Here is a 72,089-nt window from a genome sequence, read left to right as displayed (position 1 = left end):
GTTTAAAGGGCCACCAGGGCCAATTGGGGAAAGTACTGTATAAGGTACAATTTCACTATTTAGTGTTTGGGAAAGAGCATGTTTAGCTAATTCCTATCTTCTGATTCTATATTTACAGTCAGATCTGTCTTTCGAGACACTCATATTCTTGTATTAGCCTTTGTAGCATTTTTAATACAAGAGGACAAGCCTAGTTTGAGAGGCTTGGTCCAGCAGATGTAGCCCAGAAGGGGTGAACTGCTTCATCATTTGGATGTCTTTATTTGCTGAAGATGATATGCTAATAAAAACTGATGTAAAGTGTTAAATAACAAATATACATAACTTTCATGCACACATAATCACCTATTCAGCTATAGAAAGTTATTTGTCTTATTCCGCAAGACATCAAACTTCAAGTATGTGTATGTCAAAGACTTCTAAGTGTTTACTTCGTTATTTCTTTAGGCAGAGCCTGTAGAGGCCCAGGTAGCCTCTGGAACTCATCCTCTCTTTAGAGGTGACATGTCCGGTGAATGCCCCTATAGTCTATCTCTGTATAAGAAATAAGAAGTTTTCACATTTTCAGAGGTCACTTGGAGTGTATAGCTCACATTTGAAATTATGGGAAATGGATACCTTGCACCCTTAAACAAGTACATTCCATTTTCAGATCAGCTGCTTGCTCCATTTGATCCAGCAACCAAACCTTCAAAATCAAACAAAAACCCTAGAGTTACTATACCTAGCCTAAAATCTAGTCTTATTTCAGTCATCTCCACTGAGATTGATAAGGAGAGAGCCCTCTCCCGACCTGGTAGGGCTAGCTACTAGGTTAAGCATGGTTTGTGGTTAGCCTAGGATTGCCTCCCTTCATCTTGAGGTCGATCTAGGCTATAAAAAATACAATGCTTATTCAAGCTTGAACAATATCTGAACAAGTATAATCTATCTCACTGCTTCACAAGCTGACTCTGGCCAATACTTAGTCAATTTTTCTTCCTTCCAAGCTCTTATTTCCTTTCATTGTTTCCTTGAGAATTATCCCCCTATTAATTAGGTAAATTCCCAATTATAATTGTGCAAGTCCTGTAGGCCCTTCTCTGACTGTGTGCACCACCTGTACAACTCAAAAAATTATACAATTGATAGTACACTTCCCTTGAACTCCAATCTCAACTAGGTAACTTGAATTCCATGCATGCATGAGTTAATTATGGCTGATTTATCAGTTAACTAGTTGAACATTGAAGTTGCACCCCACTGCTAGACCTCCTACTAGTTCCTTTAACAGTTGGAACTAGTTTAACTGACATTAACCCAGTGTAACTGAATTAAATTTTTAAAACTCAAATTAAAGTCACCCTAGGCTCCTAAAATTTAGGAACCACTCTACACGAATCAAGTTAGGCCTTGCGAAATTAACTTAGTTAACTCAATCTGTTGTCTTGTGATGTGGAATTACAATTTTCTCCTAATTTAATTCAAGGGAAAATTAAATTAGGATTTTCTTGTTGCTAGTTTCAACAATGAATACACCTCCAAGGAATTGATAGTTTTTTGCAAGGAAGCAGGGATTAAAAGGGAGCTCGTTGTCCCTTATAATCCTAAACATAATGGCATGCCAGAAAAGAAGAAGAGAAGTATTGAGGAATGTGTTAGGGTTATGCTACATGATCAAGATCTCCCTCAATTCCTATGGGGAGAGCCATGCATGACAACTATCTACTTATAGAATCGAAGTCCTCATGAGATTCTCAACAACATGATTCTAGAAGAAACATTTATAGGGAAGAAGCTAAGTGTGGATCATCTTCGAATATTTTGGTGTCCTGTGTATATTCATATACTCAAGGACAAAAGGAAGAAGTTAAATCCTGGAAATTTAAAGGGAATCTTTGTGGGATATATTTCTCCATCAAAATCATATAGAATCTATATAAAGGAGGATCGTCGAATTTAAGTAAGCAGGGATGTCATCTTTGATGAGAGCATAACTTACAAGAAATCAAAGGATGTTTCAGTTGACTCCGATGACAAAGAGATGACTATCTTTGAGGATATATCTAGGGACAATGATGGTCAAGAGAAAATATCTACTCAAGAAAATGTTGAATGTCCTTGTGGGCCTATACAAGAAGTGATTATTCTATAAAACAGGAAGAGGCATGTTTAGTTGAAAACTACTCTTCAAGAAGCAGAAGGACATACAACATCAGGGACATCTAGGGAAAGTAAAAGACCAAAAATGTATTCAGGATATGTTGCATACATGACAAGGCTTATTGAAGTGGAACTTTCCTCCTATGGAGATGCAGCTAAAATTAAGAGTGGAGGAATGATATGCAGGATGAATACTAATCCAGAATGAAAATTGATGTTTTGGAAATTGTCCCTAGGCCAAGTGAAAAAAGTATAGTCTCTTCAAAATGGGTTTACAAGATAATACATTGCAGATGGGAGCATAGAAAAATACAAAGCAAGGTTTGTAGCAAGAGGTTTTTCACAAAAAGGAATTCATTATGAAGAAACCTTTTCTCCCACAACTAGTTATACAACAGTAAGAACATTTTTTTCATTTGATGCTACTATGGGATGGAACATCCATCAAATGGATCTCAAGACAGATTTTCTGAATGGGACCATCGATGAGGAGGCTTACATTTAGCAACCTAAAGGATTTGAAATAAATCATATGGATACTCATGTCTACAGATTGAAGAAGGTTCTATATGGCTTAAAGCAAGCACCTAGATATTGGTATGCAAGAATGGATGCATACCTACTGAGACTTGGTTTTAACAAGAGTATTGTGGATCCTAACCTATATATTAGGGTAGTCCAGGGTGAATTAGATATCATACTCTTGTCTCAGGATGATCTACTAATCACAGGTGTAGAGCATTAGATTCAGGGAAGCAAGAAGTAGTAGCAGTCGAGTTTGATAAAGAATCTTAGGATTTTGCATTATTACTTGGGTCTAGAAGTATGGTAGAAGCCAAGAGAGATATATCTTGGTCAAGGTAAGTATGTGATCAAGATAATTCAAAAGGTATGTGATCAAGATAATTCAAAAGTTTGGCATGATAGATTGCAAGCCTAAGATGACTCCTATGATTACCAATTTAAAGAACTTGAGGAGTTCAGAATCTAGTCTTGTGGATCCTACTAGCTACAAACGATTGATTGGGTCATTGATGTATCTGGTAAAGACAATATTAAATAGTTTTTTTCACAGTAAATGTCCTAAGTCAATTTCAAATGGATCCAAAAAGTGACATTTGATTGCAACCAAGCATATCCTAAGATATTTGTGTGGGACTATACATCAGTGCCTCTAGTACACTGGTAATGAAATCTAACTCGTGGGATATACAGATTTAGAGTGGGGTGGTAATGAGATAGACAGAAAAAGCATGACAAGCAGATGATTCAACCTAGGAAGTTCCATGGTGTCATGGATGAACATGAAGCAGGATGTGGTTGCTTTGAGTAGTGTTAAAGCTAAATATATTACTGCAAGCGAAATCTGTGGGGAATCAGTATGGCTCAAGAAGTTGTTATCAGATTTATTTGAAGTACCACTTAGCCCTACATGGATACATTGTGATAATGAGAGTTGTTTAAGATTGACAAAAGACCTAGCGTTTCATGCTAAGACGAAGCATACAAACAACAAGTACCACAACATAAGAAGCTTGGTATGAGATAGGGTTGTGGAGCTACATTATCTACCTACAAATGAACAGGTAGCAGACATAGTGACTAAAGCATTACCAAACAAGAAGCTTGAGCACCTAAGAGGTTAGCTTGGTTTGATGGATATCTCTTCACTAATTGAGAGGGAGTGATATCAGATAGCTCATGTCTTTGTGCGTCAGGCACTAGACTAGGACTAACAACAAAAAGTCTTAGTGAAGGGCACAGAGAAAGAATGGATTTCAGAGGATTGGATAAGCATCTAGATTGGAAATTCTTATGAATTGTAGAATCCATGGAAAAAAGTTGTTGGCCAATGCTCTTTGAGGATGATGTAAGGCAACCAAGATAAGAGTAGTCGAAAAGGACTAATATTCTTTAAGGATCTAGGTTTGGGAATCCAAGATAAGAATAGTCCTAAAAGGACATACCTTGTAGACATTTGAATGGGGTATGTGCCTTGAGAGGTAGTGTGGAAGCTCATGTAATGCCTCCCAAAACAATGCTCATAATTAAACATGGGTTTGTCCAGTTAAGGCCTTGAGGGACAATGTTGGTTATGATAAATATGCTTGACAAAATAAGGCTTATAAATCTAACTCTTCTTATGAGAATGTTTCAAGATTGAGATTCCTTGTACCATGAATAACTCCCTAGTTAAGATTGAGTGTTGAAAATTGTAACTAGGTTTGGTCTTCATTATGATGTAATTGTAATTATGACATTGTATATTCTTTATAAAGAAATAAAAAGAAATTGTATTTTATTTTTGGAGTATGGGTTTCATACTCAAGTTCAAGTCAAAATCATGTTCTTCGTTATTTTAGGTCTTCTAGGTATTTCTAAATATTTATAGGATAAAGAATGATATTGGTCATGTGTCATAGTACCATTTGGACTCATTGTAATGAAGAAAAATATTTATTTTGTCAATAAAAATCAATGGATAAGCCCAAGACCAAGTCAGCCTAAGGAGAAGATCAAGTCGGCCTAAAGGGAGGGAGTTTGACCCTCAAGAAAGGCTATATAAAGGAGTGAATCTAGACTTGTTTGGTTACTCATATCAACCAAGTTTGATCTACAATAGTGAAGGTGAAGAAGAGGAGCTGGGAGGACGAAGAAGAAGGAACATAAGTTTAAGTTTGTCAAAGAATCTATTTCCTTGTCTCGTCACGGTTTGTGAAGTTGCTAGTTGTAGGAGGCTAAAATTCTAAAGCAATTCCAGGAGGACAAAATTAAGTTGTAGGGGCCAAAGTTGTAGAATCAAAGAAGCAGTATCGAAGTTCTAGAAGTTGTCTCAAGGAAGATATTGCTAGGGGTTGGCTTGGGCTTGCAGGGCTTGTTTCCTTTGTTCTTTGGGTCCTTGGAGTCTCTTTTGTAAGAAGATTCTAAAGAAAAATAGAAGCGTTTTTTTAGGTTTTCCCCTTGGAGGGGTTTTTCCTTGACTTGGAGCCTATATATTGTGTACTTTGTCTTTTTGTGATCTTCATTGTTTTGGTAATTGCTTGATGAACAAAGAACTAATAAAGTAATAAAAGTCCAACACATATCACAAGTAATTATCAAGCTAAGGAAAATCATCTAAATATGTAAGTATCCTGATTTTCCAACATCTTCAACCATGTCTTGATTATCTTAGATGTATAGTTTAGTGAGGGAATCCTCATCAGGTGAAATTTTCTTTCACACCTTCAACCATGTCCTAGTCATCTGAGTTGTATAGTTTAGTGAGGGAATCCTCATCATGTGAAATGTTCTACGAAGTCTGATAAGTTAAGACAAACTCTATTATAGCAGTGTCATTATATGTGCCACATTCTTCAGCTGCTTTATGCTAGGAGAATGCCCCATATGGATGAATTAGATATTTATTGAAGAGGATGAGGAACACAAGAGACTTTTTTATAATTCAAGATAAACTGTAATATTACGGTCTTAAGAGTTAGTTGTCACCCATCAACATATAGCATATGTTATTTTCTAATTTATTATTTTTCATATTTAAGAATTTGTCGTGCATATGCAAACAATCTAGCCATTAATACATGTATAAAATTACTCAATCACAGTGCCAAACCCAACACCTTTTTATATGGGCAAGCAATCATCTTACCTTCTACGTTCACATTAATACAACCAATACTAGTGAACAACCACTAATCTCATCACTTTCTAGTACAACTATAAGTCCTTTAACTACAAGGTCTACATAAGACCCTTGTTCTTAAGCTAAGCAAGTTCAATCACTAAACATGGATGCCCCATCTCGTAGTGGGATAACGATCTTCACAAGTCTCGACCAACCATTTTTCACATGTCACATCCCATCCCTTAAATAAGGAAGTCATTAACCAAGGATAACAAGCATTCATAAGCTATAACATGAAATTGACATATAGGAAACAATCAACCTCTATTGAGGTTCTTAGCCTCCTACAAAATGCATACCATGGGATTTCAACATCCCAACCAACATATAATACATGGACCTATCATTCATTGAATTAAGCGGTGTATGTCGAATGCTCGTTACCCATGGATTTCCCCAAATCCCTTATATCATACAATCATTCTCATGCATAATCGTTCCAAGTATGCAAAATCACATCACTCAACCAATGGTAATGATATGCTACAAATAGTCATACTCACTACCCTAAATGAAGTTATGCAAAGTTAAGGAAGAGACAAACTTCTAAAGTTGCAACTTCCGGTCGTTCAGGCCTTTAAGGTTCCAAATGGAAAGCCCCTGCATTGCCAAGGAATTCTTCACAATAACATGTTGAGAATTATTTCAATTAATATGAAATCCAACCCAAAGCAATGACTATGATACCACCATACTCACATTTAGATATTAAGCTCAGAGTTGAGTTCTATCCCTAAACCAGGGATCCATGCATTATTACCATGCAAGCAGTAAATAAATTATAGACTGGCTCTTAACACCTAAACTCTTGTTTAGTTAATTTTCTAAAATCATTATGAAACCCATTTTTGTAGGAACTTGGTTGTCACTTGCCCATGGTAGAGCCCATCTAGTCCAAGTGTTTAACTTGGATGCTATGATACCACTTGCAAACACCCCACCTTCACCTCAGTAAAGTGTTCACTTGCTAATCCAATATCTCTTATGCAGTTAGAGAAATTGGATTTTCTTTTTCTTCTCTTTCATTCAAGTTATCAAAACTCAAAGTAGACATCGCCATTGCCTTTGTCTCGACGAGATGTTTCCGGTGGTATAAAATTTTGTCCAATTTGGGCCCTTGGATCTTCAGCTATACTCCTTTAAAGTTTTTATTATTTAAAAGTAATATTTCCTCCTTTCTGCCATGTGGCGTCCGTGTGATTACCATGTGGCACAACATCCTACTATCATGTCAGAGATCATGGTAGCCAAGGACACTTATCCATCTGGCAAATGCCCTATAACACTTCTACACATCACTGTGCAGAAGTAGTTATGTTTTTGTTTAATTGTATATGTAAATTTTGTATATTTAATTTAGTTCCATTAAACAGCCCGATTGTATAACCCATGGATTTTCCAAAACCAATCCCTTAAATAGAAGTTGTATGGCATATATGCAACATACATACATACATTTGTATTCATTCCAATATCTACATGTTAATGATGGTGCAATCAAGCAGTCCTTATAACCCATGGTTCTCATCATGGATCAACCCCGATGCATCCCCTGCACCATATGCACCATATAGTACACATATATCCTTTGAACATACATGTATAGGTTCTACATCCATCAAACCACATGTTTCTTATGTTTACACACAATCTAGGTATATTTATTTCATACACACAATGCCTATGCTCTACGACGTAGCTTGCCACATTGCACGGATAGTCAACAGGGACCCACATATAACCCTTATCCTTCAGATGATCGCAATTAAAATACTCGATTAAATGGAGGAGAGTGAAAGCGCTACCCTCCCACTCCTCCATGACATCATAAGGGGGTAAGTTTACACCTTTGCATTTTTGACTCATCGTTCCACACAGTAATCTAATGGTTCTATGCAAGGATTATCATCCTACAGAATACGAGGGCTTACTCCTTCTCCGCTGATGTCACAAAGGATGGGGGATTCTTCCAAGATCGCCATTGTCTATTCTTCAATGTAATCCTCATTGTCAATCCAAACTCCACGTGCCAAAGTTTATATACGAGAAACGTATTTCACGAGGCTCCAAGTCGGAGGTCAGCTCATTCTTCCTCTGGCAATTATTGCTTCCACCACTTTGGTCTAACCCCAACTCGGGGGTCGTTCTTACCACCTTACAGTGTGTTATTTGGTGACCACCCTGACCTCACATAACTATCAAAGGACCTAACCCCAACCCTAGTGTTGTCTAGACCTAGCCTGGCTTCATCTTATTAGCAGTGGTTATGCGAGAACTATGTGTTATTTTAACATGTTACATACAAATATCAATACACAAAGTTCACACTTAAAGCAGGGAGAGTGAGGTCAAGAAATCCATCTAAACTCGACCATTGTCATCCACCTTCAACTCCTTATAATGGATGGTGATGCATCATAGGGGTTCTTAACTTTAATATGTTTGAACTGCCATGAACCTTATATGATTTTTTAGCCTAGTTATGGCACTATATGACTTGCCTTCGACACGTTCCGACTGCCATAAATTTCACACACACATATGAAGTGGTAGAACACCCTTATTTCTTGGTTCCAAGCCCTTTAATGCCCAAGGATGCTTACTGTACATAAATTTATATAGACTCGGTAATTATCATGATGCATACCAATCTCGTTGGATGAGCGGGTTATGATTGCAATGGAATCTCATGAATATGATAGTTATAATGAATTGGAGTTTATTGGTCAGTGGGTCACCCACAAGTCGTTCAAAGCAAGATAAGTGCAACTTCTATATCCACAAGGTTATAACTTTTGTTGAGGCCTATAAGTCATACTTATGCCCATTCATCCTTGTAAATATATGTGTATATACACCCATGTGAATTTATGTATGTTAATGCTTACACACATAGGCAAACTCTTCCCTAGTTTTACATTTTAACAGTGGGGAATAGAATCCAACAACCAAACCTTCTTTAAGACATGCTTACTATGATGAAAAGTGAAGTAAATTGCTTAAACCAAACTTGATACTAAACATAGCACCTACAATTTTCCCACCATAATCTTGAGTTTAATACAGTTACTGAATCTCTCTCAGGCTCGATTTATTAGTATTTATAACACCTTACAGAGACTGTCAACTATCTCTATCCAAAATAATGAATACATATCCAAGTCCTAAAAAGAGACATCCACCATGAATTACAAGACCCAAAAACTATTATCATTGCAGCATCAAGTAACATGTAGTATGGAATTCTTGTCCATGAGCAATGTATCTCATCATGTATATGACATAAATATAATATCATGTCTATTCTAGGACAAAAAACTAGTTCACTAGAGATTATGAGACCATATCATTAACCAACACAAAAGGGTGGGATGTTGTCCATACTCGAGCAATGGGAAAATAAGAGTACAGACCCAAAAGCCTGGGCACATTTTACTGGAATGCTAGGAGTGGCATCCATATGGTGTAAAAAGACCAATATGCCCAGAAAGAAAGAAATCATCAACATTACTGCACAAAAACATGAGCAATGTTGGTATGAGCTTCCAACAAAATCAAGAAGAATGTCATTACAAATATGAAGGGACCTCCATGCTAGTTTTTGTTGAAACATAACCAAGATCATTACTTATTGTTCCAACACTTTTAAAATAACGACAATAACTTGTTAGTTAACCATGGAGACAATAGGATCACAGGTCATGCACCATACCTTCATAACACCATCTCAAACTAGAAATGTAAACATATATTCACTATCATGGAGAATACATGAGAAACACTTATCTTGAAAACTTTTGGGCAACTGAGTCTGGGACTATGACTCTTCAGCTACCATATAGAATTGCAGTTGATCCTCACTTGCAGCTATCACCCTTGAGCCAAATTCCAGGGGCTGAGGGGCCTTATGCTCAGAGATTTAAACACAACTACCAGTTGATTCAGGGACTCGAGAGGTTTATCCACCTCCACCCATCAACTAAGTTGCAATCCACAAATTATATAGGAAGTCTAGAGACCAACTATCCCCACCCTTTAGAAATTCAATATTGTGGTTCCACCCAATTTAGGGATTCTAGAACCCATAATAAAATCAATCCACAACCAGGATGCCTCTAGAAATCCTCTAGGAATTTTCCAGGAATAATTCCTCCACCCCAACCCTCGGGGATTTTTGAGAATCACCATCTCCACCCTTTGTCCAATGGGGAATCGAGAGTCAATTGTCCTCACCTGGAAATGATTTATCCCCACCTCCTTGCCAATCGAGAACTCATATCAAAACTCCTTTGTATTCTTGTTGACCATTCCATTTTATTCCTTTTCTTGGGGATTGATGGTGTTATTCTTTTCTAGATCTGCATTGTCTTCCTCCTTTGTGTTATGTTCTCTCTTTTTCCATTGTATTATCTCAACATCTCGGGTGCTCTTGCTACACTATTCCAGTGGTTATGCCCTCTCTCTACTGCAGAGTTCCTCCTCTTTTTCATTGTTCCATTTTGGTCTCCTCACTTGCACTCCTTAACTATTTGAATGAACTCCCAACAAATCAAATTCCTTTCTTCTGACAGTGGCCCTTAACTTCCACCATTTTTCTTGTCAATAAGAAGCATCCACCTGTCTAGCAATTCCTATATTTTTATGTTGATTGGCTTGTTGCAATGGGTGGCCAACACAACATACTAGCTGACATCCTATCCTTTTTCTCTTTAATTTCTTGTCCTTTTTGCCTTGTAAAATTTTCCAAATCAAGCATGGGCCTGCATACTCTTACAACTATCAATTCTGAAAATACCAGACCATTAAATTTCACCACCTAGATTTCAAGAGTTGACATGACCAATTCAAATTTTCTCTCTTGCAATAAGAAAATCTCCAACCACCCAAAAAAGTGACCTCCCCTAGTCTCTGGAATCTTTGTCCCTTAACTCAGCCCATATCTTTTTGTAATTAAAATGCATGACATATTTATAATGCATACATAATTAGGAAATGATCAAGGCTATAAAAACACCTATAGGATGACATGTATACTCTTAGTGATTAGGATAGCAAGATGTCAAATGTTCATTGGCGGGATTTTTTCAGGTGGGATGGCATTGGCATGACACATTATTAGGCATGGTATGGTGAGGATGCTATCCATTTGGTGGGTTGGGTTTCAGGGGAGTAGATGATTAGTGAAGTAGTAATAACCCCACTGACACATGTGGAGATATGCCATTTAGATTTACTAGGGGTGATTTGAAGGGATGGTTCACACTACAATAGATCCACTTTTGGTTGGATGATACAATGGTATATTTGGGAACCAAGTATCAAGGGATTTCTTGATGTTTGGATAATACAGTGGTATGGAATGACACATGGCACATTTTGAACCGAGGCATTGATATGTAGGCTATGGCATTGCTTTAGGACAAGTAATCTCGAGGAGGGAGGAATGTCATGCTCCTTTTCTGAGTGATCACTGTAGGGGAAATGATTGATCTAATTTGATTAAAAAGTGGTCAAGGGAATTAGGGAAACTTTATAAAGGCACATTATTATGTATTTACTTGCCCATGTTATTTGTGCCTGTGGTTTACTTGCCCATGGCATTGGCACCCATGGCCATGGAATACTTACCCATGGTATTGGGATGGCCAAAGATTATAAAAGGGAGCTCAAACTCATTCTTTAGGCATGTTTGGATATCTAATGGATTGTTTACTTTGGATCTTGGAGCTTACTTGAGGCTTTGTAACCCTGAGCATGGTCTTCTTTGGTGGAGCAATTACCCACCCTAGTTGATTAAAATAATAGTATTCAATCGTGTAATGTGTAGAAATTCCTTGTAGATTCAAACTCCAGATTATAATATGCTAAAACAATTGACGTGAATCTACTCTACTCATCAACGAAAACAATAATTGATCGATGAAATCATGAAGCATAAAAGAGAAAGAATTCAATCACACATAACACAATAATTTTATGGGGAAAACCACAAATAAAAACCCATGCTATATATATATTGCATTATTCAGAAAATATGATAAGATTACAATGCTTTGCTCTAGCCTGAACAACCTCTGCATTATCTCAATCTATCTCACTGCTTCCCAGACAAGCTCAAGCCTATACTTAGCCAAATTTGTTGCTTGCCAAGCTCTTATTTCCTTGTGCAATTTCCTAGGGAATTAGCCCATATTTAATTGGGAAATTCATCAATAATGAACTGCGCAATCCTCATAGGCATTCCTCTAATTGCATGCACCACATGGACAATTCAGATGATTATACAACTGATAGTACATTGTCCCTGAACTCTAATCTCAACTGGGTCTTTCTATGATCTGACATGCATGAGTTAATTATAAGTGAATCTTCAGTTTACTAGTTGATCAGTGTTGATTACACCCCGTTATCGCAGGTTAAACCCCACTACTGGATCTCCCACTAATTCCTCCATCGGTTGGAACTTGTTTGACTAAATTTAACTCAGTTAAACTGAATTAAATAATTACAACTCAAAATAAACTCAACACAGGCCCCTAAAATTTAGGAACCACTCTACATGACTCTGGATAGACTCCCAACTCAAATTAACTGAGCCAACTAAGTCAAATTAACTTAATTAACTATTACAAGTTGCTATGAGAATTAGAATTACAATTTAATTCCTAATTTAATTCAAGGACAAAATTAAATTAAGATTTTCTTGTTGCATTTTCAACACTCCCTCTCAACAAGAAAGGGATTATCTGCTACCTTGACCCTGCCTCTGTGAAACTCAAATTTACATATTAACATTGCCTTTGTCAAAATATTTTCATCCTGCCCCTCTGTAGGAATGTATTCCAACAACATGATTCTTCTCTGCACACAATCTCGTAGATGGTGATACCGGATGTCAATATGCTTGGACCAATCATGAAAAACCAGATTCTTAGAGAGTTTGATACAACTATAATTTTCACAATAAATCATAGTAGGATCCATCTACAGACAAAATAACCCAACAAGTATCTTCCTCATCCATATAACCTCACAAGCTACTTGACTAGCAACCATGTACTCTACTTTTGTTGAACTGAGTGTAACTTATCTCTACTTCTTGTTGTACCAAGAAAATGTTGTTGACCCAATACTGAAGATTCCCCCTGATGTGCTCTTCCTGTCGGATGGACTCCCTGCCCAATTTGTGACTGTGAAGCCTTGAAGCTTCACTCCCTCTATCCATTTGTACCAAAGACCAAACTGAGTGGTGCCTCTGAGGTATCTCAACACATGTTTAGTTGTCTTCCAATAAAGTTTGGTAGGATTAACCATGGCTTGACGAAGCTAGTTAACTGCAAAACACGTCAGGTCCTATCTTCAACAGATACATAAGTGAACCCACAAGTTGTCTATAAATAATAGCCTCCACTACACCTGAAGTGGCATCTTCCTTCCTCCAATTACCTGCTAGAGGAGTCTCCATGCGTTTGCTGCGCTCCATGTGGAACTTCTTCAATATCTTGTTGGCATACTTGCCCTGAGAGACAAACAGTTCCTCATCTCCTTGCCATACTTCCATACCAAGAAAGTAATGCATGAGCCCCAGGTCCTTCATCTTCAATTTTCTTGCAAGATCCTCTTTGCAAGATTTTATCAGCTTCACATCACTTATTATAATCAAATCATCAAAATATAATACTATAATCAAAAATTTACCTTCAACCACAATATGGTAAAGGTTCGCACCTGCTTCACTTTTGGTGAATCCCAACCCGATGAAATAATTGTCAATTATGGTGTACCAGGCATAGGGTGCTTGTTTTAGTCCATACAACACTTGTTAGAGTCTGCACACATGTGACTCTCTGTTGAAGGTCTCAAATCCTTTTGGTTGCTCAATATACACCTCTTCCTCAATCATGTTGTTGAGGAATGTTGTCTTCACATCCATCTAATGTATTTTCCATCCCATCTGCATTGACAATGATAAAATAGATCTGATTGACAAGTACCTTTCTACTGGAGGAAAGGACTCAGCGTAATCAATTCTCAGCACTTGAGAGAATCCTCTGGCCACAAATATGGCCTTATGTTATGTTTCTCCACACTCCCATATGTTGCTTTCTTTACCTTGTAAAGCCATCTAGAACTCGGCATTGACTTGTCTGTTGGTATTGGTACCTGTTATGCTCTTAACCTGCAAAATGATACCCAAATACAGAATATGTGAAGAAAAGATACCCAGAACACAGAATAGCAATGATTTTATTATTCAGAGAGTAATGTTCACTTGCCTCTTCGAGGGGGCAACCTCCAATAGAGCAGATCTCGATTACAAAATAAGACACGATGCTCCTCGCAGGGAGTCTCTATCCTTTATATATGACTCATACATGCAATACCACGGACCAATACCGTGGGTTTTATTAATACCATCTATCTAATACTACGGCCCATTTGCAACTAATTGTGGTTCTGTCATTAATTGCGAATTAACCACTTACAATTATTAATATGGGCTTTATTGACTCTTGACTATGACGTGATCCCATTACATAAATAAGGGGGTTAGGGTGGGACCCTAACATGCCCTCCCCCTTAAGACTAGCCTTGTCCTCAAGGCTAAAGCTGTGGAAACTGCTGAATAATAGTGGCTGGTTCCCAAGTTGCATCTTCCGAAGAGGTGTCTTTCCATTTGACGAGGACTTCCTTAATCATGCGGCCGCGCAGTTGCTTGTCTCGTGTGTCTAGGATCTGTTCAGGTTGAAGCCAGATGGACCCTTCTTCGTCCAATTCAGGTAGACTGGTCTGAATTCTGCAATTGTTCCCAATCACTTTCTTGAGGCATGAGACATGGAAAACTGGATAGATTTTTGCAGTAGGTGGCAAGGCCAACTTGTAAGCCACTTCTCCAATGCGCTGAAGTACTTGATATGGTCCATAGAATTTGGGAGATAGTTTCTGACACCCCTTGTCTTTGAGTGATGTTTGCTTATATGGTTGTAGCCGTAAAAAGACCTGATCCCCTTCTTGAAATTGGCGCTCGGAGCGATGCTGGTATACTTGTTGCTTCATGCGGTTCTTAGCTTGATGAAGATTCTCTCGAAGATGGGCAAGCATGGTTGCACGGTGTTGTAGGAGTTGATCCACTGCTTGTACTTTTGAGCACCCCTTGAGATACAAAGTAGGTAAAGGCGGGAGTTGACCATATACTGCTTCATAGGGATTCATTTTGGTGGTGGCATGATAGTTGGTGTTATACCACCATTCAGCCAGAGGTAACCACTGTACCCAAAGGTGTTGCTTTTCTGAAGTGAAACACCTAAGGTAGGTTTCTAGACATTTGTTGACGGCTTCGGTTTGACCATCTGTTTGCGGATGATAGGAAGTACCTAGTTTTAGTTGAGTGCCTTGTATCCTGAAGAGTTCCTGCCAAAAGTTACTGGTGAAGATCGGGTCGCGGTCGGACACAATAGAAGTGGGCATGCCATGCAATTTGAAGATCTGATCCATGAAAGATTGAGCGACCAAAGTTGGTGTAAACGGGTGGGGTAGGGCGTAGAAATGAGCATACTTCGACAGTCGGTCCACAACCACCATGATGACTGACTTGTTCCCTGACTTTGGAAGACCTGTAATGAAATCCATAGAAACCTCCATCCAAATTGATGCCGGAATGGGCAATGGTTGTAATGTGCTTGGTGTGTTGACGGTTTCCCCTTTGTGGCATTGACAGACATCGCATTCTGCTACGAAAGTAAGGATGTCCTTTTTCATGCCTGTCCAAAAAAATTATCTTCTGGTGCGAGCATACATCTTCTGAAAGCCCGAATGTCTTGCAATGGGAGATGAGTGCAATTCTGCCAAAATGCGAATTTTGAGGGTGGATGTTGGTGATATTACGACTCGGTCCTTGTAGCGAAGAATATCATCCTGCCACGAGTAGCCCTTGGTGGAATTTGGATCTACCTGCAATTGAGAAATGAGTTGGGAGAGCCCAAGGTGTGAAAACCATTCCCTGCGAGCCTCTTCAATCCATTCTGGAATGGGGAGGGAAATTGCTAGTAGAGTACTTTCCTCCTCAAATTGGTGAGATAATGCATCTGCTAAACTATTGTCTTTCCCTTTCTTGTAAATGATCTCATAATCATATCCCAACATTTTGGCGAGCCATTTATTTTGTTATGGGGAGGATAGGCGTTGCTCCAAAAAATATTTAAGACTGTGATGATCTGTGCGGATTTGGAAACGTCGCCCCAATAAGTAAGGTCTCCAGGTCTCGACTGCATGTAAGATGGCCATCATTTCCTTCTCGTAGGTAGATTGGCCCAGATTCCTCCCACTTATTTGTTGGCTTGTGAAGGCCAACGGTCACCCTTCCTGCATTAAGACCACCCCAATACCTGTACCCGAAGCATCACATTTAATGACAAAAGATTTGGTGAAGTCCGGTAGTGCTAAGACTGGAGTGGAAGACATGGCATTTTTTAGAGCTGTAAAGGCCTGTTGTGCTTCCTCATTCCAGAAGAATGAATTTTTCTTTAGGAGTTGGGTGAGGGGCTTCGCTATGCGACCATAGTTGCGGACAAATTTACGATAATAGCCCGTGAGACCCAAAAATCCTCTCAAGCTCTTCAAGGTCTTAGGTTGAGGCCATTCCTGCATTGCCTGGATCTTGTTGGGGTCCACCTTGACACCATCACGCCCCACAATGTGGCCCAAATACTCTACTTCTGCCATGTCAAATGAACACTTGGACATCTTGACAAATAATTTATGCTTGCGGAACAGTTGCAAGAGTAGATCTACATGTTGAAGATGTGCGGCCCAAGTGCAACTATAGATGAGGATGTCATCGAAGAAGACAAGGACAAATTTCGTGAGATATGGTTTGAGAATGTGGTTCATAAGGATCTGAAAAGTAGAGGGGGCATTACAAAGACCAAATGGCATGACCATGAATTCATAATGGCCTTCATGAGTTCTGAAAGCAGTCTTGGGAATGTCGACTTCCTTCATGCGAATTTGGTGTTAGCCTGAGCGAAGATCCAACTTAGTGAAGAATTGAGCCCCGTTGAGTTCATCCAGCAAATCATCAACCACCGGGATGGGAAATTTATCTTTGACTGTCAACTTATTGAGGGCCCTGAAGTCGGGACACATCCGCCACTCCCCATCTTTCTTGAGCACCATGACCACTGGGGATGAATAAGGACTAATGCTGGGACGAATGACACCTGCTTCCAAAAGTTCCTTGATGATTTTTTCTATTTCATTCTTTTGGGTGAACGGATATTTGTATGGGCGAACATTTGGGGGTTGGGCCCCTGGAACCAAGGTGATGCTATGATCATGTTCCCCTCGCGAGGGTGGAAGCTCATGAGGATTGTCAAAGACCGGCAGATGGTTATTTAAAATTTATTGCATCTCAGGATGAATTGGCAGAGGCTTGGTTTCGACTGCCTGGATGGCATTAAATTGAGCTACAACTCCATGATTGCCCTTTTCTAACAATTTTTCCATCCTATGCGAGCTGATGATAGAGGGGGCTCCCACCTGGAGTCCACGGAGGGTATGTGTGTAGTTGTTCTGCTTAAAACTCATATATAACTCTTGGAAATCCATTGTTATTGGCCCAAGAGTGCGGAGCCATTCAGCGCTGAGGACAATGTCGCAACCCCCCATGTGTATGGCAAACATGTGGGTTTTCAACTGATAATCCCCCATTTGAAGTTTGACATTTTCACAGCGGCCTTCACATTTCATTGTGCCTCCATCCGCAATTTGAACTTGGAAGTTAGAAACTGCTCGTACAAAACAATGCACTGCTTCTGCGACTTTTTGATGGATGAAATTATGTATACTTCCACTATCAATCAAGACTACTACTGGGCGATGTTTAATAAAACCTTTGATTTTGAGAGTTTGAGGGGAAGAAATTCCTGCCAAAGCATGCAGCGAAATAACTGGTTCGTCAGAGACATTGTCCTTTTGGTTGTCTTCTTCTAGCGGCTCATGTTCCTCAAGTGGTGGATCTTCCTCTGTTGAGCTGTAGTCAGTGGCATCAATTTGAAAAAATTTGGGCTCCTTGCATTTATGACCTGGGGAGTATTTTTCATCACAGTAGTAACATAGTCCTTGCTTTCTTCTGTCAGCCATTTCCGCAGGGGACACCTTTTGGACCTTAAGTGTTTGAGTCGTGTTGTGAGCCTGTGGGGGGCGACCTTTAGCGGAGAAATTTGGGCGACTGTATTGGGTTGCTAATGAATGTTCCACGTTACGAGCTACCTTGCAAGCCTCCGTCCATGTGGGAGGGTGGTGCAGTAGGACTTGAGCTTTGATGGCTTCTTTAAGACCGCTGATAAAACATTCTGTGTAGAACACATCTGAGAGACCCCAAGTGCGGAAGGCTAAGGCTTCAAAAGTTGTAATATATTCATCCACTGTACAATCTGTCGGAGCTTAGTAAGATGACCCAAAAAAGATGATTCCTGGTCAAAGCAGTCTTGAAGAGCTTTGGTGAATTTGGTCCAAGTCCTAAAAGGTCCAGTGCAATGTTGATGCCATTCCCACCATTGCCACCTTTCATTGTCCAAGTACATGCTCCCCAACATAAGCTGAGTCTCATCATCTAAGATGTGATTCAATTTGAAATACTGCTCCATTTGTGCTATCCATGCCGACGGGTGAGAACCGTCAATTTATGCATATCCAACTTGGGAGGTCGCTGACTGGGTTGTTGGTGGGTGTGCCAGACGCGAGGAGACTGGCTAGACTCACCCTCATTGTGTCCATTGCCATTATACTCCTCCTCGTGGGCTTGCTCCTTGCCCTTCGGGATTATTTTCTCGACCATGCTACATAGTCCACTAAGCTGAATGTGGAGGGTTTGCACTGATTCTTCAAGTTTGTCCATCCTTTCATTGGCCATCACCAACACCATACACCAACCTGATTTTTTGAAAATTGGGACCGCCTAAAAAAAATTTCCACTAAGAAGTGAATGGTACCACCGTGCTCAGCTCGTTGTCCTGATTCTGATGGGCTAGATCACCAATAAGCGCCCCTTCCTTATCAATACTGCAGTCGCCAAATCTTCAAAATGTCAATGCGGCCAAAAGTCCTGCAAAAATTATATCTCGGTATAGGAACCTGTTGTGGTCACCAACAACCCCCCTCTTTGTTTGGTATTAGCAATAACATCAAGCAAAGGGGGACCCTTAACAAAAAATCCCAAAAATATTTTTATCAGAATTTTTGTATTTAACTCCCTAAAAGCTATATCGCATCGCAAAGAGAGAGTGAAGCGTTTTCCTATGTGCGTAAATAAGCTGCAAAGAAGTGATGCGAAATTCATCGCATCGCATATTTTGAAAGCGCCCTTAAAAGAAAACAAAAAGGAATCGCCGACGGCCGATATGCGACGTCACATATCGCAACGTCACAAAAGCAGCACACAATGAGCAAATGAAAATTGCGATTTGCGATCTGCGATCCTACAAACTGCGATTTTACGATTTGTGATCTGCGACGAATGAGACTATTAATTGTTGCGATGCGAATCGCAGAAACCACTCATCGCAAAGTTTCTTCGGCATGATCTGTAAACCCAAAATTGAGCGCGCACCTTAAGGAAAATTAATGATTGCACGCCTGAGTATCCAAAGATGATCGTGTTGCGTTTTTCGAAGAGTCAAGTCATTATGAGTGTCATGATTATGCATTCATTAGAACTTAAAACTTTCATGTCAATCTTTTCGTCAATTCTCTTTTCCTTTGCGTGAACTGCAAGGCAGCAACTAATATAAATCTATATGCAGGAAACATCCAAGGAAAAGGGGAAAGCGCCAATACTAGAAGAACAGAGAGGAGATGCCTTCGCAGATGAATGCCACATGCAGCAGGGCCGCGGATTCCAGAGTATCACTCAACAGGCACTGATGAAAATAGACTATCCAAGACTCAGAGTCAAAGGCGCACAAAAGCAGCATGTTTGCAAAAGATCCTGAAGCTCAGATTGGATAAAGCAAAAGAAAAACGCTAAAAAGGGATGATGCTTCAGAAAAGCCTGGAACAAAGAACGGAAGCAATTTTCAATACGTAAGATTGTCCAGGCAACGAAATCCCTAACTCATTGAGTCATTCGCACGGCCAGAAACCGAAATATCAACAGCACAATCAGTTTGAAAGAAATCTGGGTTATACTAAGTATACACACAGCAAAAAACACCCAGCCAGAGGAATATTTTCAAAAATATCTTCTAGTTTGTCAGAAAGAGGTGCCAGCTTTTGTTATTTCTACTTTTATCGCTCGAGCAAAAGGAAAAAACAACCAGCCGACTCTTTCCAGGCGAACCTTGCATTGCTTACAGCACAAAGGAGCGGATACAGAAACGGTTAGAAATTAGATTCAATTTTTAGAAATAAATTTGTTTTAGTAAAAGTGCGGTCATTTGAGGCCGTTTCCTAAATTTGTGTAATTAAGATTAGTTAGTTAGTAGTATTTAACCCTTCTCATGGCATTTGGAGAAGGGTCCGGAAATTTGTCAAAAAACTTGTCCTCAGAACATGCACTTTTGCACCCTCGGAGGGGGTTTTTGATGAATGGATGGATCAAGATTTATTTATGTTTACATTTTAATGTCTGCTACTGATGTTGCACTTCTATACTCTTAGTAGATGTTAGAAGTAAGTAGAGATAAATCATTATTGGTTGAAGTTTGTGAGTGAAATCAGTCATAAATGGTACTTTTATCTCTTGATTAATTTATGCTCATATTCTTAGAGTGATATACAGCTGAGTTGTTTATATGTTAATGTATGAATGTGTGGGTTACCATTTGGCACTTTTGTACGGTGGAGTCATTTGTTTGTGCTTGACATATGAATAACTGATTATGCGATATGTTGTTCACAACTGTTTTGCCTAACTTCTTATGCAGAATGGTTTATCTTAATTGATTTATATTCTTATGATAACTGAATGATCTTTATTACCAGTTGTTGTATGAAATCTTTTTAAATCGCATAATGAAAGAATTTTACCCCAGGTTAGTATAGATTAGATGTGCTGTTTTTGTTAGATTACAGTAGCATATAGTCAGTTTAGAGTCCAGAATTAAATTAGCTTAAAATTACCTTTAGATTAGTATCTTCAAAATCTACACACACACACACACATCTTTTAGATTGGGAAGCTGGTCCCATTATCCCCAGTCGGACCCGCTACACCAAACGGGCAAGGAGCCGCCAACCAGGTTCCCGACCGGGTGGGTATCCCCCTTGTTGTTGACCCGATTTCGGGGCCCTCAACATATTTGGCGCTAGAAGGAGGGCACAAACTATGAATGGCAACCAAGTCAAAATATAAATGCCATTATGAGAGTAAATCACCCTCATCAACTCCCCCGACTTCTCCACTACGGTTAAACCCGAAGTTAGAAGTCGCTCGAGTATCCACCGCTGCTACCTACTCCAATATATCAGACCAACTCATTATTGAACCCCCTGAAATTCAAACTTTGATTCGTAAACTCCAGGGATTCTCTATTTTTTCTCATAGGTCTGATAAATCTAACAGCAGCGTGACTTCGCAGTACAATCCTGCTCATCCTCTGACCATATTGAAGAGTGAAAAATTTGGTATTCAACCAAGTGAACTCCCTCTCCCTACTAGGAAAAGAGCAAGGAAAGCACCACCAGAGTCTGACCGTGAGACTCTTTCATCCACTTCGTCCATTTCAACACCCTCACCGCGAAGTCAACCACCCACATCCTCATCCCAAATCACTCATCCATCTTCCACAACACTTCCTCTTCAATCATCAAAGATCATAATACCTTCATCTTCTCAGCATCAGGGATTATCTTCTGCACTCTCATTAACTAGCGGCTCTACGATGGCCCAGTCTCCATGGAACAATCCTGGGGCGGTTTTAATGCCTCCACCCCTGAGCCCAATACCGGCCCATCCGGAGAAATGGCTACCTAAGTTCAATCCAGAAATAGGCATGCTAGCTGAAGAGCATATCAATAATTTCATGCTTTCTGTTAATCTCAACGGAGTTACTAACGAAGATGTTGTCGTCCGACTTTTTCCTTACACAATGCAAGGAAAAGCCGGGTCATGGTACTTTTCGTTACCTTCTGGGTCCATCACAAGTTGGGACATTTTTCAAAGTCAATTCCTCACCAAGTTTGGCGATGACAGATCAACAACGACATTGATCAATGACCTATCTGATTTTAAAGCTGGGGCTAGAGAACCCATTAAAGATTTCAATTTACGGTTCAATAAGATCCTCAACAAAATTCCCGCTGCTTCTCAACCCAGCGAGGAAGTAAGATGTGAATGGTACATCACGGCCTTACCATCTAACTTGGCTATCTTCGTAGATAGGGCAAACAAGACGACCTTAGTTGAAAACTTAACTGAGGCGTTAGCAGTAGAAAAACGCGTAGTTGCCCTAGAAAAGAGATCTGCAATAGAAGAACGCAAATCTAAGAAGATCTCTTTCAAAGAAGACACCAAGAAGAAGCAAACGAAAGATCCTTTCGATATGGAAGGATTACAAAAGGTGTTAAAGGCCATGTCCAACGAGATGATTGATATAAGAAAACAAGTAGCAGAAACTTCTTCAAAAAAGCCCTACAGATCTTTTAAAAGAAACCTTCCCATGGAGGTGAAACCACCCAATGCTGTCTCAAACGTCGAATCTGAAGAAGAAGAAGAAGAAGAGAATACCACTGAAGGGCAGACCGATGATGAAGAAGTTGTGGAACTACAAGGAATGTGGGATTTCATCCTCCCACAAGAAGAGGATCAAGAAGCATTTCCGGTTAGCACACGAAGCAAAAATCAACTTGATCCTCCCTAAACTACCCCTAAACAGAAGGGTGCAAGCCCTGCAACAAAAGATAAGGTCGCAACAAAGAAAACAACTGCTAGAGCGACCCAATTTAGCCCAGTCCAATCAGATCAAGCACCTCCATCAAGAACACTGATAGTGTCGGATCAAATGGAGTATAACATTATCGATGACATGAAAAAGACTAGGGCTAATATCACTCTTTACGAATTGAGCAAATTGAAACATCAACAGAAAATAATGATGAAAGAATTACATGCCGTGCCTACTACATCTTTACCTACAGCTGTAGCTTCCCACAACATGGGAAGACCTCCAACCAACATGATCAATAAGATTGATCCGAATGACATTGCCTTGATTGGAGGAAGGTCAAGATCCCATACTCCTCCTTTTCTCCTCACTTATGAAATTTTCAATAAAAACGTGCACAATTGCTTGATTGATTCTGGTGCTTCAACGAATATTTTACCCAGATCAGTATGTGCCAAATTGAATGTTCAGCCTCAGAAATCTGCAGTGCGCATAGTTCAACTTGATCGATCGCAAGTCGAAGTGATTGGTGAACTTAACCAGGTGACCATAAGATTGTCGTCTAACCCGAAAGTATGTCAGGTTATCGACATTCTAGTAGCTGATATCCCTGAATTCTATGGTTTAATTCTTAGCAGGGATTGGTCCGAGAAACTCCACGGATATTTCTCAACTGACTGGTTGCACATGTGGTTACCCTACAACGGTAAACCCAATCAAATAAAGGTTGAACGAGAGTTGCACCAAAAGTACATAGTGACAGAATTGGAAGGAGAGAACGAAGCAATAGCATACAACAACAGTATCATAGGCAATTACTCGATAGATTCTTTCCTCGACAATTTCAATGCTCACACTTCACCTTACTTAGAAAATTCAGTTGTGTCCCAAGTTGAAAATTTTTCCCAAACTGATGATTCAAAGTGTTTTAATTTTTTAGATAATTCTGTAAATACATCTTTATTTTGGAAATTATATTTTGATGGCTCTAAATCTAACGAGGGAGTAGGAGCAGGATGCGTTCTGATTAACCCAGATGGGAACAAGATCATGCTTACATGCAGACTTGAGTTCGATTGCACAAACAATACAGCGGAATACGAAGCCTTGGTGCAAGGCCTATACAAAGCAATCGGGTTGAATGTTAAGTATCTTCAAGTCTTTGGAGATTCTGAAATTGTCGTCAAACAGGTACGTAACACCATACATTGCCTGTCAAGTCATTTAAAGCACTATCAATCTTTAGTACAAGATCTGACTTCACATTTCATAGCATTCAATATTTCGTCAATCCCAAGACTCCAAAATGCGAGCGCAGACCTGTTAGCTAACGTAGCCTCTAGATTGATTCCCTCCGAAGATTTTAGTCCTGATAGGTTTTCAATAGAATTAATCTTTAGACCATCCATCCCTGACAACATCACCAACTGGAGAGTATTCAACGACGATCCAGACATTGTAAATTTCCTCACTTCTGAAGGATCCTACTCAAATCAAATAATTGACGAAGACCATCATGATCACCAAATTCAGCAAAATAGCACTGATAATGCTATACCCAAATCGGTGGTTAAGTTAGAAGATTTATATGATTTGAAAAGTTGGTTTAAAAGGTCTGCCAATTCTAAACTCTACAGTTCAACTCTGAACTATGAATTAGTGAACCTAGGAACCGATCAGAAGCCGCAAAACGTTAATCTAGGCCACGGCCTAGCCCCTGAAGAAAAATCAGCATATATCCGTCTTCTAAGACAATACAAAAACGTTTTTGCGTGGAATTACGATGAGCTGAAAACATACAACACTTCTATCATTCAACACACTATCCCTATGATTGACAATGAAAAACCTGTCTAGCAGAAGCTCAGAAAAATCCACCCCAACTTAGAAAATCAGATAAAGACTGAGCTAAATAAATTGTTGAGAGCCAGAATAATTTTCCCCATCAGACACTCCAAATGGGTATCCAATATGGTGCCTGTTAGGAAGAAAAACGGAGATATTAGAATCTATATTGATTTCCGGAATCTCAACAAAGCCTGTCAGAAAGATAATTTTCCCCTCCCACCTATGGAGCAAATACTACAGGCAGTAGCGGGCTCAGAATTAATGTCTTTCCTGGATGGATTTTCAGGATACAATCAAGTGCTGGTACATCCCGATGATCAGTTGAAAACCACATTCCGAACCAAATGGGGCACATACGCATATCGAAAGATGCCATTTGGTCTGATCAATGCCGGCGCTACCTTTCAGAGAGCCATGGACATCGCGTTTAAAGGTTTGGTCAATAAATCGGTAGTGATTTACCTGGATGATATAACAGTGTACTCCAAGAAGCGAAGCGACCATCTCAAAGATTTGAAACAAATCTTTCAAAGATGCTTAAGGTATGGAATTTCACTTAACCCAAAGAAATCTTTTTTCGCATTAAGTGAAGGGAAATTGCTTGGATTCATAGTGTCGAAATCTGGTATTCACATTGAACCTGACAGAATCAAAGAAATTTCCGAAATATCCATACCCCATAACAAAAAGGCAATGCAATCTTTCCTTGGACAGATCAATTTTGTAAAAAGGTTTGTCCCGAATTTTTCACGTATTATTTCTCCTTTACAAAATATGATAAAAAAGAATTCAAATTTTAAATGGGGTCAAGATGAGCACGAAGCATTCAACTTGATCAAACAAGCCATCATCAACGCTCCATCTTTAGCTACCCCAAATTTTTCAGAATCTTTCATCTTATACACTTTTGCCTCAGAGAAATCTTATGCCGCGATTTTGACTCAAGTAAATCAAGAGAAGGCGGAAGCTCCAATCGCATTCTTTAGCTCGAACTTACAAGGTGTTGAACTCAATTATTCAGATGTGGAGAAACAGGCATATGTCGTTTTCAAAGCGATCAAATATTTCAGACCTTTCTTACTTAAAGCCCATACCAAATTCGTAGTACCATTTCCAGCGGTAAGAAACCTTTTGGTACAGAAGGATGTGGGCGAAAAGAGAGCAAATTGATTACCGCTCTACAAGAATATGATCTTGAGATCAAACTAGCAAACATCGTAAGGGGTCAAGGCTTCTGCAAGATGTTAGCTGGAGCATCGCAAATTCCTGAGAACTCATCTGAAGAGGTACACACGTATGAGGTAAGCCTAAACGACGCAGAATCATTATATGCGGACACCATTTATTATCTTAAGAATGGGTATGCTCCATCACACCTGGATCACACCAAGAAAAGAGCTCTGAGGTTGAAAGCTAAACAATACCAGCTCATAAATGATGTTCTGTTTAAAAGGCATTACGATTCTGTATTTCTTAGGTGTCTTGAGAAAACTGAAGCCGAAAAGGTTTTGCAGGAACTCCACGATGGACCAGCAGGTGGACACTATGTTGGAGAAACTACTGCGCATAAGATCTTACGTGCAGGATATTATTGGCCCACGCTATTCAAGGACTCATACAATTACGTAAGGAAATGCCAAATCTGCCAGACTGTTGCAGGGAAACAAAAGAAATCGTCCATGCCACTACAGCTGGTTAACATCGACCAACCATTCAGCCAAATTATGGGGCTTGGACATAATAGGTGAGATCGTTCCTCACTCTTCTAAGCAGCATAGGTATATCCTCACGGCAACAGATTATTTTACTAAATGGGTAGAAGCAGTTCCTCTCAAGACAGTTAATTCTGAAAACATTATTGAATTCATAGATCAATTTATCATCACTAGGTTTGGATTGCCAACGGCCTTAATGTTTGATAATGCATCATACTTTTCTGGAAATGCAATGACTGAGTTTGCACTAAAAAGGGGGTTCAAACTGAAATATTTTGCCAATTACTATCCGCAAGGTAATGGGTTGGCTGAATCAACAAACAAGAACCTAATCAGGATTATCAAAAGAACAGTCGACTAAAACCAAAAGAATTGGCACAAAGCGCTGGTAAATGCTTTATGGGCAGATAGAATCACGAAGAAAGCTTCAATCGGCACTTCTCCCTTTAATTTAGTTTATGGGAAAGAAGTGGTTCTTCCAACTCACTTAGTCATTCCCTCTTTGTCTTTAGTACAACACATCGATGAAGTATCTACTTCCTCTTTGCAATTGAGACAAATGGAGATAATCAAACTAGAAGAACGCCGAGAAAAAGATAAGAAAACCCATGCTCACCACCAAGCGCTAATAAAATCCTCTTTTGACTCAGCCATCATAACCAGAAAGAACTTTCAGATGGGAGATTTAGTTTTGAAATGGGATAAGGCTCATGAAGAAAAGGGCAAACATACGAAATTTCAGAAGCTCTGGCTTGGTCCTTTTCAGATTGTAGAAGTCATAGGCCCATCGACGTTTGTGTTGCAGGATTTGGCAGGTAGAAGAGATTCTTTGCCTGTGAATGGACATATTCTTAAAATGTATTTTCCATAGAAGATCACTCTTCTATTTTTGTAGGATAGTTTTAGTTTCTTTTATTTTGTTTTTTCTCTTTCTTATAAATAAAACCGGTTGTAAATGATCATTGAAAAGGATTCATGAAAGAGCACACCAACTCTCTATCAGATTTTGATTTCACTTGTACAAATAGCAAAACTTTTCGAAAAATCTGACTTTTATTATTGACAAATAGAGTTAACTTTAACCTGGATTTGATATTAGTTTCAAACTCTCAAAAAACTTTGATGAGAACAACCTTTGGTAAAAAATTGTTTTATGCCAGCATAATGAAAGGTATCATCAATAATAGAATAAATATTCTCTGTAAAGTCGTTGTTTTCAAACTCTATTATTGTCGTCCAGAGCTTTCTTAAGGAAAAACAATGACTTCCTCCCTGCTAAAGGAAACCGCAGCATCCAGAGAAACAATTTGAGAAAACACTATATCTCAAAGAATAAGAGGTCTCATCACGAGCCGACTTATCATGATCACAGATATTATAACTTGCTGACTTTGCCAATACTGTCTATCAAAACAGGGCAACGACTCAAAGATTGTTGCAATCAAAAGACAAGGGGTCTCATCACGAGCCAGCTTGTTCAGCAAAAGTGTAAATCAAGTGAATGACTATGTCATAATTTGGCCACCAAACCAAGACATTGTTCTTTAGAGAGTAAAAAAGGAAAAAGTGTCAAAAAGGATTTTTCTCTGAAATGTTGTAAATAACCTCAAGCAGGAAAAAGGATCATTGCTGGATAATATGGTAACCCTGTCGAGGCTATGGACGCTTGCGGGCAGCAGAGGCTCTACTTACGACAAATGAGCATATTTTAAAACCAGTACGCGGAGAAGACCTTATTTTATCTTTAAAAAGGACCGAGTAATGTCTGGTATGAATGCAAGAACTAAGCCTTAGGAAGCAGACAATTGGAATAAAAGAAAGGTTGAGACAAAGTATCATTGACAGGATAAGGGGTAATCTACTCTATCTGTCCATAACAAAATTTAGACATATGAAAATTTTTCTGTTTCGGAAGTGGAAATGTCAATAGAAAAGCAGAGATAACTGGTTCTTCACAGTGAATCGCCATTGTTGTGGTCACCAAAAACCCCCCTCTTTGTTTGGTATTAGCAATAACATCAAGCAAAGGGGGACCCTTAACAAAAAATCCCAAAAATATTTTTATCAGAATTTTTGTATTTAACTCCCTAAAAGCTATATCGCATCGCAAAGAGAGAGTGAAGCGTTTTCCTATGCGTGTAAATAAGCTGCAAAGAAGCGATGCGAAATTCATCGCATCGCATATTTTGAAAGCGCCCTTAAAAGAAAACAAAAAGGAATCGCCGACGGCCGATATGCGACGTCGCATATCGCAACGTCACAAAAGCAGCACACAATGAGCAAATGAAAATTGCGATTTGCGATCTGCGATCCTACAAACTGCGATTTTGCGATTTGCGATCTGCGACGAATGAGACTATTAATTGCTGCGATGCGAATCGCAGAAACCACTCATCGCAAAGTTTCTTCGGCATGATCTGTAAACCCAAAATTGAGCGCGCACCTTAAGGAAAATTAATGATTGCACGCCTGAGTATCCAAAGATGATCGTGTTGCGTTTTTCGAAGAGTCAAGTCATTCTGAGTGTCATGATTATGCATTCATTAGAACTTAAAACTTTCATGTCAATCTTTTCGTCAATTCTCTTTTCCTTTGCGTGAATTGCACGGCAGCAACTAATATAAATCTATATGCAGGAAACATCCAAGGAAAAGGGGAAAGCGCCAATATTAGAAGAACAGAGAAGAGATGCCTTCGCAGATGAATGCCGCATGCAGCAGGGCCGCGGATTCCAGAGTATCACTCAACAAGCACTGATGAAAATAGACTATCCAAGACTCAGAGTCAAAGGCGCACAAAAGCAGCATGTTTGCAAAAGATCCTGAAGCTCAGATTGGATAAAGCAAAAAGAAAAACGCTAAAAAGGGATGATGCTTCAGAAAAGCCTGGAACAAAGAACGGAAGCAATTTTCAATACGTAAGATTGTCCAGGCAACGAAATCCCTAACTCATTGAGTCATTCGCACGGCCGGAAACTGAAATAGCAACAGCACAATCAGTTTGAAAGAAATCTGGGTTATACTAAGTATACACACAGCAAAAAACACCCAGCCAAAGGAAGATTTTCAAAAATATCTTCTAGTTTGTCAGAAAGAGGTGCCAGCTTTTGTTATTTCTACTTTTATCGCTCGAGCAAAAGGAAAAGACAACCAGCCGACTCTTTCCAGGCGAACCTTGCATTGCTTACAACACTAAGGAGCGGATACAGAAACGGTTAGAAATTAGATTCAATTTTTAGAAATAAATTTGTTTTAGTAAAAGGGCGGTCATTTGAGGTCGTTTCCTAAATTTGTGTAATTAAGATTAGTTAGTTAGTAGTATTTAACCCTTCTCATGGCATTTGGAGAAGGGTCCGGAAATTTGTCAAAAAACTTGTCCTCAGAACATGCACTTTTGCACCCTCGGAGGGGGTTTTTGATGAATGAATGGATCGAGATTTATTTATGTTTACATTTTAATGTCTGCTACTGATGTTGCACTTCTGTACTCTTAGTAGATGTTAGAAGTAAGTAGAGATAAATCATTATTGCTTGAAGTTTGTGAGTGAAATCAGTCATAAATGGTACTTTTATCTCTTGATTAATTTCTGCTCATATTCTTAGAGTGATATACAGTTGAGTTGTTTATATGTTAATGTATGAATGTGTGGGTTACCATTTGGCACTTTTGTACGGTGGAGTCATTTGTTTGTGCTTGACATATGAATAACTGATTATGCGATATGCTGTTCACAACTGTTTTGCCTAACTTCTTATGCAGAATGGTTTATCTTAATTGATTTATATTCTTATGATAACTGAATGATCTTTATTACCAGTTGTTGTATGAAATCTTTTTAAATCGCATAACGAAAGAAATTTACCCCGGGTTAGTATAGATTAGATGTGCTGTTTTTGTTAGATTACAGTAGCATAGAGTCAGTTTAGAGTCCAGAATTAAATTAGCTTAAAATTACCTTTAGATTAGTATCTTCAAAATCTACACACACACACACATCTTTTAGATTGGGAAGCTGGTCCCATTATCCCCAGTCGGACCCGCTACACCAAACGGGCAAGGAGCCGCCAACCAGGTTCCCGACCGGGTGGTTATCTCCCTTGTTTTTGACCCGATTTCGGGGCCCTCAACAGAACCCTTCACAACGACTCCGATCTGGTGGATTTGAGAGATCTGAATGGCGGATCTGATAGCTCTGGGCAGCGGAACAGACTGCTTCTACGAATCTGATGGATCTAATAGATCGGAATGGCTGATCTACGAACTCGAGACTGCGGGACCAATGTCTGCTGCTGCTGCACCCCTTTGCACAAGCCGATCTGGAAGAGATGATGTGTGATCCCCCGATAGAAAAGGGAACTATGGTCTTGAGGAGTGTCAGGTGCTACAGATCGCAATATACATAAGGGTCTGGCAGTAGTACTTGGCCCAATGTTTCAGGGCTCTAACTAAGGAGGATCGACCGTACCCTTAGCCGTACAACCCGACTACCCTATCGTACGGGCGAGTAATCTCTCCGAGTGCTGTTCTCAGTGTACTGTAGCCGCAAGACGGCTGACGGTTTATCTATGGCAGGGTTTCAAGGGAGCCTAGGGGGCTTCCGATATACACAGAGGGTACATGGAAGACAGTCCGTGCGCGGTTCTGTCTAATGCGCTACTACTCGAAGGGGTACCCACAGGGGTTACAAGGGAGTCCAACAGACGTGACCACCTCTTGTATTTCCTGCATTTATGCCTCCCCAAATCTGCAGGTTTATGTGCTCAACGATAGATCCCGTGGTTTAAAGACGCCGGAACACGTCTCTAGCCAAAAAAAAATTTTGCTAAGAAATGGAGATCCCACCGGCCCTAGAAAGTGCTCTGATACCACTTGTTATGCTCTTAACCTGCAAAATGATACCCAAATACAGAATATGTGAAGAAAAGATACCAAGAACACAGAATAGCAATGATTTTATTATTCAGAGAGTAATGTTCACTTGCCTCTTCGAGGGGGCAACCTCCAATAGAGCAGAGCTCGATTACAAAATAAGACACGATGCTCCTCGCAGGGAGTCTCTATCCTTTATATATGACTCATACATGCAATACCACGGACCAATACCGTGGGTTTTATTAATACCATCTATCTAATACTACGGCCCATTTGCAACTAACTGTGGTTCCATCATTAATTGTGGATTAACCACTTACAATTATTAATATGGGCTTTATTGACTCTTGACTATGACGTGATCCCATTACATAAATAAGGGGGTTAGGGTGGGACCCTAACAGGACCACTTCCCAAACACTGTTTCTGATAATGGAATCATACTCCTCAACCATGGCATCAACCCATACTAGTTGTTTCACTACTTCCTCGAATGAGGATGGCTCAACTTCTACGCTTTCGCTCATTAGAGCCATGTAGCCAGTGTACTGCTCTGGTGACCTCCTCTATCTACGTTGTAATGTGGGTGCTCTCATCAATATTTCAGCTTATCTAGTGTGCTTCCTTCAATCTCTAGAAGTCTCTACAGGAGTGGGTGCATCCACTCTCTACTCATCTACATGTGGCTACTCCACATCATCCTGAGGTTCCTCCTTTGGAGCTAAAATCTCTTCATCTGCATGTAATTGAAGCTCCCTCTCAAGGGAAAATATCATGGCCTTCCATTCATCAAACTTCACATCTCTACGAACCACTATCATCCTGTTGGATAGCAAGTACAATCGATAGTTGTGAGGTGTATCAGTGTACCCCACAAATATGCCCAACTCAACTATTGGCTCTAGCTTTTTCCATGCATCCTTGGTAACATGACAGTAGACTATTGAACCAAAGATCCTGAAGTGTGCCACATTTGGTACCTGAAAAATCTTCTTCTGGTGTACTCATCCCGAGAATTCAATGAGGGCTTCTATTTTGCAAATAATCAGTTGTGTTGCATGCTTTAGACCACAAGTGCAATAGTAGGCTTTGATCATGTAACATCGCCTGTGCTGCTCCCACAATAATTTTGTTCTTCCTTTCAACCACCCTATTATGTTGTGGGTTATGAGGTGTTATCAACTCCCGTCAAATGCGTTCTGAAGCACATAAGTTTTTGAATTCATTCGACATATATTCTCCACCATTATTGCTTTTGATAGCTTTAACTTTCCTGCTAGTATCTTTCTTGACAAGTGCTTTAAATTCACAAAATTTAGCAAACATCTAATCTTTTTTCTGCATGAATAAAATCTAGCACTTCTGAGAAAAATCATCAACACATATTACATAATACCCGTGCTTGGTCGTGGATGTTGTCGAGAACGGTCCACACACATTTGAGTGAACTCTATCAAGGATTGCTTGCACTCGATTGTATTTATCATGAAAGGAAGCTTTGGTGTACTTCCCCAATGTACACCCTTTGCATGTGCCTCTCTTATTTAGTGTACCCTTGCGAAGTCTTGTAGAAATTTGTTCCATCATCTTCAAAGCTTTATGGTGCAAGTGACCCAATCTTCTATGCCACAACTCACCGATGTCTCGGCTCTGCACCTTCTCTTCTTTTGTGCTCAAAGCAGCGCAATCTTCTACATCTAATTTGTATAGGTTCTTCACTCGAACCCCAATTCGCTTCACCTATCCTAAGGCTATGTGACGAAGGAAAGCCTTTCCCTTACTAAATATCACATTGTAGCCACGGTCCTCCAATATGGCAACTAAAACCAAATTCTTCTTCAAACCTAGAACATACATGACATCTTTTAATGTGAGAGGAGTACCAAACTCCCTCTGAAAGGTAATAGTACCGATGTCGGTCACGCTATACCTCCCATCATCTCCCATCTCGATGTGCATCTGGAGGTCCTTCTCCTCCAAGTCACTAAAGAACTCTTTGTTGTCGGTCATATGGAATGAGGCTCCACTATCTAGGTACCACACACTACCCATCACCGATGTCACCATGCAAGCGATGAGGGTGAAATCTAGTTTGAATTTTGAAGCAAGAGCTTCACCTGCCACTCCTCCTGAGGGCTTCTTACCGGCCTTCTTGTGTGGACACTTTGTGGCATAGTGTCCCAGCTCATGATAGTGAAAACATTTAATATTTGACATGTCCTTCTTCTTGCCACCTTGACTGGAATCTGATTTGGAATGGGATGAATTCCCCTTCCCTTTCTTCACCTTTCCAGCTAAGGTATAATTCTCCTCATCATCATGCTTAGATGAGGATCCATCTCTAGTGTTCCGCCGAATCTCTTCTTGTACCAAGTTGGACCATAATTTCTCCCACTTGGGTAGCTTCTCCTTCCCATTAACTGAGTCTTGGTAGCTATGCTAACTCTTGGGAAGGCCTAGAAGTGATAGACTCACTAGATCGTCTTCGACAACTATAATATCGACACTTCCAAGCTCATCCCGACATTGGGTAAACATTGTCAAGTACTTCAATATTGTGTCACCCTTCTCCATCTTGATCTTTTTGAGCTTGTCCTTCAGTGCCAGCTTCTTGTGGTCACTGCTGTTTTGAAACAGGTTTGTCAAGGCCTTCCATATTGCAAATGGAGTTTCCTTACCATGGAGGTTCGAGACAATATGATCTCGAACTCCTTCTAGGATAATCCTTCTTGCCTTTTCCACACACTTTCTCCACTCTGCCAAATCTAAGCATCCGTTGGATTAGGAATATCTTTGTCTATGAATTCCTTAAGACCTTTATCTTCCAACACTACCTCCATCATTCCCTTCCAAGCAATATAGTTTGAACTACCCTCAAGGGCATATTTGAGTCTCAATCCATAGAACAACATCATACTAGCTCTGAAGTATGATACTGCAAATTTGATTTCTCCTACAAAAGACAAACTCATATTCTCCTCTTCTATAGTGATTTCAACTCCGATACCGTGTAAAAATTCCTTGTAGATTCAAACTGCAGATTGTAATATGCTAAAACAATTGACTTAAATCTACTCTACTCATCAATGGAAACAATAATTGATTGATGAAATCACGAAGCATAAAAGAGAGAGAATTCAATCACACATAACACAATAATTTTATGGGAAAATCCACAACTAAAAACCCTTGCTATCTGTATATTGCTTTAATAAGGAAATATGAAAAGATTACAATGCTTTTCTCAGGCCCAAGCAACCTCTGCACTATCTCAATCTATCTCACTACTTCTCAGACAAGCTCAAGCCAATACTTAGCCAAATCTGTTGCTTTCCAAGCTCCTATTTCCTTGCATGGTTTCCTATGGAATTAGCCCATATTTAATTGGCAAATTCCTCAATAATGAACTGCACAATCCTCATAAGCCTTCCTCTAATTGCATGCACCACCTGTACAATTCAAATGATTATACAACTGATAGTACACTATCCTGAACTCCAAACTCAACTGGGTCTTTCTATGATCTGACATGCATGAGTTAATTATGAATGAATCTTCAATTTAATAGTTAATCAGTGTTGGTTACACCCCACTACTGCAGGTTACACCCAACTACTGGATCTCCCACTAATTCCTCCATCATTTGGAACTAGTTTAACTGAATTTAACTTAGTTAAACTAAATTAAATAATTACAACTAAAGAAAACTCAACCTGGGCCCCTAAAATTTAGGAACCACTCTACATGACTCTAGATAGACTCCCAACTCGAATTAACTAAGCCAACTAAGTCAAATTAACTTAAATAACTATTTCAAGTTGCTATGAGAATTAGAATTAGAATTTCATTCTTAAGTTAATTCAATGACAAAATTAAATTAGGATTTTCTTGTTGCATTTTCAACATAATGCTCCACCCTAGCTAGTCTTGAAGGATAAACCAACTAGGTTTCTTATGGGGCATCAACGAATTCATTAGAGAAGTCATTGTCAACCATTTATATGTTCATCCATTTATGTCATCTTGCTAGTGTCTTAAAAGGCTCTCATGTATATTCAAATTCATATTTAATATAATAAGGTTGAGTTTGTTTCTTATGCTTACTTTAAATAAGGGTTTCATGTTAAATTGTATGTGATATGTTTGACGAAATGTCCCTACATTAATAATTAGTAGAAAATCATTGGCAATGTCATTTTTGCAAATTGATGGTAAAAAATGCTTCAATAGTAATTGTGAAGATTATTGTGAAATCTAGATTGGGACATTATAGGGTAACTTGCTTGTTGTTCCTTAATGCTGTAATGTTGAGGTTAGGACTTTGCCTCCTAGGGTATAGTTTGAGAGTTAATGGAGCCTTTACGCTCAAGATAAAGAGAGATGATACAATTATGATTACATGAGAGAGAGAGAGAGAGAGAGAGAGAGAGAGAGAGAATTTTGTGCTACCATCCTTACATCTTTAGCACAAGATGATGAATAAATAGTGAGTGAAATGACTCTTTCTTTCCTTTATTTATATGAGAGGTAAGGGAGGCCAACAATATAAAGTTGGCATAAACCTTTACAAGTAACCTATCTCTAACAAGTAGGTCCACACATGTGAAGTGTTGCACTACAAAATAACACGTCAAGCTCTAAGTCATGAACACTCCATAATATGTGTCTAATGCTCCCCCTCCATAAGCCTCCAAGGTTCTAATGCTCCTCTAAAGCAATGTGTTCCTTTGGGTCCACCACACCTACATGATCGCTCCCTCAAGTTAATCATTCTTAGGTTAAGTATAAACCTCCATGAAAGCAATGAATTGTGTGTATGTTATCTAGAGCTAAAGGCCCATTTTTAGAATAATCAATGCTTCTAATCCAAAGTGAGGTGTCCTAACAACAAGAAACTCAACCTCTATGTGGCCATTATAAAGAAGACACCTCACTGTGAAGGTCTCTAATGCTCCAAGGAATAATGCCTTACAAACATCTATACAAGGTCTAGCAATCAAAGAGGATTTCAACTCCACTTGTGTATGCACATCATAGAACATCCAAAAGTCATCCATACACCATGCACCCCACATCATGTGAAACACCCCCAAGCATAGTGTAAATTGTTGTAGAGTATAACCTTGAAGGCTAACAATTGATGCCATTGGGGGCAATGACAAGAGAGTTGTGTGTTCTACTAATGAAGTGATAAATTGGTTTTGGTGTGAGTTTACTTGTCACTAAGACTTCCCCTTCCCTTTTTGTGAAAAAAAGAAAAGCTAATATTTCACTCACATTACTACTCAATACCCCTTTCATAGATCTTCCTAAAGAACCATTACTAAGTTAGCTACAACTAACCTCTATATATCTTGCACTTATTTTTTCAGCATAAATATCTTTCTATATACATGCCACAAATAATTCAAAATTCTCTCAAATGTGCTATATGACACTTGCCATTTCAACCATTGAAAAATAAATTTACTAATATGCAATTCAAAAAATCATTAAAGAAAGAAAGGAAACAAAAAAAACTTAATAGGAAGAAGACTATGATATTGAGAGATATTGGCCTAGCCTTCATTTATACAATTTCAATAGCTAAACGTATGATGACATCATCATGTATCCATAAAACTTTGCCACTTGGATTAACTCATTAGTGGTATGTGAATGGGCATCCTTATACTCTTGCTAATGAGAACCTTGGGCTATTAATCTATTTCTTTACATCTAAGAAAGACGAACTCTAAATCAACCAAAAGTAGTTTAAAAACATATTTTAAGAAAAAATTCAATTTCAATGAATTACTTATATCCATTAAATTTTCAATGTCGTATATAATCATTACTAAAACTAACCAAAAAACCATATAATATCTTAAAAGCATCGTTAAACTTAGTACATAAGAAGCTTCAACACTAAAAACCTAAATAAACACATCTAAATTCGATATGGTTAAACTTGATACATAAGAAGCTTCAACACTAAAAACCTAAATAAATACATCTAAATTCAACATCAATTTAATTCGGACCAATTCTTCTAATTTTATAGGTAAGAAGCCTCAACACTAAAGACCTAAATAAATACATCTAAATTCAACATCAAATTTAATTTGGACCAATTTTTCTAATTTTATAGGATAGTCTAACGAGGCTTCAAATTTTCTAGAAAAATAATAGAAATTCCGGTAATAAAATTTTGCCAAAATTTTTGGAAATCTAGTTTTCAACTATTCAACTTGAAAATTATAATTACCTCAAATTTTTTTAATAACACTGAATCCATTTCCACTAAAAACAAGATTCATGTTCTTAATTTAAAAAAAAAAAAAAAATTCAACCCTTTTTTTTTAACTATCGGGAACACCTAATTTTATTCCCATTGGCTAGTGTAAACCTACATCATTCTTCGACACATTAGAAAAACTATAGCCCACGTTTATGGATTCTTTAAACCCATTAGAAAAGTCAGTTTGCTTTTTTTAAACACATGGTGACATCAATACTTGTGTTCAGTTTAAATTTTTGGTTGTATGCTCTGGATATTGTTGAGATTATATATTGGATTAAGTTTAAATTTCTGGGTATTGTTGAGCTTATATATTTTCTTTTTAGATTTTTATTTTTGGTATATTTGTCAACCGTCAAATCTATTAAATTAATGGGAAACGGGGAGACGTATGAAACACAAATGTTTCTGTTAAATTTCATCCTGTAAAAACATATGAAATACTGTAGTCTGTACGCATCGCGGATTCCAGATTATCGTGTCAGTCAAACAAACATTATGCACTATGCAAACCCAATCATGATTTTGACAGGTAGAGTTACCTGGAACAATCTCGTAATACCTTCCTTACCTGTCAAATCACGGTTCCGGGCATGAAACCTACATGTAGTTGGGGTTTGGGGTTTATCTCGAACATCTAGAAGTCTTTAGATTGATCATCGTTCGAGGCCGATAAAGGGGGAGCGCTTCTTCTCAGGACCGAATTTGCGTTGGTCTGCGAAGGAATTTGATGATTGGTTTTGATATTTGGCCATGGCAACAGGTAAAGATGTGTTTGTGGACTTGGAGGGGGGCTCCATACCTTTGTATCCGGGGATTTCTTTGGAGGATAATACGTTTCGCTGGGCTTTCATAAGAAAGATATATACAATCTTAAGCCTGCAATTGATTCTCACAATTGCCGTTGGAAGCACCGTCGTTTTCGTCCGTCCCGTGGCTGTATTTTTCGTCTCATCATCAGCTGGACTTGCCCTGTATATTGTTCTCGTAATTCTGCCATTTATCTGTAAGCCGGATTCATAGAAATGGTCTTAAAGTCCTCTGTTTTCGGCGTTGTTTTTTTTTCAAAGGCATTTGGACCGTGGAATGTTGCTGAATCCTGATTACTTTATATTACGGGTTTGTTGCAGTGTTATGCCCGCTGTATTATTACTCCCAAAAGCATCCTGTCAATCTGATCTTGCTCTCTTTATTTACGGTCGCGATCGGTTTCGCCGTTGGATTGACCTGTTCTTTCACTAGCGGTAAGCTTTAATGACGTTTTCCATGTGGTTAATGGAGAGAGAATGGAATTCCCAAAATGTGCTGTAGGATTTTCAGGGAACTGTTAAGTTTTCGAAATGCTAGGTGTTTGGGGGGACTGCTAGGTTTTTTGAAATTCTATGTTTTTCAAAATGATCTGCTAGGTTTTTGAAATGCTATGTTTTTCAAAATTTTCTGCTAGGTTTTTGAACTTCTATGGTTTTTAAAATGCTTTCTATTTTCCAAACGAAAGATCTCTTAAGCTGTTCATAACACAATACACTAAGTTGTTCAGAACACAATACAAAAGAGTAAATACACAGAGGCCCTTACAAGAAAGAGTACGGAAGCTAATGCAAACTGCAATATCAAATATACATATTACACAAAATTATAAATCAAATATCAATATTGCATATTATTAAGTGCCATTTAAAATATAATCATGAAATTTTCGCCTTTTCTCTTCTTGGTTACCTTCTAGGTACCTTAGTTCCCTCTTCTTTGTTATCTCTCGGAGAGGAGGAGGCAGCGTAGAGAAAATATATATATATTTTTTTAATCTAAATCAGACGAATCGAATCCATTTTATAATTGCCTCCTTCCATTTAAAAGGGACTTCTGCTGATGAATTCTCCCCCTTACCTAATTTAAGAGGTCTTTGTGGCGCCTAGGAATTGAACTCGAAGCCGTTCGTCACTAGATGTTCTAGTTTTATATATTGTTCAAAACCTAAATTGGGGAAAATTTCATAGAAACCTTAGAATCGTATTCATGGGGCAAATCATTCACACGATTTAAAATCAAAGCTTGAAGAACTTTCGGAGAAACACTCCATTTTAATCATGTTGGTGAGGCCTGTCTTCTTTTTATGTGTTTATGTCCAAAATACCATCGATTATTGTCTAGATTCTAGATTTTGCCTGTATTGTGCATGGAGTGTAAAGGGAAACAGTGAAACTTATATGGAAATTGAACTAGCACCATTTGGCAACTTTCAATCTCTGATTCTGAAAGCAAACTGTTGAGTAAATTAAAAATAAAAATTAGGTCAACGGGGTTTGCTTAGAGATGTTAAAGTGTTGTTGTTTCATAACCACTACCAAGATTCGAACAGTAAGGACGTAATTTACTCTTAGGGGCTGGTTGTCACTCTAGCAATTATAACCATCTTGAAATCGAAGTAAAAACACGTTAAGCCTCGTGTTGAAAATAACAAGAAGAAATGATAAAAATAGAATGCAGAATATTCCAATTTTAATTTGTCCTTGAATTAAAATTCAAATTTAATCTCGCCAGCTGCTTGGAAATAATTAATTAATTCACTCTGGATTAATTAGTTGGAGAAATTCACGTTAGAAGTCTTTCTAAAGTCATGCAACAATTATCCTTTAAATTAAGGTTAGAAGTCTTTCTAAAGTCATGCAACAATTATCCTTTAAATTAAGGAGATTATCTCTTAATTAAGGAGAGAAGTTTGAGTTATATTTGAGTTGTAATTAGTTAGCTTAGTTTACTGAGTTAAGTCCAGTTAAATTAGTTCCAAACTGTTTGAGGAACTAATTGTGAGTTATCAGTTAGTCGATGTATGCATGCACTCAACTAGTGTACTCTAGATAACTGAAGATTCTCTCATTAGTAACTCATGCATGTCTATTTTGAGAAAGACCCAGTTGAGCTAAATGTCAAGGACAGTGTAATATCAATTGCATGTGTTTTCCTATAAAAGAAACTCATGCATGCAGTCAAGGTAAGGTTCCTTGAGGATTGCGCAGTTCTGACAGTGTGTGAGAGCAGTGTTACACTGGGTGAAAGAGATCATCTCAGAGGTAACTGCGCAAGGAAATAGGAGCTTGGAGGGCAGAGGAGAAGGCTTGTGAGAAGCTTTGATTGCCTGTGAGCATCCAGGAGGATTGTACTGAGAGCTGGCTAGCTGTGAGAGCTAAGGCTTTGTATAATTCTGTGATGTATTTCCACCTTGTATGATAATATAGATAGTGGGGTTTTTAGCTGAGGCTTTCCTCTGAGTATTTTCTGTGTTTCATGTGCATTGATTCTTCTTCTTATGGGTATATGTGTTCAGCTCTGATTCAACTTGATCTTTAACCTTCCGCAAATTTGATAGTAGAAGTAGATTATAGTATTTTGTTTTGGTATATTGCATTATCGAGTTAATCTACAGTCAGATTTTCTACATAGATCTCAAAAGTAGATTTGTAGAGAATTTGCAAGAAATTCTACACCTACACCTCAGTTGTCCTGGTGAGTTGTTGGGGCTGGGCTGGGGAACCTATGTGTAAACTTGTTAAAGACTATATATCTACTTCCTATATAGAAGAAAAGACTATATATCTACTTCCTCTATAGAAGAAAAGACTAAATATCTACTTCCTATATAGAAGAAAACAACGTGGGGATTTATGTGTAAACCTACCGTGGCATGCTGTCCATAGGGTTTGGTTTTCTATAAATAAACCAAACCTTATCGTTAGTTTCACTTCACACCGTGGCATACTGTCCATAGGTTTTGGTTTTCTATAAAATTCAAATATTATCATTACTTTATTGCAGAGACATAAAAGCTATTTTTTTTCTATAAATAAACCAAATATTATCATTAGCTTATTGCCGAGACATAGAAGGTATATGGTTTATTGTGCCGGCTATATATCCTTTCAGCTGTTAACCTAACCTACCGCTCTGCATTGACAGGGAAGGTAATTTTGGAGTCTGTAATACTCACTGCACTTGTTGTTCTCAGTCTTACTGCATACACGTTCTGGGCAGCAAGAAGAGGACATGACTTCAGTTTCCTTGGGCCCATTTTGTTTGCAGCAATCCTAGTGCTTATTTTCTATGGTCTCATTCAGGTAAGTCTGTCAATTTTATCATTTCTATTCCAGTTTTGAAAATTGTATTTATTGTCTGGTACTGACGTGCAATTGGAATGTTTTTGTAGGCATTTTTCCCACTGGGAAAGCTTTCAGTGACAATATATGGCGCACTAGCTTCCATAATATTTAGTGCATATATTGTTTATGACACAGACAATTTGGTAAAACGTTATACTTATGATGAATACGTCTGGGCTTCCATAGTGCTCTATTTGGACATCATCAATCTTTTCCTGTCCCTCTTAACACTTTTCCGATCTGTTGAGAACTAGACATGCGGAATACAAATATGTAAATTGCGCAATTCTGCAGAGCGTAAAATTGTATTCCCTGGAAGAAACATTTTTAATATATATAACAATTGTTTATGTTTAGCAGAAATGTTGGATTTCAGAAAATTGATGTTGAGTGAAATGTCTTGAAGTGGTAGTACTATGCCCGTGATTTTTCTGTTATAGGCTTTTGTTTTTGGACCGATCTTTCGTTGTCATATTTCTCTTGTATATTTGCGGTGCTAGATACTTTTTTATTCTGGTCACAATTACTGCATTTGATGCACTTATCAAATGGCGGTCGTCCATGTAGTGATCCAGGTATGTTTAGTCAAAAAAAAATTCCTATATACGAAATATTTTGCAGATTCGAGCATCCATTCATCTATATATGTCCTCAATGGCCTTTTTTAAATGGGGAAGAATGTCACCTTTTTCCAGACTGGAAAGAGGCCCATAATTGTTTGTTCCGAACTGAGCCTATTGCAAAATTAATCCCACAGGCTGATATGCTGCATGTTTGTTTAGCTGGGCTTCAAATGGATATTCAGAATACCATTGTCTATGTTGATCATGGACCATAACTGGGATCAGCCCTAGAGTCCATCATATCCTAGTCTGGCAAGATTCCATTATGACAGCGCCACATTTATAATCTGCAGGCAAACTAATTGGAGGGTCTACGCCCGTGGCAGAACAGAAATCTTGGTCGAAGCTTACCTCGAATATAAATGAAAGTCCTCCTCTGGTTTTGTTTTGTGTTGAGGGGACTGAAAGGCATTTCCAGCTTCTTTCACTGGAGTTGTATACGGCCCTTTTAGAAGCCTTAGCTTCTTAGTTTTTGATTAGTTCTCAGTCCTAGCTGGCCAAACTTAGACCCCACCTCCTTAATGGAGTTAAAAATTTTCGTTCACAGAGGTTTTGTGCAAAAAATATTAAGGAATTGACTCCCCTCCATTCGAGTGACAGAATTCTTGATCATCTCACTGACTTTGGGTGTGATTTTTGCCGTTAAATGAAAATACCAAGTATGCTATTCATGTCTTTATAATTAAAAAAGATGCTGGACTCTTAGCGTATAAGATGATGATTTTTGTTTCATAAAACAAAGTACAAGATCCATTATACTAAGGAAGAAGAGCACCACAGAAATGAGAAAAATGAGAAAAATATTGAGACATTGCATGGGCAGATTCAAAGAAAATAAAAGACATGGCACTCAACTTCCAGGATTCAAAATTCACAATTATTTTAAAGACAAAATGCATAGATTTTGTATTAATTTAGTAGGACTACATTGTTTTTTCATTGATTCCTGTGGCATGTATCCCTTTCCAACATCAAAAAGAGAAAGGGTATTAATTCATAGCTGGTTCTAAGTTAACTTAAATGTCCAAAACAATGTAATATGGATGGTAAACATAAATGTCCAAAACAATGTAATATGAATGGGTAGTACATGCCCTTGGAAGTCATTGCTCGAGCCTTTTAAAGGCAGGCCTGGCGATGACGTGATTATTTGACATCCAAGGAATAGTTTACCATGAAATGAATAAAAGAACAAATAACACATAGAAGGACTTAATGAAAAAGGATGTGTGGTTAGTACCTCTGTACTAGAATACCATCAATCATTGTTTGTTGAAACTGGGCCTTTGATAGTTGATTTTGTTTTTGATAGTTATAACTGCGGAATTCCTGTCCTATGCATTGTTACTTATTCTCGGTGGTTCTGATTCTTATTGATATATTATGATCTTTGCTTGCCGTGGGCCTAGTGCACTGGCAACACACTGATCAGGGTTGACAGTGCACTAGGCCCTTATCTTTGCCACATCCTCCATTTTGTCTGGCAGAACATGTAGTCAACGATACAAATAATCACTTGCTCATTGTCTCGAATGACAACCGATCATATCATCTGTTACTATTTAACCTATGCCATTAAAGAATGACCCTGTTTTCCTTGTATTTTAATTTCTAATTAGTTAAAAATTATAGTCTATAATTTTATTAATTTTAATTTCTAATTAGTTTAAAATTCCACAATTTTATTTAATATTAACAAAATTAAAAGAGGCCCCAGTTATACAATTTGCTGTTTATTATTCAAAACTTTCCCGTGTTACAATCTTCTCAAAAACTCCTAAAGCCTTTCATAAGTTCAGTAATATGTTTCATATAAATAGTGTATTTTTTTTTATAAAATGTCCGAAAGGAGAAAAAATAGGGGATAGGTATTATGTCCAAGGCTCAGGAAGATATTTTGCTGAGCGGCGGCATTCTGTTGACATAATCTTCCATATGCCGGAGTCCAGTCCTAGACCAGCATTTGAGAGGCGGTTGGCCGTCTCTATAAACATGGTCATATGAAATGTGAGCAAATAATGAAGTGAGCTGCCGAATATGATGGAAAAGAGGCTGTAGAGTATAGTTGTGTAAACTTGTGAGACCCTTTATCCAATTTCTAATCAAGAGGGAGACGAGAAATTCTTAACATGTTTATATGAAATGTGAGAAAATTATGAAGTGAGCTGCCGAATAGGATGGAAAAGAGGCTGTGGAGTATGGTTGTGCAAACTTGTGAGACCCTTCCTCCAATTTATAATCAAGAGGGAGACTAGAAATTCTTATGATCTAATGCAATATGAAACGGTAATTTTTGAGCCATTGGCTATACATAAATTCTTATGATCTAATGCAATATTAAACGGTAATTTTAGAGCCATTGGCTATACATAATTATCTGTTACTGACCCAAGGCCTGTTGAAAATGAAATATGTTGTGTACTTGAGAGATAGAGAATGACCCCTGCTTCCTCAGGAAAAAAAAGAGAATGCCGCCTGCTTACCCCTTGGGGGATTTATTTGGGCAACCCCATAAAAGAATCTCGATGGGGAGCTTGTTTGAATCGGAATTTGTTGTCTACTGTCATTATTAGATTTAAAAGATTGCATGATAGCTAAGTTGTTAATAACAAATTTAAAAGATTCCATGATGGCTAAATTGTTAATAGCAATTTTAATAGAAGAGAATCAAAGTTCTCAAAAATCCCCTGATCTTTGTCTAGCTTATGGTCCAAGCCACCGTAAGGGGAAGAGCCTTATGGTCCAAGCAACTGTAAGAATTCCCAAGCCACCATAAGGGGGAAGAGTCTTATGGTGTCTTTTGTGAGCGTTGAATGCGAAGTTTTTAGATTTTCTTCAACCGAAGAATCATCCCAAGAATATCAGTGATCCTCTAGTCTTTGAATTTAGGTTGCTTGTGTAAATGGACAAAGAGACTTCCCCTTATGGAAGGGCCTTATGGTCAAGCCACCGTAAGGGGAAGAGCCTTATGGTGGCTTTCGTGCGCTGTTGAATGCCAAGTTTTTAGATTTTCTTCAACCGAAAACTCATCCCAAGAATATGAGTGATCCTCTAGTCTTTGAATTTCGGTTGCTTCTGTAAATGGACAAAGATATAAAAGATAATTACACAAATAAAAGATGATCAATAAGATATAATATATATGGAACAAAGGAAGCATCTACTAGGTTCGTGAGACGAATGTGTTTGTAAGTTGCTTCAAATAGGGGCTTTTATTTGACAAGCATCACAAATATTTTTTCTTTCAAGGGAAATTTTAACTTTTAAAGTTTTTGTCCCGACCAAGGATCAAAACGATTCAAAATGTCTTGCACCAAATGTGAGCAAGCAGATTTTGGAGGAGTATTTCTTTGAAGAAAGATGAGCCCAAAAAAATGGTCTTTGAGAGGGAAATTGAGAGGGAACAAAGGATTGTTGCAAGGATTGAATATAGTTATCCTATATACCTATAAATTCATCAACTAGTTGTAGTTCATGCATAGATAGCCATTGCAATGTACCCTATAAGAGATCTCTCTTAGAGATTTGATTTGGACATGAAAACCTTCATTATTTATACTTATAATTAAAGGATCTCGCGTTAGATGGTTTTGTTGACTCCCTATCTAGGGATCCTTTCTAATTAAGACTGCAAAGTCATCCCCAATTTTCTAGCAGTGTCCTTGACCAATGATTCATCCATTTCAAGAAGATTTTAATTTTGGCCCAAAGACCATTTCCATGTATCAGATGCCAAAACACATTTTGTTGCAAGAGTTTTTGAAAAGAAGAGTAGATTTTTCTTAAGTTCCATCCTAGTTTGTCCTTTAATTTCTAGATCCTATTGATCCAATGTACCACTACTTTTGACCAAAAAATATCAATGGCTTTTATGTAGATCGTATAAAAGCAACATTCTGAGATTTCTAGGGTCAAAGAGCTTTATAAGGCGCTCCTGGTGTGAAAGGATTGGAATTAACAATCTCATCAAATTGGATTTGGTCCATGGATCGCAAAGAAATTGATAACTTTGCATCTCTTCCAATTTCATACCCCCGCCCCTTTTTTCATTCCAATGAATATAACCTACGACATTTTGTACCTAAAACAAACACGCTACCAAGCTACGCTACATCCCTTCTAATCATTAGACAATGTTATTTTATAGAATTTGAAATCTGTTTCCCACATTTTTCCACCTTAACTTCTCTTCGGATAAGTTGTATTTTGCTTGAGCTAATGAATAAGACTAGGGTGAAAATGATAGAAGACAATAAGAAACTGAAATAACTAATTATAGTTATAGTAGGCATGGAAGGACTGAATAAAATATGGTTTATACATATATTCATGAGACAATTACCTAAATTTTTATTTTTGTAACATTGAGATCATAATATAAAAGAACGATTTGTTATCTTCATGTTCACGGTGCTGGACCCACCAACATTCAGGGGATCTCCCTGATATGAAGTCTCAATCAAACCTCACACCTTTTGGTGTAAGAGTCTCATCTGGTATAATGGCTCGGTTGCCAAAAACTTAGAGATTTGCCTAAGCTCTAGCTGTCAGCGCAAAAGAGTCATGTAATTGTATCTTTGAAAAACAAGGTGAGTGTGCCTAGTGAGTGTGCAACACAATTGCGTCTAGGTTCTCTTACTGCAAAAGGGGGGGAAAAGTGAGCCTCTAAGTGAGAGGTAATAGTACCACCTAGGAAGAGACACACATGAACCAAAGATGCCTGTCCAACATCAGCGGAATAGTCCACAACGGACGCGACAATTGTTAAAACTAATGAACAAGAGAAGATTTATCTACCGTCCCGTGGAATAGTCCACAATAGATGTAACGGTTGTTATAACCGATGAGTAAGGAAAGGTACGTCTAGTATCTCGTGGAATAGTCCACAAGGATGAGACAATAGTGACAACCATTGCAAAACATTCCCAACAAGATAAGCACTAAAACAACTGAAATAGTTCAACTATCTTAGTACATGTGAAAGCAAACATGAAATAAAAATGCTCATAGAACAGTGTTACAAACATCCATAAGTCATGCATGGAAACGTGATGCCTTGAAAAAGCTTCTATAATTAAGCAAAAGTTCCAAGACACATATTTACATTGTACATCACTAGCCTCAGTGGTGGGACATTGGAGACACTCCTTGCTCCTCAAAGAATTGAATGAACTCTCTATGCTTTGTGGGAGGAGCCAAGGTGAAAAGTCCCTTGCTCATACAAGGAGGGGGTATATATAACCAAGGGGTGATGCTTGCTCCTTGTGATTCTTTGACTACTCTCATGACTATTCAACTTCCTATGACTTTTTAATTGACATGAATCTATTCATGTGTGTCCATTGGACTTCCACTCTACAATACATTTGATTTACAATATACATGGCCCATAATAGAGATGTGGCCTTTGACAACTCATGACACGACTTGACACGACATTGCTGACATGGATTAGCTTGATGATGTGGCAATGTCAAGCCGATGTTGTTGCTGAGTGATAGATGTGTTCTTGGATATGTTTTCTCTTTTCTTTCGCATACCTTGATGATGTGGGTCTTCAGTGATCTTTGGTCTTGAGAGGTGGTTGCATACATGTGTTCCTTTTGCTTGCTCTTAATAGGTTCCTTTGTCCATCCAGTTGCACGTGAGTCTTCAAGCGTGTTTCCTCCTCTTTCTTCATCGTCTCATCATGATTTGACAGTGTACTTGTTCTTGCAATTCACTTATGATGTGGCGACATTAATCCAAAAACTCCCTAGTTTAAGATGATGCATTGTTATCCATGAACTGAGCCTAGGACAGGTGACAAGCTATGAAAGAGGGCCGAGTAACTGCGCATTGCGTAGTTCCAGGGGACAGGGAGAGAGGTTGATCATTGGGACTGCGCAGAGCGCAGCTCAGGCTCGAATGAGGAACTTCTGAGCGCAGTGCTCACCAGGGGGGGGGGATTGCATAGTGGCCACTAGGAGTCAGGATTGCGCAGTTAAGACAATCAATGATTGATGTGGGATGGTACCCTAGGGGACAGATCTACGTAGTTTTCAGAGGCAAGGAGGACTGCGCAGCATAGAGACCTAGAGGACATATATGCGCAGTTCATGAGGTCAGTGAGCTCTAACCTAGTGAGGACATTGGTGGAAATTTTTGCGTAGTTTTGGAGGCCAAGGGAGGTTGGGTTCTCTGCGCATTGCGGGGTTCCAGCAGGCAAGGGGAGGAGATTGAGGACTGAGATTGGGAAGTGCGCAGTTCAAGTCATACTAGGAGGAACTACTACGCAATTCTAGGGCTGAAGGGAGGTTGCTGAGCTTTGGAATTGCGTAGTGTCACTGCCCTAGGGGACAGTGACTGCACATTGCATAGTTCCAGGTAGCAAGGTTGCATCAATGAGGCCTGAGATTGCGCAATGCGCAGTTCAGTCAGGGTCTGGTGAAATTGAGTTGCCTGGTCGGGAAGTTTTTCGGAAAAATGGTTAAGTGCAGGATGAAGATGAACTTGTGATCACACACTTAGCATACTTCGATGACATGAAACCATAGACCATTGGAACAACAAGACAAAGCATTTCCCTCTGTGTGATTGTCTCATAACAAGAGGTGACAAGTGCGACACTTGAGATATACTTTAGGATGACCGTGACGACACTTGTGCAACAGTGCTCAAAGCTTTTTGTGTATGAGTGTGATGAGTGTTTACATAACTAGGACAAGTCGAATACACAAATACCAACCTTCGAAATCACCAGAAAAGGTTTGCAAGCATGGAAAAACAATCAAACATGCCAAAATACGACAGTTGATCAAACAAGCGAAAGGGGTGAAAAGACTCTAAGAAAGCTCATGAAATGAGCTCAAGTGTTTGCAACAATCAAGGGAAAGACCAAGGAAGGCTCCAAAATTTGAGTGCAAGCCAAAATTTTGGAGGGTGTTGCAACCGCTACAACACTTCATCAAGATGTCCAATCCCCCGTGCTTTTGGATTGGTAATGGACCTCCACGAAGGAAGAGAAAATAGTTTTTTTGTCTTGTTTCCCTACCCAGTGAAATTGAAGAGACAATTAGTTTATTTTGCTTAAGATTTTATTAGGAATCCATGCAAGAGAATCCCAATAAAATGAGATCACCCCAATGAATGATTTCACCAGAACAAGCCTTCCAACGTGAGATAACCATTTGTTGCACCACACCAAAATGTGTTTTTTGATTTTAATAATAAGCTATAGCTAGTCTAATATTAAGTTTAGTTTTAGGATAAAACCTAGGTATTTTAGACCTCTTTTCAGCTTTACAATTTGAGAGGATAAAATGTTTTCTATATAAGAAATCTGCTCTACAAAAAGTTCGAAGCCATATACCAAAGACTTGTTGGCATTATGGCTAAAGTGTTGTCCTTGATGGCAACCCATTCAGGTGATAGATCACAGTATTTCAATTCAGCAGCAGAGATTGATGATCAGCTATCAAATATTGAAGAAAATAAGGGGTACGCAGGTACACCTTACATAAGGTGCATACACGCAAGTCGGTGTTACATAAAGTGCGTACATACCCGCAGTTATCCCGTTCAGGAGGTGCGTAACCCCAGTGCACACATTTCAAGGCAGAGAAAAGCACACGTGGGGTTTCTTATGTTTAACCTTTGGTATTTAGCCGACGGTTTTGTGGTATTATGGTGTCGGCCCGTGGTATTGATCCATGATTTAAGGAAGAGCTTTCCTATATAAAGCAAAGGAGATCATTTGGCTTGAGTATGTTTTGTGTTGAATATCTTATGAGAGCTAGATCTGAAATATTATGATCTCTTGGGAGTAATGTCTAGATCTAAATAAGGCGAATCTACTGATAGATTGAGATCTCTTCGGCGCATGTTCAGATTTGTAGATCTGATTGTCTGGGTTATTTCTGAAGTCTTGAAATCATCTATGCCCGAAGGTACGCAGGTACAGTGAAAGAAAAGTGCGTACATACGCAGGAACGAAGCGTTTCAGGTGCGCCGGTACACAAGCACAGAAGGGTTGCAGGTGCGGAGGTCCGCAGGTAGTTCAATGGATACAGTGCGTATGTAAGAAGGCGAGCAGTTGAGTAGGGTGCGTACGTAAGCAGGCGAACAGTTGAGCAGGGTGCGTACGTAAGCAGGCGAGCAGTTGAGCAGGGTGCTTACTGTAAGCAGGCAGTACATGGGTGAAGCTGCTTACTTCTCTTAAAATCTTTGTTTATCATTGCTGTGTTCTGGGTTTGGTTCTATTATTGTTGATCTGGTTACTACAGTTGACTGGGTGATTCTCTTATACTTGATGATCATTTGATGCTTATGGATCCAGTTTGAAAATTTATGAAAAGTGGTCATTGTAAGAAAAGAAGTAGGGGGTTGTAGCTCCCTTCCAAGAGAGACTGGAAAACGAGAGAGAGAGTTGTAGCTCTCTGCAGGTTGCAGCCTGCGTACTGGTAAAAGACTGCACCAGTACAAAACCATTGTAAAAGGAGTTTCTAATTTGAAAGAAGATAGAGACATATTGCAGCAGGTGGTTTTCACCCACATTGGGTTTCCACCTTACATCTTGTGTTCTTTGGTGTGACTATCTGTTTTCTTTGTTCATGCTCATTATTTTATGGTACTGACATGCAAAACTAATTCAAAGAACAAATAAGGAAGATTTATTAAAAGAATTAGATAATACTGATTCACCCCCCCTCTCAGTATTATTTCCAACAATTGGTATCAGAGCAGGTCCTTCAGAGAAGCTTGATCGCTTGAAGGTAGATCGTTCATCATGAGCAACTACGAGAGAGAAGCATCAATCAGGCCACCAGTTTTTGATGGGACAAACTTCAATTATTGGAAGGTAAGAGTTACTGCCTATCTTCAATCTCTTGGTACAGAAGTTTGGGACATCGTAGAGACAGGCTACGCTTTTCCTTCAGCTACTCCTACAGATGCAGCCGAGAAAAAGAAGTATGAAACAAATGCGAAAGCAGTCAGTACTCTATTAGGATGTATATCTCAATCAGAACTCATGAAGGTAATGCACTATAAATCCGCAAAAGAGATATGGGACAAAATTGTCACGAGATATGATGAAGATGAACAAGGTAATGAATATAAGTTGTTAATGGCATTTGAAGATGATGATTATATGGATGCTATAGATGTAGATAACCTTTATGATGAAATTACTAGACTCAAGAGATGTATAGAAGAAAAGAACATGATCATTGATACTCTACAATTTCAAATTGATGAAAAGGAAAAACGTCTTGAAAAATTAGAAGGTGAAATTGTTGGTCTTAGAAAAGAGATTGAGAAAACAAAAGCTATTAATCTCAAGTTTGTCAAAGGATCTGAAACTTTGGATAAGATTATCAATGTGCAGCGGTCTCCACTAAACAAGACAGGTCTGGGCTATAATGGAGAAACTTCTCAAGCATCCACCTCAAAAAGCTATCTTGATGCAACAAGAAGAAATGAGCAAAAGCACAATGAAGATCATAAGGTAAAGCAGGGACGAATTACAAACAGAAACTATCAGAGGCAATCCATCTTAAGGGTGAACAAAACCTACAACCAGCCACAGGTAAAATCTTCTCAATTTGGTTCAAGAATAGATGACAATAGAAATTACAATCAATTGGCTGGTAGATTCGATAACCGCAGAAGTTTCTTCAATGGACAATGCTTTTCTTGCCATAACTTTGGTCACAAAGCAGCTCAATGTGTTGCATATAAAACAATCATGACTAGGGAAGCTCAAAAACAAAGAAGTATGACCGGGATTACAAAAAGGACCTATAACAAATTTTCGGTTCTTGAAAATGAAGTTGAATGTTCTATTTGCAATAACTTTGGTCATGAAGACTCTGAATGCAGGAGCAGGTTTCAGCGGAAAAAGGAACAAGCCTCAAGCACCAAAACATGGAGGATAAAGGAACCACAAACAGAAAGATGTGGGATAGCATTTTATGCAGAGGGACAGGAAAATCTATGGTACATTGACAGTGGATGTTCGAAGCATATGACAGGTGATAAAGAAAAACTTGAGTCATATTCTGCTCTAGAAAAATGAAAGAAAGTCTCTTTTGGAAATGATACTCCTGCAACTATAAAAGGAAAAGGCATTGCTCAATTAAAAGAAAAGGTCAAGGCTGGAAATGTTTTGTATGTTGATGGATTGAAGCATAATCTTCTAAGTGTCAGCCAGATGTGTGATCAAAGAACCGAGGTTATATTCAGATCAAATGGATGTCTTGTTCGTGATCTTGATACAGGTAAAACAGTGATCAAAGGAAAAAGAACTCCAAATAATCTGTACATATTTGAAGAAGGACAACAACAATGCTATCTGAGCAAGGATGATGAGCACTGGTTATGGCATCGGAGGTTGGGACATCTAAGCTTTTCACAAATAAGGAAAGCATGCAAATATCAGGCAGTTCACGATCTTCCAGATATCAAAATTCCCGACAACACCATATGCAAATCATGTCAGTTTGGAAAACAAACCAGAACTAACTTTCCAGAGAAAGAAGGTTCAGCTAGCATGCATCTTGAGCTAGTACATACAGATACATGCGGTCCTTTCAGGAAAAGAACACCTCGAGGAGAAGAATACTTGATATTATTCATTGACGATTTCTCCAGGTTTGTCTGGTTAGGACTTATGAAGCACAAAGATGAAGCATTCGAAAAATTCAAATCCTTCAAAGCCTTGGTTGAAAATGAATTAGGTCACAAAATTAAGTGCCTCAGATCCGACAGAGGTGGGGAATTTACTTCAAATGATTTTTTTGATTTCTGTGAAGAACATGGGATAAGAAGAGAATTCTCTACAGCAAGAACCTCTCAGCAAAATGGAGTTGTGGAAAGAATGAACAGAACAGTCCAACAAATGGCTCGTGCTATGCTTGATGAGTCAGGAACTCCCGCAACTTTCTGGGGTGAAGCTGCACATGCTGCGGTTGTTATTCTCAACAAAACAAATGTCCGGGTGAACATCACTCAAACTCCTCATGAGCTCTGGAGTGGTAGGACTCCTTCGGTAAAGCACTTCAAAATCTTTGGGAGCAAATGCTATATCAAGAATACTGATGAGCAGCTTGGCAAACTTGAACCTAGAGCAGATGAAGGCATTCTTCTTGGTTACTCTCCACATAGCAAAGCATACAAATGCTACAATAAAAGACTTGGCAGAATTGTTGACAACATTGATGTAGTGGTTGATGAGAAGGGATACATTCCTAGGCAAGTACATCATGAAGACATCGAAGAAGATGAAGGCTACCCCCAACGACAGAATGATGAAGAAGAAGAACCTCAAGAAGAACCTCAAGAAGAACCAGAGGAGCAAACAAGAATAGAAGAAAAGACTCCATCCAGATATGTTCAGAAGAATCATCCAGAATCTCAGATTATGGGGCAGAAAGAAGCAGGTGTACAAACAAGAAGAACAGTTGCAGAAGCTTCAAGCTATTTGGCATTACTCTCCTCTACTGAACCACAAAATGTGAAAGAAGCATGCAAAGATGAATGTTGGGTGAAAGCAATGGATTAAAAACTTGAGCAGATCGAAAAGAACAACACTTGGGAGCTGGTTCCTAGACCAAAGGATAAGAATGTTATCGGAACAAAATGGGTCTTCAAAAATAAATTGAATGAAAATGGAGAAGTAATTAGAAACAAAGCCAGACTTGTTTGTAAAGGGTATGCGCAGCAAGAAGGAATAGACTTTGAAGAAACCTTTGCTCCTGTTGCAAGACTTGAGGCCATCCGAATGTTCCTTGCTCTCTCAAGTTTTCAAAACTTCAAAGTATTTCAAATGGACGTGAAATCAACCTTTCTAAATGGAGACTTGGAAGAAGAAGTATACATTGAACAGCCAGATGGGTTCATTCTTGGAAATGATCCAAATCTTGTATGCAGATTGAAAAAGGCTCTCTATGGTCTCAAACAAGCTCCAAGGGCTTGGTACTACCGTTTGGACAAATATCTTCATCAACAAGGTTTTTCAAAAGGATCAACAGATAGCAATCTTTATATAAAAGTTGAAAATGACAAATTGCTAATACTTGTTGTGTATGTAGATGACATTATTTTTGGGAGCAATGAAGAAGCTATGAGTCAAAGCTTTGCCTTGGTCATGCAGAAAGAATTTGAAATGTCCTTGCTAGGAGAACTGACATATTTCCTTGGTTTGCAAATACAACAAAAAGAAGGAGGAATCTTTTTATCTCAAACCAAGTATCTCAAACAGATTTTGAAGAAATATGGTATGGAAGATGCAAAACCAGTATGTACACCCATGGTCACAGGATGTAGCCTCAGTGCAAATGATGAATCTGCAGCAGTACATCAACTAACCTACAGATCTATGATTGGAAGTTTACTTTATTTGATAGGTACCCGACCGGACATCATGCATGCAATTGGAATAGTTGGAAGATTTCAGGCAAATCCGAAGGAGACTCATCTTCAGGCAGTGAAGAGAATTTTCAAATATCTTCAAGGGACTCAAAATTATGGCTTATGGTATCTTAGAGATACAGATCTTACACTTCATGCTTATACAGATGCAGATTGGTCCGGAAGCGTGGATGACAGGAAAAGCACAAGTGGTGGTGCGTTCTTTATGGGTTCCAGACTGGTATCTTGGTTCAGCAAGAAACAGAGTTCAATTGCCTTGTCTACAACTGAAGCGGAATATGTTGCTGCTGCATCTTGTTGCACCCAACTCCTTTGGATGATGCAGACTTTGCAGGACTTTCAAATCACTTGTACACCACCAATCCCCATCTTATGTGATAACACAAGTGCAATCAGCATCTCAAAGAATCCTGTTATGCATTCAAAAACCAAGCACATACCAATCAAGTACCATTTTCTCCGGGAACAAGTGCTTGAACAGAAGGTCAAGTTGGAGTATGTTCCTTCTAAGGAACAAGTTGCTGATATTCTCACCAAACCATTGCCCAGGGACACTTTTGAATACCTCAGGCAAAAGCTGGGGGTTGTTGATGCATCATCTTATTGCTGAACCTCTTCTGATTGATGGTACAGGTTCAGGGGGAGCATATAATGCATTGTTGGCATTATGGAGGATGTGCAAAAGGATATCTTGGAAGTAGCTGCAATATGTCTCTATCTCTTTCATGGTGGATTATGGTTCTTCGTTGCAGATCTGGTTCATATTCAGGGGGAGCATAACCCTTTGCCCTTGATGTCAAAGGGGGAGAATGAAGCTGAAGTTTTGAGGTTGCCATCAAGTCCAAAGGGGGAGATTGTTGGCATTATGGCTAAAGTGTTGTCCTTGATGGCAACCCATTCAGGTGATAGATCACAGTACTTCAAGTCAGCAGCAGAGATTGATGATCAGCTATCAAATATTGAAGAAAATAAGGGGTACGCAGGTACACCTTACATAAGGTGCGTACACGCAAGTCGGTGTTACATAAAGTGCGTACATACCCGCAGTTATCCCATTCAGGAGGTGCGTACCCCCAGTGCACACATTTCAAGGCAGAGAAAAGCACACGTGGGGTTTCTTATGTTTAACCTTTGGTATTTAGCCGACGGTTTTGTGGTATTATGGTGTCGGCCCGTGGTATTGATCCATGATTTAAGGAAGAGCTTTCCTATATAAAGCAAAGGAGATCATTTGGCTTGAGTATGTTTTGTGTTGAATATCTTATGAGGGCTAGATCTGAAATATTATGATCTCTTGGGAGTAATGTCTAGATCTAAATAAGGCGAATCTACTGATGGATTGAGATCTCTTCGGCGCATGTTCAGATCTGTAGATCTGACTGTCTGGGTTGTTTCTGAAGTTTTGAAATCATCTATGCCCGAAGGTACGCAGGTACAGTGAAAGAAAAGTGCGTACATACGCAGGAACGAAGCGTTTTAGGTGCGCCGGTACGCAGGCACAGAAGGGTTGCAGGTGCGGAGGTCCACAGGCAGTTCAATGGATACAGTGCGTATGTAAGCAGGTGAGCAGGGTGCGTACGTAAGCAGGCGAACAGTTGAGCAGGGTGCATACGTAAGCAGGCGAGCAGTTGAGCAGGGTGCTTACTGTAAGCAGGCAGTACATGGGTGAAGCTGCTTACTTCTCTTAAAATCTCTATTTATCATTGCTGTGTTCTGGGTTTGGTTCTATTATTGTTGATCTGGTTACTACAGTTGACTGGGTGATTCTCTTATACTTGATGATCATTTGATGCTTATGGATCCAGTTTGAAAATTTATGAAAAGTGGTCCTTGTAAGAAAAGAAGTAGGGGGTTGTAGCTCCCTTCCAGGAGAGACTGGAAAACGAGAGAGAGAGTTGTAGCTCTCTGCAGGTTGCAGCCTGCGTACCGGTAAAGGACTGCACCAGTACAAAACCATTGTAAAAGGAGTTTCTAATTTGAAAGAAGATAGAGACATATTGCAGCTGGTGGTTTTCACCCACATTGGGTTTCCACCTTACATCTTGTGTTCTTTGGTGTGACTATCTGTTTTCTTTGTTCATGCTCATTATTTTATGGTACTGACATGCAAAACTAATTCAAAGAACAAATAAGGAAGATTTATTAAAAGAATTAGATAATACTGATTCACCCCCCATCTCAGTGTTATTTCCAACAAGACTTTCCACTATTTATTTTTCATACTAGTGGACAATGAGAATGTTTCTAACATGCCTCGTAAATTTTTTAGAGGCCTTAAGTTTTAATAAGAAAAAATTGAAATATCATCAATGAACAACATGTGTGAAATTGAGCAAAGATGATCGAAATAAATGCCTTTATATGCCCCTAATGGATAACATCATAGTAATAGTTTGTTTAAACCTTCAACCACCCAAAGGAAGAGAAGGGGAGAAAGTGGACAACCTTGTTGGCTTCTCTCCTTACTAAAAAAGGGGGAAGTTGCACCATTGATTAAAATTGCAAATGAAGTAGAATTGTTGCAATTTAAAAACCCAACTGACAAATTCATGTGAGAAAACCAAGTGAATGTAGACCTTCTTGTGTCCTCAAAGTATAAAAATAAAATCTTTTATTTCATTTTGTCTATAAAGAAATCTAATGGTAAAAATCCTAAATTTGCATTTATTTTTTAGTCTAGTGCAAACTTTATAGTTTCTTTCATTTCATAGACTTGTTTTTGAATAGTTTGTGCTTTGTTTTTCCTCTAAACTCTAAAAAAGGAAAATAGGGTTTATATTATTGTTTGTCAAGGTTTTATCTAATGTGTATTGGGTTTATTTTAAATTTCCTCATATATTAGACAATAATAATAAAAATAAGGTTTGAGAAAATCATAAAAACTAGGGCTTGATCTAGCCCCTAAGGTTTGATCTAGCCCTGAGGGTTAGCTCAATTGGTCGAGTTCTCGTTGCTAAAGCGCCATGCTAATGGGAGGTCATAGGGTTTATTCTCCTCAACACCCTTGGGGTTAGGCTTTGCTAATAAGCTGATGGGATGTGATCCCTTCAGGTGGATCTGCGCAGATATTTCCTCGAAAAGAAAAACTAGGGTTTGATCTTAAAGGTTCATTTATGTTAATTTTGAAAGATTAGGGACAAATTCCCTCCTTTGGATACTCTTCCTCATCAATAAAGACCCCTCCTAGCCCTTGGAAGAATTTAATTTGATTGAGGAAAAATATAATTTTATTATGAAAACCCACATGTCAACAAAAACAAGTAGTAATTTGGCCCAAAAGAGAAATTGGACACCCTTGGATGGCTATAAATGCAATTGACCCTCATTTGGAGATCATCAATTAGTCTTGTTTCTTTGATTTGTCCTGCACATGTTTAAAGTGGTTCGTGGAGATTAGTTTGTACAAGTCCGAAATTGTAGGGTCTAAATCTCGCATGTGATATAGGGTTTTGATTTGCATTTGTAGGGTTGCCATAGGGAATTTTCGATTACAACTACAAGCACATAGGCTTATGGGTGTGGTTGGAGGGTTTCAACCGCACACACATACACTTTCTCCATGCGACTGGAAACTAGGGTTTTATTTCATTAGTTGTTTGCAGAATTCGATAGTTGACTACAAGCTTCTGAATTAGGGTTTTGATTATTAGCATTTTTGGGTTCATCTCTTGGATGTTGTTTGGTTGATTTTGTTGGATAGTTGTAATTTCACTTTTTAAATTAATTTGTCCCAAGTTTATTTTCTACAATTTTGACATTTTTGGTAACCATGGGACCCACGAAATTTTGGGAGAAAGACTTCAGAGAAAAAAATGGAGGCCAAAATACTTGGTTAGTGGAGTGTGGGGGCCACACACAAAAGGAAAAACACACTTGCCTAAGGAGAAATTTGAATAGCCAAGGAAGGGAGATCTAAAAGCTATATGGAGGGGTCCACATGAGAAAAGAAAGCTCACTAATTAGAAGCTCAGCCTCATTTGGGCCTCATTTGGGGTCTTTGTCCTTTGAACACACTCTTATTGCTCGATCTTCTTATCTGGGTCACTTGTTGTTTAGCACCGAGTTTTCCAAGTGGAGAACTCATTCTTTCTTCGGGGGACTTTTAGTGCCACCGTAGGGAGGTCAAATCGTACTACTTTGGAGAAGAGCTAGAGGTGATTAAGAGATTATCATTCATCCATTTGCTCAACTAGTGCATGTTCCAGGAGGACGCAGGAAGGGAATACACGTGTCATTTCAAGGGTCTTTCGGGCAGCAATTGTTGAGATAATTTTGGTATAGCATCTTCAGTGGAATATCAACCTTTTGGAGGAGCTTTGGAGCAAGAGGTGTCTGCGTGAAGGAAACAAATTGTAGCATCCAGGGCCAAAGTAGAAGCCTCTCACTGGGCACACATGGGAACTTGAGGGATGAATAGGGAGCTAGAATTTTCTTGGGGAAATAAGGAGAACCTTAGGGGGTGAAGCTTAGCCTTTTTGGAGTGATTTGGAGGGCTTTGTTTGGGAGTTGCGGGCAGGCAATGTTTCCCAGCAGCTGGAGGAGGATGTGGTATTTGGGGCCAAATTTTGGCAGTCAAAACCAAACCAAAATATTTTTGGGTTTTGGTCGGCTATTTGTGAGGAGCTTGGGGTTAATTTTGTATAATTTTCTAAGCATCGAAGGTGGGAATTTCAACAATATCTCTCCAATAAACAGTGCAATTTTCTGGGGCAGTGTAGGGCATCATTGGAGCAGTTGATTCTATCATTTAGGCTTGTTATTTTATCGCTTGGGTTCTATCACGCTTTCCATTGAGGCAAGCCCATGTGAACTCCTTCCACATTATTGTACTATTGCCCCAATTGCTTAATAAAATGGCTTAGCTAGTTATTATTTCTGGAGTTTACATGGGTGTTCACTAAGTGTTTGAAATTTTTGGTGTTATATTTATTGTTTTCATTGTGTATCATTGTTTTTCCCAATTAGGAACATTACAGTGGTATCAGAGCTCAGATCTTGGCTCAGTTGTGGGGGAAATTTCCTATGAATGAGGAGGATAGGCAGTGTTATCACTCAGGTTGTTCCCTGGCTCCTAAGGGAATACGGTCGAGGTAACCACTAAACAATCTTTTAGCTATAGGTCCTAGCCTACCTGCAACCAGAGAGGGCTCTCTCTTTATGTTTTAGCTTTGTTTTGGAGTAATTTTAGGTTAGTTATAATGTACAGGGTTTTGTTTTAAATTTGGTTGGATGATGATTTCAAATAGAAGTGATATACAGTCTTCAGAATAGCTTAGACCATTGGGCAATGGAGTCAATGATTATGTACTGCTGAAAGTGCTTGTTGGGGAAGAGGTAATGCTACAGAGCCAGACAGGTATCCATGAAACAAATCTTCAAATCTGGGAATCGATGGCATGAAATCAGGGAATGAAAGGCAGTCAAGGATCTTTCACTATGCTGATAGAGGGAAAGTGTGAGAATATTATCTAGGAGCAATTAAGAATTCCTAAACAACATTCATAATGAAAGAATCAGTGCAAACATGAGCAATTAAGAATTCATATTTATGACCAATTCTGAAGAAAACACATTTAGAAACAGAGATTGAGTAGAGGGTGCATTCAAACAAGTCCTGAGCTATTCTTTTTCTCTATTGCTAAGATCATGAAACATATATGTGAATTTTGCAAACACAGAAAAGACAAAACATGGTTTAGAAAAACTTATTGTTCCATTAAACAACACAGGAATTCTGTAGCATAACGCAGTTCATTACTTTCACATCCAGACAGTGCAGAGACCATGAACTTCACCAGCTCTTTGTATTAGAAAATCTGAAAATTTACAGCGCAGCTCCTCAGAGAGAGAATCACCAACCAACCCCAAATACATTCTATGGGGAGGTATATATACAAAAATAAGATACAAAATATCTAGATGATGAGTCTTCATGTAATGAATTACATCACCAACTCTTCCAAGGAAGTAAATGAAGAAAGTAAATGCTGCAATAAATATTAGTGGATTAGCTGTCCATTCTGTCAGAGAATTTTGACTTTTGGGACCAACTGAGTCGGCTGGGGCTGCGCTTTCAAATTTGCATTTTTCGGGCTTGCTGTCCCAGCACTTTGATGAGTCATTGGTTTGACCTGCTCCACCTGTTGTCTAACTGCTCTGTCTGGTGCCAGCATACTCCATTTTGCTGACCTGTAGATGACCGAAATCTGACCAAAATTTGAAGCTGAACGAAGAGGAAAAAGACCGAGATTACTTGGGAAAAATTTCCAGCATTGCTTGCCACCAATCTTCTCTAGGCAGCTAATGTCTTTGTATCTTTATTAATGTCTCATCTGCCTCGGTATATCTGTAAAAGTGGGCGTGACCTCAAAAAGATGATTGATTTCATGCTCAATGTAAAACATTCCAGCTTATCATAAAGAGATTGTGCAGAGGGAGGGCCTGCTTCTTCTGAGGAACTTGAAGATGCTGTAATCTGATTTGTAATAAAATTATTCATTCTGGTGGCATACTGTTCCCGGGTCAGCAATCTCCCGGCGCTGGTTAACAAGCTGGGTAATCCTCTATTTTGTAATGCTGCAAGCTTTAGCTTGAAGTCATCTACTTCCGCTTGCATTTCCTGACACTTTCTTTCTAGACTTTGGACAAAATTTCTTAAAGTCAGCACCTTTTTTGCTGTCAGAACAATATCTGTCCTGTTGCTGATGTCTAATGCTGCCAACTCTTCTTTGGTGTGAGTGTTCAGGAAATGAATCATTTTGGTAGCCTGCTCAGGCATGTTTCCCAATGCTGCTCTAGCCCTTTGATTCTCAAATTGAGCTAGGCCTATTAATTCTATCTGTTCATGCATGGTTTGGATTGATTTCCATTGCCTAGTGATTGATTGGCCAATTTTGGCCCACAAAATCTTTTTTATTTCAGCTAGAGTCTTTTCCAAATTCAGCTCCTTCTCCAAGGCCTTTATTTTGTCGTTCAGGGCCTTAATTTCCCTTGTTTTTTTAGCTACTGTCACCTTGGACTTATCGTAGCTCACTTCTAGTTTGGCCAGCTTTTCCTTGGCCTCTTTTATCCCTGTTACCTGAAGTTCTAGCTCCTTGACAACTTTCATCATTTCATCCATGCTCATGCTAGATTCAGGTTCTGTTGTTGTTGCTGCTGTTGTAGCATCTGTGGTGGATGAAGCTGTTGTAGATGCTGGGATGATAGGAGGGATCACTGCTGCTTGTGTAAGAGGAACAGGGACATCAGTTGGAACTGTTTGAGGTGGCTGGGAGGTCGACTCTCCCTGCTTGCCTTTCACTGCTCTTTCCAATTCTTTCGTTCATTCTCATCAGTAGATCCATTGTATCCTCAGCATCTTTTTCTTGCACCAACTCTGCAGTTTGTAGGTGCATAGTAGAAGACAACCACAATTGTTTTCTAAGGGCAACAATATCATCTTCTTTGTTCTTCATAAGGGCTCTAACACCCTTAGGGTCCTTGGGATCATGTCCTAGGTCCACAATAATGTCCTCCAATGTTTTAATTCTATTGTCTTTGGCCGAGGAGGAAAGTCTTTCCAAATCTAGCTGAGTATTTGTATTCTTCAAAGATTCCTTCAATTCATGGGCTAGCATGGCCTCATCTACTAGGGTGGCTAGACCATCTCACCCATTTGTTTATGCAGCTCTATTTGATCCATTGGGTGAATGTCCTTAGCCAGGACCTCTAAATTTGTCTTGACATAATCTGCAGCTGACTGTGGCTGCTGTACCTTGGGCCTGAAGTGGATGAGAATCATTTTTTCCTCCTTGAAGTCATATGCTGCCATCAACCTCTGCTGTTTGGCAGGTGTTGCCTTAAGAAACTGATCATATAACTGCACTCTTAACAACTCGTTTTGAGCCTTGATTTCCTTGAAAGCAGTTTTGATACTAGGTGGCCGCTTGCTCTGTTGTGTTGAGGAGGATACCTCCATGCCATGCTGCCTCTCTTGCTGTTGCTGGAAAGAGCTAGTAGGTGTGTGTTGGCTTGCTTCCTTTCCTCTCCTTGGACTTTCTAATATGTCTTCACTAATTTCCTCCTCAACTGGAGGATCAACTCTTTGCCTCTTGGCTTTAGGTTGCTGTGCATACCCACTAGCAGGTCTAGAGTCCTCTCGGTCTCGCTTCTTACCTCTTTCTTCATTAGCAGGAGTTTGCAATATTGGCACTTGTAGTGCCTCTGTTTACTGTGGAGGAGCTTGTTCTTGAGTTTGCTCCTTTGAGGTGGTAGGTTGTTCTGCAACCATTTCTTGCTCTGCATCCATTGCTCTTTTCCTTTTGATGTACCTGTTGCTGGTGTAGACCATTGTTGGACAGCTTGTGAAGCTGGAGCTGTATATGGACCTTCTCTGACTTGCTGTGGTAGTTTGAAAGTTACCTGGTCAAAAGAATCCAAGTCAAGAGTTTTTTCTAGATCTTTGACATTTTGCTCCATAATTTCTTCATGAGTAAACTCCTCAGCTAGTGTCCTTGCCAGCCACTCATCTTGGTTGGCATATTGTTCAATTTGTGGGACCCTACAATGCTCATATGCTGTCAGTTTATATTTGACTCTTCTGGCACTGATAAAGCCATCCGGGTCATAAGGAACCCACCAGAAACTCCTTTTCAACTTGAGCTTCTGCCCCAATATTTGGTCATCCTCTTGCCAACCCTCTTTCTTGTTCATAATAAAGGGGCCTAGATGGTCTCTAAATTTCAGGCGAGATTTCTTCTTGGCACTATGAAAATGTGTGAGATCTGAATTGATGAGTTTCCTGTAATATTCTAGGGCAAAAAGTCTCATTGGTACATATCTTGGGAGTCTGTAAGGACAGAGCTTACAGCCATAGATTCTAATGACAGTGTGATTTTGGTAGAGATACCAATCACCTATTTTGTAATTCTTGGACAGTTGCAAGATCTTCTGCCATACATGTCATAGTTGCTCAAAAAACTGTTTCTCAATTGGTAGAAGGTTTGCAAGTGATTCCTGTCCCCAACCAAATCTTGAATGAGGTAATCTTTATCAGCTAGGGGCATGGCTTCAAGCTCTTTGTTTGGTGGATTCATAGGAGTGACGTTTAGAGCTGTTGGGGTGGCCATTCTGAAATTTTCTGAGCTTATGCTTGAAATAAAGATTAAGGCAACAACTGGTTGAACAAACTTGCTTGTGAGGATTAGCAAAGGAACTGGGCACTGAGCTTAAATGTGACAATAGTCTTGACTGTCTGAAACTATGACGAAAGAGACAAATTTTGCAGAGTTTTTAGACCAGTTTCTCTTCTCCTTGATGAATTCTTTGGATTAAAAGACTGTAGGCAAAATGCAGAGGGGAAAGGGGATAATTTTCAGCCCAATTACTTAAGTTTTTTGAGTGGAATGTGGTAGAAAAGGATAATGCTGAGCTGTTATGGAACTTTGTCGGGAACCCGAGCTTCAAAATGGTTTTCCACGGTGAAATTGTGAATGGACGGGGGTTGGCAGGGTTTTCTTCTAACGAGGGAGAGTAATGAGTGAATTTAGGCAGTATTTAGGCGTGTGAGTGATTTGAATTTAGGAATTCGTAGGTTTTAAGCATGTAAAACGGAGAAAAATGGCAAGAACAGGGGCAAACAGGCGAAATTGGGCAAATACCTGGTTAAAATGGCGCCGAGGGCAACTGGACTGGTGCAATGGTGAATAATGGCGGCGAATTTGGAGACAACAATGACGCAATTGGTCGAATTTAAATTCTGGACGCAAACGGACGAAAAAACGGCACAAGCAGCTCTCCAACACGACCAATGAAAATGACTAAAAAACGTTCGAAACGCGTGTTTTTTATAAAAATTTGGCATATTTGCGCTTTTGGCGCTTCTCTGTGATGAGGTCAGCATGATGTCATTAGTGGGTCTCGAGTACGGCAGGGTGACGTGGCAGCTGGCGCGGTGACGACATGGCACAGGACACAGAGGCAGGGTGGGGATGCATGCGGATGAGGTGGCAATGACACAGGGCAGCAGTGGGTCGACGCGAAGGTGACGTGAGCGACGACGTGGTGCTGATGTCATGGGCGGAGAGTGGTTTCCGGTTTCCTCCTGCACCACTTTTCAGCATAGGCGGTATTGGGGGAGGGGCCTCCGAACACGTCGGGAGGATGACATGTGGTGGGGGTACGACAGGGAAACCGCCCATCCCCCGGACGTTATCCTCTGGCGGATCGGGGAGCAAGAACGACCGCCCACTGTTGATCTGTGGTGTGGGGAATCGGACAGCGGACGAGGTAGGCGAGGCGATAGACCGTTAGGCGCGGGACCCGCCAAAATATAAAAATAATAATGCACCATGTTGGGTGAAAAACTTTGGTTAACGTGGGTTATGGGGTTTTCTGTGTGGATAACAATTAATTCAATGTTTATCAAAACTATTAAACATTAAACCTTGGGAAAATGACTGCGGAGGGGCGGAACTATAAGGTTTTGATGGGTAGAGGAGTAGGTATAGGCTATTAACCTAACCAGAGGTTAGATTAATCCCAGGGTTAGGACGCGGAAGGGTTCATAATAGTCCCAAATGGACTATTATTTCCCAAAACTATGTTACAAAGCTATAGTGCTTTAGGGTAGGATATTTAGTATTTTTTTGGGGTTTTTTATATGATTTTTTGTAAAAATAGGGGTGGGAACATAGTTTAGGGAGCTACATAATAAAATTAGAAGTTAATATGAGTTTGTGAGGTGAAAGAGTAGGGGAGAGGCTAAGTTTACGAACTGAAACTTAGACATCAGAAGTGAAAGGAATGTGGAGGAGTGATTTTATACAAGAAATGTGGCTTCTTTTTATTGAAGAAAGCCAAAACTTGACTTGATATTTCTCAAGAATGAAGTGAAAGAAGGACTAGTTGGGCAGATGCCAAGGTCCTCAAGGGGGTATTAGTAAGAAAATTTGGGGGGGGGGGTGAAAGGGAGTTAGGCATGCTTCCATAGTTCTGCCATTAAACCACTGATTTGGCATTTCTGTCATTGATGAGATGAGCCCTGATTGATAATACATGAGGTAATAAAAACCTTGCTTCTGCAATCTAAAACTACCTACCCATCCTAATACACCTAACATTTTTTCTTCCTTTTGAATGGGTGCACTTAGACTTGCAAACCTTGATTGTCCTCTTTTCTTTTGATTGCCTTCCTATCTAAATGTACCCTTATCTCTTCCAAGGGCCCAGATTAAGCAGTTGGGCTTCTTAACTTCTCTACCTAGCTACTCATCTGCCAAGCTTAAGCTGTTTGGACATACATTCTTTCACTATTCTACAACATCAATTTAAACATGGAATGGTCCGGTTGAACTGTTGGGCCACCCATCCAGTGATAAAAAACAATACTTGCACATTGTGGAATTGCAAATAAGATAGTAGTGGCATTTTGAGTGGCTAGTTCCTTGGTCATTCTTTGGGGTTCCTTTTTATTTGTCTTTCTGACCAATTTACTCTTTTTTCCCTTTGATTATTCTTTTAGGGCATACCCTCTTTACATTTTTTAACTCTATCTATCTGCATAGGAAATATGGAACCTTTGCAACATCAAAGATGAACATATTTGGCACTTCCAGTGTCAATCATGAAAAATGAAGCCTATTGGTATAGGAACCTAACAGTGGCTCCACTTGGGGATGGATTTTCCAAATGGAAAGCCAAGAACAACAGGTCAGATTGTCTTATTTTTCCATTCTTGCTGCAGTTTGAAACTTTTGTGTCTTGAAGACCATTGATCTGAATCTTTATAACCTGTATGCAGTACCTTTTGAGCTGATCTGTTTGAAATTAGAGCTCTATATCTGCTGGTTTCTCTGAGTATTTATCATCATCTTCATACTTCCCAAGTGCTTTTCTTGATTTCTTATGATAGACTCAAAATATATATAAAAAATGGTGCAGTCTCCTGATTCCTCTTCAAAATTTGTTGTACTTGATTCCTTATCAAACTGCTGTAAATAAAACTACTATAAATACAAATATTTATATACAATATACAGTCATGCTATGCTCATCAAAGGGGATCAAAATAATGTTTGAGCATTCTCCCATTGACTGGGCCTTCCTCATTATCTGTGCCATCCAAACTCTTCAAGAAGTAGGTATTGTTACCTTGTACAACATGGATAACATAAGGTCCCTTCCATAGGAAATCAAACTTGCCATGTTTCCCTTTATCCTCTCTTCTGGAATCCCATCTCAGCACTTTGTTTCCTATGAAGAAATCTTCAGCTTTTGTTCTTTTGTCAAGATTTTTTTGAGCTTATCTTGTAGAACTTGGGTTCTCTGATATACTTCTTCTCTTGTCTGCTGCAAGTGAATAGTTTGATTGATCCTTCTTTCGATATCATTAGGTTCTGCTTGTATTTCTTGCAGCAACTTGATTACAGGGATTCCCAAAGATGAATGGAATCTTGCCTCCATTCCATAAACCAATTCATAGGGACTTGTACCGATAGATCTTTTAGTGGTCAATCTGTCTGCCCACAGTGCATTTGCCAGCTTCTTATGCCAATTCTTTTTGTTCTCCTCCAAGACCTTTTTGATGATGTTGATGAGGCTTTTGTTGGAGGACTCAACTTGGCCATTGCCTTGAGGGTAATAGGCTGTGGAATTGTTGTGGGGAAAAATGCCTATGCAGGACGATCCTATCCACCTAAGGTGTGACAGTGCCTTAGCAACAAACAGATACAGCTATTTTGGTTTCTTCCTTTATGAAATGTGAAAGAGGGGAGATCGATAGACTTACCATTGTCTTCCGTTTGTCCCTCGATCTAGATCCTCTTCTCTTTGGGTGTTCACAGCTACTTGCCTCCTCGCTTGCTCAAGAGAACAGCTACTTGATTCCCACGAAATCACAAGAGAACAGCTACCTGTGACAAGAGAACAGCTACTTGCGACAAGAGAAGAACACAACACAAAGGCAAATATTCATATTCATAAATGATTCAGGATTAGAAGTAAATCAAATACACTAATGCAATCATACAAATACACCAGTATATAGGAGAAAACCAAGATAGCTTTATTGATTGATAACAGGGTTCAGGAAGAGATACAACCCAGAGGGCTCCAATCCAGCATCTCCTTCCTAGCAGAATGGAATTCCTTCTTCAGCTCCCTTCAAAGCATTAAGCACCCAATGTTTCCAGTCTCAAACCAACAGCAATTCTTTGCAATAACAAAATTTCCACCTCTCGATCTCATGGAGGAGAGATCTATATATAGTTATTTTGGAGAGAGGATGAGTCAGCTTGAGATCTGACTAGTGTCCTCTCCCTCTCTCAGTTCTGGAGTCCACTTGGAGGTTCTTGCTTCCACTTGGAGATTTGGAACCTCTTACTCATCACCAGTCGAATTCCCTGAGGCAAGTGTCATTTTGGAAGCTTCCTGAGCATTGACACATTGAGGAATGAGCCTTCCACTTGTCCAAACTCGCTCAGCGCAGGTAGCTAGTGTTGGAGTTGACATTCAATGCAGGTAGCCAGTGTAGCAGTTGACATTCAGCGCAGATGCTCAGTGGAGCAGTTGACATGATCCTGAATTGACTTGTTTTTGAGTGGTTTTAGGTGGAGAACTTCTGTGAATTGCTGTGGTTAGTTAGCCTTGTTCCTCTAGGGGTAGGAACAACATGTTTAGGGACTTTGGATCCCTTAGATTATGGACATTTCATGCTCAATGCTGTAAGGCACAAAAATGTCTATAACAGTTGCCCCCTAAAGTATGAGGCCGTTTATCAGGTGAAATACTTTATCCAAGAGGGTCCGAAGTTCATCCATTTGCTAGGAGGAGACCTGTAATAAGATACAATACAATACATTATGATTCATACTGCTTTCATGATCTAGTTGAGGCGGGCATTCCCATGCTCAGCTTTATAAATTCATTTTTGTACATAGAACAGACGATCGTCTGATGGTAGACTGATAATTTTGGCGAAATTATCATCCTTTGAGTAGGATGATCATCTGCTGTAATGATGTACATGTCAAATGTCTTTATTTTTCCTGAATATATATCGCAGCCCAGATGGATGAAACTAGATCCGGGGTCTTCAAACTCGTTCGATCTTCACTCTAAGTACAAGTCGATCCATGTGAGAATTGCGCTGAAGTCGAACATGGAAAGACATCGCTTGATTACCGGTCAATGATGTAAACCGTTAACAAGCGCGAGAGGAATCACCGATAATGATAATGACCCTCAAGGTACTTCAGTACAATTCACGTGGTGTGAATAAAGGACTTGGCATCGAACACCACGCAAAATCTTCTGGTCGAAGGTCATTGATGTATACCTGTCACCGGAAGTGAGAAACTTGCCATTGAGGCATGCAAGCTTCAAAGTACTGAAGGGGGTTGTTCCTAGATCAACTTCTTGGATAATGAGCTGATGTCGACAAGAAGCGATCCGTCACAGGAGGGCCTTAATGAATCCCACATCAGTGACATGGAACGGAGCTAATGATTTTAATGGAGGTGAAAACGATCTGTGACATATGATTCAGGGTGGCGGTCATGAATGGATGAAGGATAATGTATGGCAGTGGATGGGACCCGGTTGACTCTTTTTGAACAACTTCTCTTGAACATATGGAGACATTGATGCGATGGATCGGTAGCATTACCCCAAATATGGATGGTATGGCGAGACCATGGTGATGTGACCGGTGAATGAAACAACCCAACCCGAATGTGGTACGGAGGAAAAGTGTCATGTTCAAGAGCGACCTGCTACCATCAAAGTTCTCTTTAGTTTCTCCCAATTTTTCCCCAGTCATTGCTGACCAGTACCTCTTTATTTTTGTCAAGCTTGAGGAGGATAACATATGCTTGTTCTATAACCTGCCCTTCGGGCAAGCCCATCGCTATGTTTTAACGAGCCTAGTGATAGTGAAACTCGTTCTCGTCTAAAGACAAGTTTGTCGCTATTAATAATTTTAACGAGTCTAACGACAAGGATAACTCGGTCCTTTTCATTTTTAGAGAGTCTGAAAAGGTACATAAAGTTAACTCCAAAATTCCTTTTTCGTCATCTAATCCCTTAAGTCCGAAAAAGTATAAAACAATACAGAAGGGATGAGTTTTTGATAGTTTTAACGAGCCGAACAAAACAAGCGCTCGATCTTTTTGTGCAATAATCCCTCAGGTCCAAAAAGATTAAAATCTAGAGGAGGGATAGCTCTTCCTGTCCTTTAACGAGCTGGAAGGCCAAAACTCGGCAATCTTTTCATATTTTACGAGTCAGTTGAAAAGAGCTTAAAGAAGACTCGTCTTTTGAGGAACGAGTGATAAACAGGGTTAGCAGCAGATTCCAGGTACAGGTTGGAATTTTCCAATCACGGCAGTGTCACAAGGATGGCTAGGTGAAATCACTCTTCGCAGCTGTTCCTCAAAATGGGTAAACAATCATATGGAGGTGAACGATCGGCCAAATGAAAAATGGAGGTGGCAGGTCCAAACACGACCAAGGCTTTAATGGCTGATGATATTACATTCACGGTGGTTATTTACCGGGTAGGTTCATTTTTTATTTTAAAATGAGCTTAAACACTGGAGGAAACTCTTGCTCACTGCTTATATTTATTTTTTAACGAGCATGAAGTCCGCGTTAAAACTGCTCGAATCTTGCGTTTATTTTTTAACGAGCATGAACTTTATGCTAAAACTGCTCGATTACCCAGTCATATGATAAGAGTGTCTCATCAAGATTCTATTTTTTATGGAGCTTCATCTCACTAAGCTTTGCTCCTCATCCTTTCTTTATGCAAGTTAGGAAACGACTAACCCAAAAAACAGATCAATAACCGCTCTTTGCTTGCACTCCAAAAGGTTTGCATGCCCTCAGGTATAAAGTACGATTTCAAAGTTACCTCTACTTCAATTCCATCGAAACTTTCGTTTCACCGGGAGAGGCCTACCACTTTCTGGTTACCCAAAGATTATCTCGTTAATCTTTCAAACAAAACACTTCCTCGGCAATGTCTACCGAAATAGACAGAGGTGAGTGACGATACCCGCCCTCTCACATAACTTTGACAAGAGAATCTTATTCCAGAACAACCCCTCTTCCAACCACGGACGGGGTACAGACTAGTCATATTCTCCCGCGGAAACCTACCCTATACCCAAAGTTTTCCTGCCGAAGCAGGCCAGGACGCATGCACCCTGGGTTCCAGTCATATCCTCCCGGATTACTCGCGCTCATCAGGAGGACGGACCATGGGTTGAGACACTTCTTGCGTGTATAGACCATTTAGGGATGGTACATGACTATTTGCGATGCGTGATCCGGGAAACGAAAGTTGGTCTACGAGCTTGACCACTCTTCCTTCATGCGGAAAACACATTACTCTAAAGAGCGAGGAGACAATAGCTCCCATGCAATATATATAGTCTCGTCCAAGGAGTAGGTTATAATCCAAGGGTCCTTGAACGACCATCACGTTCATTTGAACGGTCTTCCCTTTCAATGTTATAGGCACATTGGGGAGGATCCCTAAAGGTCGACTGGTTCCTTTATCAAAGCCTGATAGATTTCTCATTTCAGGCAAAAGCGCAGGCGAACCAAGCGCTTTCCAAGCAATAGAGGAAAGGATACTCACAGATGCCCCCTCATCAATGATAGTGCCAGCCATTACCATTCTGTATATTTGACAAATAATTCTGAATGGTATACTGGCTGGCAACCGGGGTCTGCCTAGTTGGTTCCAATCAAAGGACACAACTAGGTTGCTTGGTGGTGGGACCGAATATACGGCCGGATAGCGCTTTGATGAACTTCCTTCCTGCGATAAAGGAATGGTGGCATTGCCCCCTTGATCATCAGAGTCAGTGCTGATGAAGAGAATTTGGACGGTGTCGTCTTTATTCTCCTCTGTGATGGTGTCATTCGAAGATGGAGCCTCTGAAGGCAAAACCGGGTCAACTGCCGTTTCAACCTTTAGACTTTCATCAGGTATGGATTCAGACGGTTCATCTTCAATGACAGGTGCTTCGGCTGACCACCTGGGCGGGTCAACCGGGTTCTCAACTAGTGAGGGACTTGGCAGGAGTCTTTGATATCTAGGAGGGAGATGCGCTCGTAAAATCGGGCGATCTTCCAAAACTCTTTTTGCCTCGTCTAAGAAGGGACAACGGTGGATGGCGTGATCGACTTCACACAGTCTGCAGGGAAATTTAGCTTTCCCGCTCTGTCCTGGGGCTTCACTCCCACTAGTTGATGGTGAGCAATCAACATGGCTATCAGAGGTCGATGCTACCGAATTGTGCGAACGGGGGGACCAGTCTCTTAGTATCCGGGGGATACAGGGATAATTTCTATGGAAGTTGTCTCCCTTGCATATGACGCATGGCGATTTAGGCCTTACGAGTGCTGTGTGTGGATTTTTGTTAGATGACACTTGTTTGCCCCCAGTCGCCTTAGGCTCCTTCTTCTCCTTAGGAACCCAGTTTTTTGT

At 39.4% G+C, this 72,089-nt stretch overlaps 1 protein-coding gene across 1 annotated transcript; it reads left to right on the top strand.

The window, feature by feature from the left end:
• Positions 1 to 37,865: 37,865 nt before the first annotated feature.
• Positions 37,866 to 41,942, top strand: LOC149238708 (protein LIFEGUARD 4-like). Its single transcript, XM_089373164.1, has 4 exons — positions 37,866 to 38,431; positions 38,556 to 38,669; positions 41,380 to 41,537; positions 41,627 to 41,942. Exons 1-4 carry the CDS (start codon positions 38,179 to 38,181, stop codon positions 41,831 to 41,833), a joined length of 732 nt encoding a protein of 243 aa, XP_089229290.1. The 5' UTR covers positions 37,866 to 38,178; the 3' UTR covers positions 41,834 to 41,942.
• Positions 41,943 to 72,089: the final 30,147 nt, after the last annotated feature.

This window comes from Pinus tabuliformis, chromosome 8 (genome assembly GCF_031772625.1).
Source record: "Pinus tabuliformis cultivar Carrire ecotype Pingquan chromosome 8, CPIR1, whole genome shotgun sequence".
Lineage (NCBI taxonomy): Eukaryota > Viridiplantae > Streptophyta > Pinopsida > Pinales > Pinaceae > Pinus > Pinus tabuliformis.
The sequence above is the reverse complement of the archived record's forward strand: the minus strand, read 5'-3'. Positions and strand labels throughout refer to the sequence as shown.

Excerpts from the sequence above, each read along its gene's own strand:
- LOC149238708 (XM_089373164.1), top strand. The coding sequence starts at position 38,179 with ATGGCAACAGGTAAAGATGTGTTTGTGGACTTGGAGGGGGGCTCCATA. Across the intron at positions 38,432-38,555 it reads CGTAATTCTGCCATTTATCT|TGTTATGCCCGCTGTATTAT; the intron begins GTAAGCCGGATT and ends GGTTTGTTGCAG. Across the intron at positions 41,538-41,626 it reads TTTTCTATGGTCTCATTCAG|GCATTTTTCCCACTGGGAAA; the intron begins GTAAGTCTGTCA and ends ATGTTTTTGTAG.